At 36.6% G+C, this 54,038-nt stretch overlaps 1 protein-coding gene across 1 annotated transcript; it reads right to left on the reverse strand.

Annotated features, from left to right (window-relative positions):
• Nucleotides 1-15,850: 15,850 nt before the first annotated feature.
• LOC148298905 (uncharacterized) lies at nucleotides 15,851-34,719 on the reverse strand. The gene is made up of 2 exons (XM_088276545.1): nucleotides 34,597-34,719; nucleotides 15,851-16,312 (listed from the first exon to the last, which is right to left on the reverse strand). Exons 1-2 carry the CDS (start codon nucleotides 34,717-34,719, stop codon nucleotides 15,851-15,853), a joined length of 585 nt encoding a protein of 194 aa, XP_088132671.1.
• Nucleotides 34,720-54,038: the final 19,319 nt, after the last annotated feature.

Genomic DNA, 54,038 nt, shown 5'->3' on the forward strand with positions numbered 1-54,038 from the left:
TTTTATCTTCATTTATTGGTTTATATCTGTATTTATTGTTGGTTTTTGGTAGTTAAATAAGGGAGAGAGGAATATGTGAGTACGTATTCAGTATGAGTATACTCTGAGTCTATGAATATATAATCTCAATATCTTCAATCACAAAGCAAATTAAACAGCCTGACTATTAAACAGCTTGGTTATACATTTATAAATCCATTCAAAAATGACAAACCTAATTCTATTCCTATCTCTATTCTCCTCATTGACAATACTCAGCTTATCTCTAACTTACTAACTAGGTACTCCTTCATCCATCATAGGCCCTTAATTTTCAGTCTCAGATTACGACATCCTGCATTGGAACTAATCCGAAAAAGACTTACCACCTTACAACAAACTCGAACCCATACACTAACTCCTAATCCACTAAATTACGCTTAGTGAAAAAGGATTGGACTTTCTCTTGGGCTCATACTTAAACTTAACACAATTGAAAATTCTAAAGTTGGCCAACGTGTTCTTGAACTAAAAGATGATGAATAAGATCATAGAGCAGCCATTCTTTACAGAATTAGAGTAGCTTTAAATTAAGCAATGTTTGATGCCGTCCAACATTTTGAGGAATATTTATCGGCCTGGTAGGAATGCAACTCGATGGAAGAGATTGAGTTTCTATAGTAGCTATATTGTGATATGACGCAGTGAATGCCATTGGGTTAGATGCCTACAGATAAATAGCAAAGCTAAAGTTTAATCTGGAAGCGCTTGAGCTCACTGGGAACTCTTTAATTTAGGATTAGGAAGTCGATACAGTAATCTAATTCGGCCTCAAGAACATCACCCATTTGAAGATAGGCCACACAGGGATATCTGGACCTAACGTATTAAGAATATTGAACGAAATGAACACCTCCAACATCGTCAACCTCACAATAGGTAACTAAATTAATCAATTAATTATAGACATAAACAAATACGAAGAGTCATTTTACTAACAATTCTCCAAACTTAATTTCGATAATCTGAAATACCTGTCATTGCAGGAGCTTATCATCGATACCACAATTGTAAAACATTTGAGGAAGATGAAATTGCCCAAACTAGAAATGTTGTATTTTAACCTGAATTACTTTACCACAGAAGATGGGAAGAAATTCTTCACAAAAGCTATTATGCCCAATTTGAACTTAATCTATTTAGGTAAGGATATTTTTATGTATTGTAGAGGCCAATTTTATGAATGCTGAGATTTTTGAACATTTTCTTAATGAGGGATTTAAGTTTAAACAAATCTCATGCGCGATTCCACACATAAAATCAAAGCCTTTGGTTTATATCGCGAAGATGGATCTGTCTGCTTTGTAGGAATTTTAATTAAATGACACAGTTGTCAACCCTGAAGATATGAAGTTTTTTATCGAAACAGCAAACTTAACCTCGTTGAAAAGACTACGATTACATCGTTTGATAAACCAAGGTAATCTTTTACAATGGCTCTTTCTTAAGAACTTAAGTAGCCTTGAATAATTAGTGCTTTCTATACCCGGCAAAATATCTCTCGAGGATTTCGATCGATAGAACATTTTCCCCAATTTAATCTATTTCCGAGTTTATTTAGGAAAATGCGAAACCGACCTTGTTCTAAAATTTATCAACTCAATTAATAAGTTTGCCCCTAAATTGAAATAATTGACTTTAAGTCTGAATGTGAATCAGGAACTTTAAATTATCCATCGTCTCATGGAGAGTAAGCTAACTGTTTCTCTGCAATAACTTAATATAGCCTCCATATCGATAAGGCTAATCTATAACTAAACTCCTCATCTTTTGGATTTTGACTTTGTGCAATGGAAAAGCTATGAAATTTAACAATTAATTATCAGAAATTAAAGTTATAAGCAAATTATAGGAATAAGTGCGGAAACTGAGAAGAAATTGTTGAGGAACTTTGATTTTAAGTTTATTAAAAAATTAACGATTGATGGTGATTGTGAATTTTTGAGGCTATTCCAAGAATTTGATGGAAGGAAATGCGTATTGCCAAGGCTAAAATTTCTAGCAATTGGTGGCTTCAAATTGGAAGGAGTGAAGCATTTGGATAAATGCGAATTCCCGAATTTATCACATCTCACAATCGTACTCTCGACAGAGCTAATCTAAGATCTAACCAAAGACAGCTCAATCCGAATATTTTCAGCCCATAAATTCCCCAATTTGAGATAGCTATAAATAATTGGAGAATAGGCTCTATTTAACTCCACCGCAATAATCAGACTATTCGAAAAGTAGTATTTTAAGCGGTTGACATTCTTAAAACTTCAGAATGTTGGACTCAGAGCATAGGACATAGAGACTATCCTACAAAATGTCGATACCGATATGATTCGGAACTTAAACTTCGATAAAAACTTCATCAATGATTTCAGTATTTTAGGCAAATCCAATCTAACTTTGAATTAACTGACATTATCGTCAAACAAAATTGGAAACAGTTTGCAGAGTTTGTGTAATTTGGACACAAGCTTCTTAGTTCAGCTTGATCTCTCATAGATGGATATATCGAATGCCGATTTTGTAGATTATATCGATTGCTTACTCGAACAGTCCACCCGCCCATTCGCAGCAATAAGATCGATATCTTTGAGTAATAACTACATAGAGGAATCAGGGGTCTAAAAGCTAATCAGTAATTTGCCGATTGCTGTAGAGATTTAGCTTGCAGGTAATATGGACCAATCCATTTTTAATACGATCTTCATGAATGAGAACTCGAAGAGGCTGCTTATTTTTAATTCATGTACAATCTAACTTATTAATGTTTAGACCGCAATTACATAGATAGTGTGAGCAATAAGATCCCACCTTAAAATACCCGCCGAATACAAAGCATATACTTTGAAACTGACAGTTTGAGAGATGACGATTTTTTAAGCCTACAAAGATTAGAGTTCTTCACTTTGGAATATGCCATATTCTCACTAACTCGAGCTGGCGAGTGTGAGACACTCTAAAGCATCAGGGACATTACAAAGTAAGCTCAAGCTGTTGGTCTTGAATTTCGATAGCCTTTGAATACTTTGAATTCTCTCTGTCTAAAGAATTAAACTTTTGTGAAGCATATCACGCCTGTCTCGTTAATGATTGTTGGGCCTGGCTTTTACCACAATCTTCAGTCGTTCTTTGATTCATACCTGAACTCACAGTACGTTGCGATCTTGATGTCCTAATATGCATATTACTCTGAACAAAAGCTGATTGAAATGGCATAACATGCGTACATCGATTAGATAAATATGCTGAAACTGATTTCCACATAGCTGACAGACAAAGCCGCACAGAAACTGTTGAATCGATAATACAACAGTTTGATCACACTGGATCTATCCGAGAACCCAGATCTAACAAGCTAGGCATTAAAGAATATGCAGAATTATACATTTAAGGATTTGCAACGACTAAGTATATCAGATACGAGCATCGGAGACAAAGGAATGTAATATTTAATAACAAACTAATTCCCACAGCTCACAGAATTGTACCTAAAGAACATCGATCTAACAAAAAAGGGACTCCAACTCCTCAACAAAATTAATGCCCCAAAGTTATTCATTCTTGATCTATCATGCAATTCTCTAACAATCGATGACCTCCAACAATTAAACCTATCTTTGGAGAGATTTCCCAAATTAAAATCACTATATTTGTATCCAATTCTGCCAGGATATGGATTCAAGACTTTGAGTGACTTTATCAATATGGATCGATTTGATAATTCCATTGAGATACTTTGTGATGTTTAATATATGCTTAGAGATGAAGAGTTCAATAGTATGAATCAAAATGCTGCTGATGACAAATGATGGAGATTTCTGTTGGATTCTTGGATAAGCATTCGGGTGATTGTTTGAAATTTGTGTTAAATGTAAAGATTAGCATCATACATTATGTATTATTAGCAATAAATATAAATAAAAACATACATAAAAATACATATAAATATCCATATCCATATAAGTATAAGAATAGGGCCAAATCTGTAACAATCGCGAAATAAACAAAATAAACCCTATTCATAAACCATTTTCCGATTTGATTCTGGAGATTTCGATATTTCTCTACTTAATCCGTTTTTCCAGAGTTTATATTTTCCGATGGGCCAGCTTAATCTGCATGTCTTTTGCATTCTCAGCTTTCAGCCTCTCCAGCTATTATTTCATCCTGTCGAGTTCTGCTTGATCGTTTTAATTTCTTTTCTATCGATTGAGGAGCATCTATTTCCGTTATGAAACCAATTCGGCTTTATATGCTGAGTTTTTGACACCTGCGCCGTTGCGAGGAGATCTGGTTTGCTATTTTTGGGGAACTTCGAGTTAGATTTAGGATTATTTTGTATTGTCTTTGCAGCAGTTGGCTCCCATTTTTAAATATATGCTTATATTTTTTAATGATGTGTTGGATTATAGATAGGCATAAATAATAAATAGGCCTCGGTTTTGTATTGTAAATTAGATAACGATATGTAATTTATCATTCGCTGTTCTCATTCTCCGCATTTGTGTTTGCATTCCTTTCCATTTATACTCCCACTTCCACTTCCATGGCAGCGGATGAGTAGTGATTGCTTAGACTCCCTGCCTCAATATTGCTCGAGATCCCATTCCCCACACATTCAATTGCAATCGAAGTATTGTCACTTTTCGGATACTTCGTATAACCACATGGCCAGTTATTATTGATCTTAAAGTATTCCAATTCCTATTGAGTTAGCAAGTTGTCTCTATACTCCTGTTAGTTTTCAAAGCAAGTATTGATAAGCTATTAGAAATAGGCATTTTCCTCCTGTTCATTTTCAATTCTGACTTGGAGACACTGTTCATTATACAATGCTTCAGTATCAATTTAATCGCTTGAGCTATCTCTCTCCAATTACTCCCTCATTTCCCGCCTTAGCTCTTATCTTTGTTCTTGTCTGATTGCTTCTTTGTAGGAGTGGATCTTTCTTGAGCTAATGCTGGTTTCAACTGTTGGGGTTTGTTCTTGCATGGCTTCTGTTTCTGATATTTAATAAATACTATGTATGAGGAAAGGAGGGAAATAATACAAATTATTATAAGTATTTAGAGAGAGATAAATAGATAAAGTAATTGTAATTATATAATGGGGTAATTAATATGTTCATTCTTTTATGTTCTTATGTTTTTCATATGTTACTTTTGGAATTGATGAAGCCTTTCAATGGTCAAATTCATACAAATAATTATTATTATTTATTAACATATTTTTATATTATATAGAATTCTCTAAGCATAGTGCTTACTTTAATGGACTAATTCTATGTTTGGGTCATAGAATCCCACAGCCATCGACATTCACAGTCAATTTTGTTTTAATTTTCGGCATATTTTATAACTAAATGCTCACAATTAATGCCCTGAGCTGACATATGCTCTAATATAGTCAATATTTTTTAGTTTTTATCAGATTTTTCAAGCATTTACAGCATCCGTCAGACTGTTTGGATATATGCAAATTAATCTAAATGCATTTTCTATATGTTTAGTTTATTTAAATATAAGGCACTGCAGTGTAGTGAGTGTGGGGTGGTGTGGCAATACGTTAGAGGTGTTAGTTATATGAATACTAGCACGGGAATAAACAAGGAGAAGGCAAGGCTTTGAGGATTAATTAAAAATATAATATAATTTGTGTTTCACTATATACAAAGTCAAGAGGCCAGCAGGGTCATTCGGCGACGACATCATAGGTGATGAGCTTTTAGAGATAATTGCGGAACTACTCTGGCTTCACGAAGAAGTTGTAATCAAGGGCTGTCGCAAAATGAAATTAAAGTGCATTCATTTATTCGAGACTAACCCCACCAACTTTAGCGTAGTACGCATTTTTGTAATACTCGTCATCATTATATTTTGCAGCTAAGACAACCGATGTAATGAGGACTCTGAGAATAATGATGGGCGATACTTGTGGATGCAAAACTTATTGATCACGAAATCTTAGAGCACTTCTTGGAGCCTGTCGATATAAATCAGAGCTATGACGTATGCAGACCCTGAGCAGTGGCAGTATCGGCTCAAACCTGAATGATGGAAAACTCTGTACGTTGCAAGTAATCATAAACGAGCGAACTGGGGATGGTTTTTGCATGAAATTTGCTACTTCCTTTGGGCATCTCAGCAGTGGCTTTTAAAATATCTTCCAATAATCTGTAAATCAGCTCGATTAGTTTCCCACGTTCCTTTAACAATTACCCAGAATCTTTCTCCTTGTCCATTTATATCCCTAAATTATAACAATTATCAATCATCTCAAAAACTCAAATACCCAAATTTATCTTTAGAACATGCATTACCATGCTACATTAGCATTCGAGATCTTCCTTATGAACACAATGTAAGCATATTAACAGTTTTGATGCGAGTTCCAAAAAGCCCAAATTAAAAAGATATATTTTCACACTATTCCAATATATCAAAAAATATTTTCACATATTATATACCAATGCTGTTTTGCGCTTAATCATTCTTACATATGAAATCACCCAAATTCACCAATCATCCTCATCTGCCACTTACACAGGCTCTTATTTCTTTTCAGTGAGCATCCAGATGCCAATGACATCTCTGAATTTCTGTGTATTAAGCTTATAATCGGAGAAATGCCGCGAAAAAACAAAGTGAAATTATTATTACCACTAATTTATGTATATTACATGCTTTGCATCTGCTGTTATCACATTCCCTTGCAATAAGTTTAAGGTAAGGAGTTACCCGTTGTGGTGGCTCTTAATATGCTAGTTTCGGGAAGCTTTGCACTACTCGCAGAATCTTCGATTGCACAATAAACATAATTATGTTTTTATGAGGCCACACACAATGTTGTTTTTTAATTATTAACATTTTTATTCGTCGAGCCAGTTAATTGGTTTTTCCATGTTCGTAGGCAGATTACAATTAAAAATTACACTGTTAAAGACTTGGCAGTTAGAGAAGTTGGGAAGTTTTTCGAAGGCTAATGAAGAATTTGGGAGGAGTTTTATAATACTATTGATGAACTTTTGGGATTAGTAGCCGCTGTATTTGTCCCATAGTTTGTGTATAGGATTCATAAATTAGCATTCTGTTTATTTTGAGATTTCGCCGTAACTTCGGAAATAGCTTCCTAAAAATGCAATTAAGATTAAATGCATTTCTTTTAACGCCTAATTTTGGCAATATTTGACCATTTATTTGTGCTTACTTTCAGCGCTTTCCAAAGCCATATAGAATTCATTTTTATCTTGAAACAACTGCCCGATAAGCACTAAGAAATATGATGTACTCAACGATTATTCATAATGCTTAGCCTTCAATAAAAAGCTGAAGCCATTGCAAAATACGATCGAGGAGTAGAATATATAAAATATATCTGCTGCAGTATTAATCGATGGATTTTCAAAGAACTTAGCAAATGTAGGAGTCTTATAGAATGATTCCTGAAATTCCTTCTCTTTGAGAATCGGAAGGAGAATATTCGCAGGAGAAGTGCATAAAGGACATTTCTATTTCTATTTTTTATTGTCAACGTACCCAAAGAAACATTGAAAGTGTATTAAATGTCGACAAGAGTCAATTCCGAGTTGGGGAAACTCTCTTGTATAGAATTTATTATGAATTTGTCTGTTTTGAATACTGCTGAGGTAGTACAATAAACTATTTTAACCAGACTATCGACATACTATACAATATTTTTGTTATTCTTCGAAGATTTATGCGGATAGTTAGGCTTTTTCGAGTTTGAAGAATGTTTTACGAGCTTTATCTGCCTTATTTTGGAATCTATTTTTGATTTTTTGCATTTTGAGGGATTTCTCGTTGGTTATTTCTGATGCAGGGTCAATTATTGTTTAGGATGTTAGATTTGCTGACATAGTTTATTAGGTAGGCGATCTCATGAGTTTCTGTTGCAAAGTTCGTGAGATCTTCAATAGCAGATCGACATTGTGAAGATTTTATAAAGAATCAACCGCAGCACTTTTGAGAGTTTATTTGAATTTTAATATTTCTTCGTTTTTGCCTAAAAATATACTATCTAAAATTATTGCAAATTTGGTGTAGTCATAGAAAAGGTTATTATTCCCTGACTTTAGTAGCTCTTTCACATCGATAGTTCTGAATAAGCCAGATAGCATCATCGATAAGTATTAATGCCTGAAGTACTTAAACCCGAGACCTTTGGGTTGCCCTCTGTTCTTCTTCAATTCTATTGAACTAAGCTTTGTTTATATCTGACTGAGCAAAAGTTCATTAAAATATTGACTAGCTGACGGCTCTTCATCAGGATAGATATACTCATAGGAATTGTTATCTTTATTGTATTGCGTGTGCGTGTTCAATATCGTGAGTGCTTTTTAGAAGCTTAAGCATCTTCTGTTCTTCAGTTGGAGTATAAACTTTTTACTGATTTGTTTATTGGAGCGGAGCAATTCTTTAAACCAAAATTCTTGTGCTTTCAAGAATTTCTATCTGAATTATGGTTGATAGATTTGACGGCCGATTCTGATGTTGTAGTTTGGTGAACACTCTTTTATGAGTAAGTGATGAATGAAGTCTCTGATTTTATTATCTGAGTCAGGCCCTGATTTATTTATTGTTGTCCACACATTTTCGATGACTGCCAAATTATCATATTGCTTTAATAATATCACCATTGCGCGCAAGACCAAAGCACTCATCTTTTCGTAAATTCCAAATTAGAATAGTTTCAGGAGATATTTCTATGTGATTTTGCTTATTTCTCCAACAGTAAACTTTAAAGTGGAAAAGAATTATGGGATTTAACTTTATTTGCCACCAAGAATCCGAACCATCGCCTTGAACAAATAATTAATCTAATTCACAAACTCTACTTTGTTTGATTTCTACAATTCCAGCATAATCTTCATACGAAATAGCTTGCCGAAAAACCACAATTAATCTTCCGAATAGCATACTACAATCTAACAAATGATCTTCGTAAGCTGGTCTGAGCTTATATAGAAATCGTGATGTTGCCTCTTGGATATGTCCGTGTGAGATCTTTCGAATTATTCCCATATTTTGTTGATATAGGGCTACACTTATTTTTGGCAAAAAAATATCAGGTAGGTATATTACTCTAAAAGGAATGTCATCTATTTTTTAGCAAGTTTCAGGCTGTTTTGCTCTATCAATTCACTGATAGCTTTAAGCGCTGTTGTTTTATTTTTGTTTTTACGGAATAAAGAATGGAGGAGTTCCCTATGATATTTGTCTTTGAGCTCCATTTTAATTAATAGCTTCACAATTGCGGAAAGAAAGGCTTAGTTTTGGGCTAAAGAAAGTATTAATTCTTGAAATTACTTTATTTGTAAATTTCCAAATTTATGGCAAAGAATCTATAAAATAGTCGCTTAATCGCCATATCTGATTGAACTCAACATTGTCTCGCTGATTATATTCGCATACTATGTGTTTCTTTTGGCATTTTCACAAAGATATTAACTTAGTCGGCATAAGTATACTTCAGAGTAATGATAAAAATTCATTGATTTCAATAGTGTATACAGTTGAAAGTATTGTACAAATAGTTCTGATTGTTTTGATTTGATTTTGTTGGTTTATGGGTTGGGAGATGGCGGTTTGGTTTATGAATTAGGGAGTTGTGGCTTATTTGATGAATTGGGGAGTTGAGGCTTATTTTATGAATTGGGGATTTATGGCTTATTCTATGAATTGAGGAGTGATGTTGAGAACTATGATGTAGATTATTACTTCTTTATAACTGGAATCGAGGCCATTGTGCAAGAATATCTCTCATTAAGCATTTTGCAAGAATATCTTTCATTAAAAGATCTGATCACAAACGAATGACCAACATGATTCTTCAAATCAAAGCATTTAGTACAGTAATATGCACACAGACTGCATGTTCGGCATTAATACACTCATTTACATATATAATTACTATAATTTTTGGGGTGTTCAGCATTATTATCCTGATTCTCTGAAATGGGTGTAAACTATATGATGAAGTCATGGCCGTCAGAATTGAATTTGAGTGTTGGAGATATCTGAATGGTGTTTTGAGCGTCCAGTGACAACAGAGCCCATTGATCTGATTATTGAATTCTTTTGAAAGAACTAAGACAATCGAACTGCATGGTTTCTTACTCATCAGTGTTGAAGAGCGACTCAATTTATTACATACAGTGGTTTGGGTAGGTAGGTGAGCTGAAATAAATCTTGTATAATTAATTAAGATAATCAAGGATTATTTGCAATTTAATTTATAAGATTAAACTATCATCATTCTCCAGGCACACAAGTAAATACATACTTATACATATATATATAACATACATGCATACATATATATACATAAATGCATATATATGATAAGATTTAAGATTAAATTCAGCACATTGTTTTATATAGCAAATATCAAGTTTTCAGTTTGTTAGGCCATTAGTGACATTTATTCAACATAATAGATAATGGCGAAGGTGGACTCGATCTTGGTTTATATAGTCACTATGTGTGGATATATTACGATCCACGCAATGAGGATGACACTGCCGTATCATGGCATCCATATTTCGTAGTATTTCGGGCTTGATAGCAGGGATTTAGGGCTTAGCAATGCCATTGTTTATATCATTCTTGGAATTGGATACTTGTTCTTCTCATTGAAGCCACCAAGGAGGAAAAAGCTATCCTATTTGCTCTTTGTATCGATTTGCGCAATCGGGTTTGCTCTAATTCCAGTTTACACATTAGTCGGATGGAAGGTCAAAGCCCTTTTTTTCGTGAGCAGTGCGATATTTGGGTTCTTTCAGAGCACAACCTGGTCAACAGTTTTATTCCTTATTCAAAAGTACTTCAAGCCGTCATAAAACGGGTGCTTGCTTGGGGCATGGTCGACTAGTCCTGATATTGGCAATATGGTTGGCTTTTTCCTTATTCTATTAATCATGCATGTATTCAAATGGGCTTGGCAAGTAACAATGTTCTTCGATGCATTTTTAGCCATACTCTTCGCTATTGCGGTCTATTGCTTGCCTGTCAAATAAAACCAACACTAAAATGAACATTAAAACGAACATTAAAACGAACACTAAAATGAACATTAAAACGAACATTAAAACGAAACAACCAAATAGGGCCATAAATCTGCAGAACTAAGACATTTAATCGCGAACATTAAATCGCCATTTCCCATATATTTACTGACTCACATGCTGTTTATAAAAGTGTTGATTTACACAGTTTTACTGTGGGCTCCACTTTATTTCCAGAAGAAAGGGTTTGGATCATTTTCAGAATATATTCTGATTATGTATAGTATCTGCTCTCTCCTCGGCTCAGCATCGATCGGTATCTTTTACCAACTAATAAAATCCAAGTTTAGGAGACACATGCTTTTACTCGCCATTAATTGCGCTGCCGTGATCATCATCTGGATAATTAAAATCACAGATATAAGCATATAGCACAAATGGCTGCTTCTCTGTTTGTTGGGGATGCTCGGGTTCTGCATTTCCGGCAAGTTTAACACTCTCTCAGCCAATTAAACTCTTATCTTCTGTGCAGAAAAGAATATCGATCATTTCGTTTGGGCCAGCATCTTCGAATCAATTGGTTTCATAGCAATCGGGATATGTCAAATTGTTATTGGATTTTTGACCTATCACAGTAAAAGTTTCACTTAATACAGATTAACAAATGCTGTTCTCAATTTTGTTGTCGATCAGCATTGTTTGCATTGTGGTGGAGCTCGTTTATATGGTATACTTGTACACTGTACGCAATAAGCAGAACGAAGGCATTTCGGAAGGGATTCCGCATTAAGACTTTGTAGAGGAGGAGTGAGCTTGTTGATATTTATTTATGTAGCTATGTTATGGGGTTATGAGATTTGATAGGTATTGAAGACTACAAATGCATCAGATACTTGACTCTTTTCTCTCCCTCAGAGATGTATTCCCTTCCTCCCTCAAATGTTTTATTCTCTTTCAATAAACATTTTCTTGTAGATTAGAGGTGCACGCTCGTCCTGAAATAAAACGGTCTTTCTCTCGTAAAACACATTGACACTAATTTTCTATTTGGTACCTCCCCCGATCTGCCCGTAATCTTCTTCGTTGCCCCTTTCGCCCTCGAGTGCATCTGAGCCACTGAAATTGGGTGCAAACTTATACTTCAAGAATTTCAAGCCGCCTTGATTCAAAGAATTGAGCTTCCTATCAATTTGATTCTGGTCCATATTGAGATCGTTGGCCGAGCTCCCATTTCTCCTACCTGAGCCTCTACGACTGACAATGGGTATATCAGATGGAGAGTATTGGATGAGTTTGCCTTATGGAATTGATGTGTTTGTAGAGTATCTCTTCTGCGAGAGAAGGACAGGTGGTAACTATTATGTCGGCATTGTTAGATTTGTTCTGTTTTGTCAGAGATTTAGATATATGTTTTGGCGTTACTTTTATTGTTTATTATAATGATGCATCTTTCTCTATGCATAGCTTAAATTGGCAATCGCATTCTCATTACATACTGAATTCATTATATATCGGAATATCACAAGCAACATATATATAATCACAAACTGATAACAAACAATGAACAATAAATAGAATAAATCCCAATATATTCATGTTCGGATAAGATTGAAAACAGTTATTATGCCCAAAATTATGAATACTCTTGCCGACTCGATAATGACCATTGGCACATACACCACAGTGAAGAGTATCTTCCCATTGTTATATTGCAAGTTTAGGCAAGCTGCGATCATCCATATCATTGGCAATAATGCGAATTTGCTCAGGAAGGTCATTGTATTTCTGTGTTCTTGCTATTGATGGGGGTCGAGTCTTTTGTTGGTCTCGCCATATGTTATTATTGGTCCGGATTGTTGGTCATACTATTATTATTGGCTGATGGGTTCTTGATAGTGAAGGATGTTATGGGTGTCATGATACTTATAGCAATGGTAGAGTATCAAACCTAAAGCATGCGGAGTCATCGAATTCAGTATAAGTCCTAATGGATTAAGGATGTAATGATAGCTATCTGTAAACACATAAGATTGCTTAATGTCGAAACTGGAGTATTAGTAGCAATTGCCGAACATCCACCATGTATACTGCGATAGCACATACATCACATATCCATCATTGTTATTGGTTCCCTTACTATCCTTCGCCAGTCTTTTTATAATCACATAATACAAGGCCAGCATATACAAAAACAAATAACCATTGCACATCCCGAAAATAATAGTCAATACTATTGCTGTGTTAAACTATTTGTAATTGTTGTTATTGTCTGTTGATTAGCTTCGAATGCGATCGAAGAAGATACGTGCAACTCGATAGATATAATATGAAGCTAAGTATGCAATTATTGAGATATTAACATATCTGAGCAAAGATGCAGTGTTATTCAAATAGGAATTATTGTTTTCTGAATTAACTGTGTTATGTTGGTTTAGAGCTTCAGAGTTCATTATTGTTTTAGTGAGCTGCGAGAGGTATGTGAGGACAATTGGCATGTAGAGGATCTTGGGAATTAGTATAGAGTGCTGTGAGTAATTCATCAGGATTATTACAGCAATTGCAATCATTGCTATTACCTGCACCTCAGTTTTATAAATGTACCGAACAATACTTTCGTTAAGGAGCAAGTTCATCTTAAATTCTCCTGGCTTGTAAACTTGGAGCTGGCTGAATGCATAGACACTAAGAGCACTTATTATAATATTCTGCATGAAATTAGTGCGATGGCTCCAAAATGCAAATACCAGCACAACAATGAGGGACAGCATATAGTAAGAGGCTGAGTTTTTTATGAGCAGCCAACTAAATGAATGCACCGATCCAATAAGTATCAGTATTACTGTCTTGATAAATTCAGAGAAATACGAAGAGAGTGATGTGAGAGATTCAGGTGAAGCAGAGATATTATGCCAAATTAGTAATAAGCAGATGACACTCATCATGACCAGAGAAAAAGTCGATATGAAGAAGTTGGGTTAAGTTCGGGAGAGCTTTGATAGACATTCATACTGAATTTATTAGAGATAGGAGCGGTAATCGGAAATTGAGGCTGTTTCGCCAAAAGTAGCAGAATTTGTCAGCAGAAATTAACAATCTATCTTAGCGGATTAGATTAGCTTTTTAAAGTGTTGTTCAGTGTTATGCAGGATTTATCTATGTGCATTTTGGAGTGAAGTTGGTTATGTTATTGCGGTTTAATGCTAATTTATGTTATTTTGGTTGTTGGTTTAATCGTTGGTTTTTTCGATGTGAGGAGAATTGGCTTTCGGAGCAACTGTGAAAATAGGGATTCCTATCGAATTTGTTGGAACTGGGATATCTAATAGGACGGAGAGTGTAGCAGTAATATCGGGTTGCCTGACAGTTTAGAAGTTGTTCCCAATTTTATGAATTTCGTATGATTTGGAATATGCGTAGATAAATGTGTCAGTCTCATCCTCAGTTGACCCACCATGGTTGCCGTCTTCCCTCATGCCATGATCGCCTGTGATAATTAGAATGTCCTCATCTTTGAGCTATTCAATTATTTGTTAGAAATACAGTGAGAGCTTGTTTCTCATAGTTGCCATATTGAGGTCGGTTAGGGAACTTGTAGAGTGTCCGATGTGATCTAAAACTAGGAAATGTGCAATTATTAGCTGGCTACTATTGTTGTTATTGTTACTACTTTGAGGCTGTTATTTGGCCAACTCTTCCTCTAGATGCTCATAAACTATCTGATCACACGAAAACCAATCCCAAATGTCGAAGGTATTAGCGCAGGAGTACTGCCTTGTTAGTGGAAACATTTTGCTCCAAGTATCATCCCCCATTGCGACAACCGAACTGCGTTTTGTAACGAGCTGCTGAATGATGTTGTCGAACTCAACCAAATTTGTGAAGAAGGCGTCAGCTATTGAGGACGAAGAGTACGTTTATGAGCCAGTCATTAATGTCTAGATCTTCTGTGTGGTCATAGTTGGCTGACTTGCCCTACATTTTAGGGTCAGTGTGTTCGTATGTGTTTGTGCATGTGTTTGTCCAGAATCGGAATCAGCAGAATGCACAGAAAATGGAAGTAACCTATAATACAATCAACTCGAATATTACTCCGAAATATATGAATATTTTGAGGCATCCACCAACAGGAATATGACTCGCTTGGGGCCAATTTTGCTTAAGGGGAGAAGATAGTGCTTTGAAACAGCAGAGGACTGGTACGCAGTTTAAAATTAGAACTGCAAGAATACAATCAGCATTATGAAATATATTGTGAGCAATATTGACAGTCTGTTATGAAAGCTGATGGTCATCTATCTCCTGAATGGGATTTAAGACAATTTTATTATTGTAAAGGGTTTAAGGTATTAAGGTATTAATGTATTAATGTATTAATGTATTAATGTATTAATGTATTAATGTATTAATGTATTAATGTATTAATGTATTAATGTATTAATTGTGCATATTCGCTGTATATTTATATTTGTATGATGTTCGTATCATTATATACCATACATACTAATTGAATACAAATTGAATATGATATGAATATTGATTTAAATTTTATTGTGATTAAAATGAACAAATCTTGCAGCATTTAGTAAGTATGAGTAATATCAAAAATGCACAAAATTGGAAGGCACAGGTTTATTTGGGAGAGACGCCTGCCATAATGGAATGATTGATATTATGGATATGCATGGATTAATATAATTGCAGATATTGTTTGCGGCAATGGCTCTGAATGAGTTGAATACAAATTGGATATTCAGTAGTCATTGTACGTGATTCACTATAAAGGAGATTCAATGATCAGATCTTGGGATATTGTCTGGTTACGGTGGCAACAAACTCTTCGAAGTTGATTCCTCCATCACGATCTCTATCGGCGTAATCAATCATCTGGTCGACTTCAGCTGGGCTGAATCTCTCGCCCACGCTTTCAGCAGCTTTCTCGAAGTCTTCAGGGCCGAAGCAGTTGGTTCCGTTGGGGTCGAAGGCCTCATAGAGTTGTTGAAGGGAGGATTCGGAGGCATTTTCTTGGTGTCCGAAAATATCCAAGAAGGCCTTGAAATCAAGTTCCTCAGCAGCAGTGGAGTTCTGGACAATGACGAGAATATTCTTGGCCTCGGCTTCCATATGGAGGGACTTGACTGTGTTGACAAGTTCATCAATCGAGATCTGACCACTGTGGTCGTAGTCGAAGATATCAAATACCTCCTTCATCTTGATGACAGTTTCAATTGGCATGGTCTTGGTTACAAACTTCTCTGGCTGGAATCCCTAAATAACAAACTTTTTTACCTTGGACATTGGAAATATCTAAACAGGCAAATAAAATATAAAACTATGATGCTATATATCGCTTTAAATTACCAACCAGCGGAAATAAACTTTATTCATTTATGCTTACCATCTAATTTCGATTTATCGTTTTATCGTTATGCTGATTAAATCGATCTGTCATTGCTGTACTCGAGACAAGGTATGGAGAGGCTGAGGGTTTGTTCATGCAACTCAGGTTCAATTGGACACTCTGATTGTTAATTGGAGAGTATCATGGTTGAGATTTGTCTTGAAAAGATGGATCATCATGAAAGTACCTGAATCAATTAACGAGGAAGAAGCTGGTCCAAAATTTAAAGATGAATTTAAAATTCATTAGTTTTTGTATCTATTTTTAATGTATTAACCTTTCCGACTTTACGATATGAAAAGAAAAGTTAATTTGAAATACCATTGGCAATAAATACTCAAAAAATTAACAAAAAAGCACATAGTTCAATATAACTCATATTGTTTACTCACAATCAAACATATGCTCAAATTTTTTTATCAGAAAATAAAACATAACAGACCAAAATGAAATATAAGCTTTTAAGATGAATTCACTTTCCGATGCGCTTGCTCCAACCTGAAAAAACCTATTAACCCATCAGTATCTGTTTGAGTTTATCAGTTTGATCGCCTATATAAATTTCGAATTTCTTTTTTAATATGATCATTTATAAGTAATCAAGTTAGAGCAAATGTTGAATATTCCTTCTACTGTCCAAGATCCAAGTTATCGCTACGTCATGCCTAAAATGCAATTAAAAATATAAAGTAAAGGAAATGGGATCAAGACTAATGTTGTGAATCTGGCAGATGTTGCCAAATATTTAAGGACATATCCTGATTACATTCTTAAATTCTTTGGTTTTGAAAGGGCTTCACAAACTACTGAAAAGTCATCTGAGAGTCAATCTAAGAAGCAGCAGCAGCAACAAAAATCAAATACTAGCTATATTATCCAAGGAAGTTTCACAGATGAATAGCTTTTAAAAACTCTTGACAAGTTCATCGAAAAGTACATTCTGTGCCCAAGTATTTATATATTTTATCGAATTTAGAATGCAAGCTACCCGAAATGCACTTATATGTGATCAACGAAAGTAAAATTATGGGGAAGTGCGACTCCTGTCCGTTTAATGGCGATGTTGACAATAAACATCGTTTGGCTTCATATATTGTCAAGAAGCCTCCAACTTATAAGCCTCAAGGCATGAAGGCAGCTGAAAAAGTCGAGAAGCTCAAAGAAAATGGGAAAAGCCAGGAAGATGAGAAAAGTCGGAAGATATAAAGGCCCAAAGTCTAAATGAAAGAATAGGAAGTCGAAAAGGAAGCAATTTCGCTTTTTTCGGCCGATAACTTGGATTTCGAGAGTGTTGAACTTCAAAAATTAGTTGAGTATGCTCGCACTTACATACAAAATAGAAAGTCCGAAGATTTCGACATTGCCTCAGCAGAAATTGTCGCTAACTTAAAGCCCCTCAACCTCAAAAAACCCTTCTATGCATACGTCTTATTTAACTCTTTCTTCACAATAAACTTATCGAAGCAAATTGCCGATAATGCCAAGCTATATCTCCAACTAATGAAGAAGTAACATTAAAATTTAACATAGACTCGTCGGATCAAACACTGAGCTTGAAACTATGCTTAATTTACAGTATTTGTTCCTAGAGCAAAATAAAGACAAAGATTTCACGAACTTTATGTCAACCATTTTAATGAATGCCTATAAGCATGAACTTTTCTCTGAGTAGTTTGTTAAAAAGTGGTCTACTGAAAGTCTCCCAGAAATAACGACAATGTTTATTTATGATAAGGCCCGAAATTAAAAATGCTTGTCGATGGCCAAGGATTTTATTTAGTTTGCTGTTCAGGAAGATTCTGAAGAATCAGACTAATCATAGAAAGAAGAAGAATAAGTCAAGCATTAAGTGAAGTAAGAATAAGTCAAATAAGAAGTGAAATAAGAAAAGTCGAGCCATATGCTGAATGGTGTAGAAGGGTCAATTATAGACGCATGTTGAACCTGGAGAATCTGTTGATATAAATATGAGATGAATCGATCAAAGGAAATATTTTAATTATATATTCTGCTTTTATCAGAAATAGAAAAAATAAATTTATGATGTTACCTTTTAATAAAATATAAAGAAGAAAAATAAAGTTACAATTCAGTATATATCCTTGCATATTTAAACAATGCAAAAGCCAGTTGTCAAAAAAATCAACCCAACAGGAGAGAAAAAAGTAACACCTCAAGCAGATGTTAAAGATACAGGCAAACCAAAAGTAGTTTCAAAACCAATTGCTTAAAAAAAAATAGGGGTAACCAAAGTTACTACGACAAATCAAGCGAAAGCTAAAGTAGAATAAAAGACAGATCCCAAAAATGTTATATCGCAGCCAAAAATGGCAGCAAAAATAGAGAAAAAAGAGATAAAAGAGCAACCGAAAATCGAAGAGAAAAAGGTTTCACAAAAAATAGTAGCTCTCGGCCATCTAGCAAATCTTTTTAGTGAAGAAGAACGAACTAGTGTATTCCTAGTAGACGAAGAAGGAAATTCTTTTACCTTTTTTAAGTATAAAGCGAAACTAATGGACTTTTTTGCTTTAATGATTGCTGTTAACATCGGACAAAAAACAAAAGAAGATGCAATCGAAGAAGTCAGAAAATTTTTCACATATGGCATAAAAGGTGGAGAATGCACAGTTTTTCATTTCGGAGAAAATCATGAAATTGTTGATTAGTTTCTGAAAGGCGAAAAATTCTGGAATCCTGTATAACTTTTTAAACCTCCTAACAAAATGAGCAGCGATTGGTATCGGTCCAATTTAACGAAGGAGACAGACAAAGATGTATTCGGAAATGTGGGAACATTATACCCGAACGATACCTACAGAATATTCATATCCGCATCCAAAGACATATAGTTTACAGACATAAAATGGCTCCAAGGAACTTAATAATACTTTTGTAGCTACAAAATTCAATGATTCTCACAATTTATCATTAGAATTCAATAGAATTCAATTTGAAATTATATCCTTTTATTCCATGAAAACAAGAAATTTATATTCAAAATTGTCGATCATAGATTTTCCAGTAATCTAAACATTAATTATATCATTCATTAGTTCCCCAAAATTCCCAACCTTCGATACATTTTTCTCAGATAATTTCGCAATTTCTTAACATCATCTCCATCGGCTAACTCATACTCATAGTCAGATGGAATAATTTCACATAGAATATCCTCGTATTCTTATTTAATCTTTGAAGTTAAGCCAACTACTTCTCTGTCCATTATTTACATTTCTCTTTCTAGCTTTTATTTTCTGTTCGCTAACTTTGACTTTTCAAGTTCGCATTTGGAAATTAGATTTCCTATTTTTTTATAGCCTTCTATATCGCCATCAGAGAGTATTGCTTCGAGTTCTTCTTCGCATTCTGATAACTTTTGTTGGTTTTTGGTTTCCTCGACACTCAAATCACGCATCTCTTATTTTTTATGAGAGTAATCACTCTTTTTGTGAATGTAAGTCTCTAAGATCATCAACAACTCGTGCCTTCTTTCTTTTTCGTTCTATATTGATTTTTGAAGGGTGATGAATGTATCGAGTGTCTAATTGGTTTTAACTAGACCTTGTTTTATTAGGGAATCTTCCTCTAGGAATCTCTTAAGGAAATTTTTATACTACCCGAATTTCTTTGACAGATCGATCTGATTCCATGAGAATATGCGATTGCGAGTGGCTTAGTTGCCGAACAATGACAAAATTGAAGTACATTTCAACTTTTCTGACATGATCATTGCATAGTTGTGATAAGCTTTGGCCTAGTCTGACTGTTTCTTGAGCAACTAATTATACAGATGATCTTGTTCGAGTTCGATGTGCTCAATTTCATCCATTATGTCTTTCTCTGACAATTCTAAGATGCTCTAGTTCTACTTTATCTTCAACAACCCTTCAAAGCCTTTGGTGAAATCTCCTGCTTCCTTAAAATTGCATCGATCGATATCCCATACGTTCGACAGTCCAAAGAATTGTGCAATTTCATTCAATCTATTTTATCTTGTCATTTTGAGATGATTCAAGGCATCTCGAATTCTTTTGATATATTAAATTTTGGAATCTTTGTATTTTTATCTTTAAATAACTTTGAAGTTTAAGGCGTCATAGTTTTTCTTTTTGCTATTGAAAAGGGGTTCGACTTTGCTCACTGTATCTTCTCCCTTGATTCCTGCGATAGATTTGAGTGTATCTTCTATATGATCGAGAGACTTGCATATTTCAAAGACTTATTTATTTTATTTTTAGAGAGTCTTGTCGATTCCTTTCAGTTTTTAGAGCATCGAGTCCATTTAGTTCTCAAGCTGTTTGTTGCGGGCCCAAAATGATTCAGATTTATCTTCTTCATCAACTTTGGGGCCCTTTATGCTTGTCAGAATGGTGACAATTTTAGTTAATATTTTTATTGCCACCCCTGTATTCTGGCAGAAATCTACAATTTTTACAAATTGTTCATCATTCGAATATTCGAAGTTAGATTCCGCATACTCTTCCGAATTGATCTGACATTTGGCCCTTTATATTTTATCCTAGAAATCTTCTCTCATTTTCTTCTTCTTTAAAGAAGTCAGTGTCTTTCTCTTTCCGAATAAGTATATCAGTTAATTCACTAGATTATGCCAATAATACTGTTGTTGTCGAGTTCGAGATTAAGTTCAGCTAATGTACATGCAGCCAAAGCATCATCATCTTTTCTGCCATTGCTGACATAATTCCCAATATGTCTGACATTGTTATTTCGATGGGAGTATGTGCTCGATTCGGTGAACTCCTTCAAATAAGGAGCATTGCTATTTTGTAGATTCGATTATCCTAATGTATCCCCTATGTCTATCGCTCAATACATATGTACATTTCGAGTTGTTTTCAGGTGTGAGATGTCTCTCATTGAGTGGAGATACAGACTTTGTCATAGGTCTGCGTGGATTTCGATTACTCATTTGTCAGCTGTATGTTTGATAAATTTGTATATTTAAATTTTAACTGTATAATTGGATGTTATAATTCCTATATGACGATACTTGAGATGTATATTATATTGTGCTGTGCTGTCGTGCGATCCTTGAGTGAAACTGTTTCAATGCTTGACAACAAAAAAATACTTCCAATAATGCAAAATTGTTAATTATGGCCTGCCAATGAACAATCATTTATCCGAATGTGCAATTTCCTCCAAAATTGACATCGGGTAAATTCTCCCTCCGTCCTCGATATATTTTGGCCAAACATAAATACTTTATTCTCTCCATTATTGCTTTATCTGAAGGATCTATTCAAGTGTTAAGTATTTCCCTTGCAGAGATTATTTGTCAGCAATTGATTTTGGCAATTGATCTGGGTTTAGAGGCTCGGCATAAAAAACGCTTTTGAGTCTTATGAAATTGTAACCGAAATTGTGTTACATTCGGAGGACTCCTTTCATCTTGACGTCGATTCCCGCCTCTTCCCTGCATTATCTGATGCCTGCTTCTTCAAATGTTTCAGGAGCATCGACTCTTCCCCCAGGAATCCACCAAGTCGAATCTGTTTCCTGAATGACCAAATATTTGTTGGTTTTGGGGTTCCTGCAAACAATCATGGAAATCCCGAGTGCATTTGTCAACTCTTTCTCCTCTAAATCTTTCTTCAATTTTTCTTGCTTTCGAAATATATGGCAGATTCCCATATCGCTTTTAATATAATATGTAATGAGATATCTTTCCAATTCTGATCCTCCCTACTAACTGCCGTCGAACTATTAAAGATTATTTCGAGAAGGTTTATCTGATTTATATGTGTTTTATACTCTTCAAAACAAACTGTCTACGCTTTTCATATGCATTAAATTGTATGTGCTGCAATCATTCATTCATGCATAGCAAACATTCGATATTTGGAACCCATTCAGTTTATCCCAGTGACTATCCCACATCATAAATCCGTTCAATGGATAAGACTGAGCTTTGAGCCAGTTTTTAAACTGTTCAACTGTTTGAGGTTGGGCATAATAGGAGGATATTCCTGCTGATGAGGAAGCTAAAAGTCCTATTCTGAGTTTGGATGCGCTTATTCCCTTGAAACCTTATATCGGTTTTCCCCATGGCGACAACCCCTGTAAATTCCTCCAATTCAAATAGACATCCTTTAGATAATCGAGACTACCCCCGGGAAGCCCATCGTACCAATTGTTATAGGCCTGGGGTTGGTAATAGTCGATGTATTCATCTGCAAGCTGAACAATCGGCACAAAGAAGTTAAAAGGCTGGCCCGGCACATCAGGCCCTGGAACACCTGTTCCTTGGTATATTGTCACATCTTCTGGGCTCACAATCAACAGCTTTTTCCCATTTTTATTCAATCTCTGTTTCAACTTGATTATCATGTTTGCCACAGTCCTCGGAGTCATCTGATAGCCTTATAAATCTAAATCAACTCCATTCAGTCTGAACTTTTCAACGGCAGTCGCAAGCGATTAAACGAAATTATTGGTGGCACTCTCAGAACTAAATACAACTTACCAATGCCCATTTTGTCCGCCTACCGACAGAATGATCTTCTTCCCATTGCTCTTCCACTGAGTTACCAAGGCAGATGGAAAATTGGATTCATCAACAAGAACATGTCCATCATTCGCAGTATTAGCAAATGCTAGGATGATTGTATCGATATTCTGGTTCACGTCATCAGTAATCGACTGCCCACAATAATCTCCTGAGAAACCACAAAAGAACATAGAGTTTTGATAAGCGCAAAGAGTGCTCGAAAAAAGACATAAAATGAGAACAACTCTCATCTGCAATAAGCTACTCTTCATTTATAATGTATTATCATCAAAGTTTAACTAAGTGCATATATATATAACATGTAGATACTCTTGTTAATTAACAATGATGAGTATCAATAAAATAGAATAAAATAAAAATAAAGTAATAAAATAAATAAGGGATTAGCTTTGTATTTTCTCCTCAATCTTCGGTGAACTATTTGTCCTAATTTTTATATTCTTATTCTTCTTTATCGATCTCCCATGCTTAAATTGGCTACATTCGCTTTCTCATAAAGTTTCCTGAAAAAAGCTTTTGAGTCTGATGAAATTGAAACAGAAATTGTGTTACATTATGAGGACTCCTTTCATATGCTCGAGTAGCCACTCCTACAGCCTCGCCTCCTCCCAACCTCTAAAAGAAGCCAGTTCGATTTGGCATATCTCAGACAAAAAAATTACTTCGTCTTCTATGAGCCCAAAAATTTAATCGAATCGGCTGCAAACCATCCTATTAACAACAATGAAATAACAATATTTCTTGATTTATTCATGCTCGTTCAGATGAAGGACACCTAACTCAAATTCTATTATTGCATCGGGTTCGATTGCACAATAAGCTTTTAAAAGAGGAGCGATTTAAAGACAACTAAAGGGAATGGGAGTACCTGGTGGGAATCATTTCTGGGATGAACTAGCCAAGGAAAATGTGAGTCACGTCCATAATGTGCGTAACATGCAAATGTGAGTAATTTGCGTAATGTACTTAATGCACTTAATGTGCGTAATGTGCGTAATGTGCGTAATGTGCGTAATGTGCGTAATGTGCGTAATGTGCGTAATGTGCGTAATGTGCATAATGTGCGTAATGTGCGTAATGTGGATATTGTGGATATTGTATAAATACAGGGATAGAAGATATTGTTTCATTAAGATATAATTAATTACAGATAAAGAATTAAAATATCTTTATTAAATCGAGATTTCTTCTGAGTTTGAAGGAGGAAAACCAACTGCTTTGGAAAGAGCAAGGGCAAAAAGCCTCCTTTTTATCGAGGAAAACCTCTGGTTGTCTGGTTTTGTTTCTCTGGAGTGTCAGCTTCCTTCATCCGGCCTGGATCGAACTACAATGAGGCAGGCGGGATGCGCCCCCAAGTAGTAGCTTTTTTTGTTGACGGAGATTTACCCCTCTCTGGTTTGTTCCCCCATTGTTTTAAGGCTCTTTTGGGCTGGCTTTGGCTTTGTGGTTTCGAGAGGTTGCATCTCTCTATCCGCGGCACTTACATGCCATAAGCTCGAACCAAATGCGTCTAGTCATTCCTTTTATATACCAGAGAGTTCCTTTCGAGAACATGCCTGGCTATGGTAGCTTTGGTGGCTAGAAAACTGGGATGTGTCAAATCACATGAATTTAAATTCATGTTGAGTGCTGCCAGACACTCAACTTCAAGGGTTTTTGAGTCCTCTGACAATTTAAATATTTAAGAATAAAAATAAATACATATATATCTCTTCATCGCAGATAATAAAATAAATAATATTAAGAATCATGATGAAGTCTGAGGATAATGCATATTCATAGAAATAGATTGATTATATATATTCTGAACAATCTATTTTCGTAAGGTTTATATGATTTATATGTGTTTTTTCCTTTTCGGAACTGCCTACGCTTTTCATATGCATTAAATTGTATGTGCTGCAATCATTCATTCATGCATAGCAAGCATTCGATATTTTAAAGCCATTCAGTTTATCCCAGTGACTATCCCACATCATAAATCCGTTCAATGGATAAGACTGAGCTTTGAGCCAATTTTTAAACTGCTCGACTGTTTGAGGCTGGGCATAATCTGAAGATGTCCCTGCTGAAGAGGAAGCGAGAAGTCCTATTCTGAGTTTGGATGCGCTTATTCCCTTGAAACCTGATATCGGTTTTCCCTTTGGTGACAACCCCTGTAAATTCCTCCAATTCAAATAGACATCCTTTAGATAATCGAGACTACCCCCGGGAAGCCCATCGTACCAATTGTTATAGGCCTGGGGTTGATAATAGTCGATGTATTCATCTGCAAGCTAAGCAATCGGCACAAAGAAGTTGAAATCTTTGCCCGACACATCAGGCCCTGGAACAACTGTCCCTTGGTATATTGTTATATCTTCAGGGCTCACTATTAACAGCTTTTTACCATTTTTATTCAATCTCTGTTTCAACTTGATTATCATGTTTGCCACAGTCCTCGGAGTCACATGATAACTTTCAAGATCTAAATCGACCCCATTCAGTTTGAACTTTTCAACAGCAGTCGCAAGGGATTCAATAAAATTAGTGGTGGCACTTGCAGAGCTAAATACGAATTACCAATGTCCGCTTTCTCCGCCTACCGACAGAATGATCTTTTTCCCATTGCTCTTCCAATGATTTACCAAGACAGACGGGAAATTTGATTCATCGACAAGAATATGCCCATCTTTAGCAGTATTAGCAAATGCTAGGATGATTGTATCGATATTTGGGTTGACATCATCAGTAATCGACTGCCCACAATAATTTCCTGAGAACCCACAATAGAACACCGAATTTTGATAAGCGCAAAGAGTGTTCGAAAAAAGACATAAAATGAGAACAACTCTCATCTGCAATAAGCTACTATTCATTTATAATGTATTATCGAACTAAGTGCATATCTATATTCCTTAACAATGATTAATATCAATAAAATAGAATAAAATAAATAAGAGATTGGCTTTGTATTTTCTCCTCAATCTTCCGTAAACTATTTACCCTAATCTTCATATTCTTCTTCTTCTTCATCGATCTCTCCCATGTTCAAATCGGCTACATCTGCTTTCTCGTAAAGTTTTCTAAGCCTTTCCCCTTCAAAATTCTAATCGAACACAATTGTGAACTTATTTTCTTCGAGAGCATTATCCCCTAGTTGCATTTTCCTTTGGTTAGGCCATTAGTAAGGAGGCGGGAAGTATGGATCCACACAAATTCTATCACGATATAACAGATTGTTACTTAAATGTATTCTCAATGAGCCCTTATATTATTTTACTCAGTAGTGGGCAAGATGTCTCTAAGCAGGGGTTAGTGTTGGCTTCGATGAGATATGCGTTCATATCTTCATCCAGCATAAAGTCAAGGCCGAACAACTCGAAGTTGTGTTCGTATCGTTTTGGGGACAATAACATGAAAGTTGCTCGAATTGCATCCGTCGCCAATTATTTCATTTTGGGCAAAGTTGAATTTATAAAATCGTATTTATTTATGTTTGCTGTTTATTAGGAAAAACTGTTTTTATAGTTGGTTTTGAGATACTTTTGAAATTAGGCATATGAAATTTTGTTGCCTTTTTCGAATTTGCCATACTCCGGCGAATATTTCTGAATCGCATCATTGGTTAAATGTGTGTATAAATCTTTACAATTTCGTATGTTGTACTCAGTGGAAGTTGTCCGTAAGTACCCTTCGCTATACCAATACCCCTTAAATTTGCCATTAACGCAAGTCATCAGCATATAATGCCGGATGTCGAATTTTCTCTTGCAATAGAGCAATGGCTTTTCAATATACTTTTGGACGATGTATGTGTGCTGTTGATTTCGCTTTGATTTTTATTTCGATTTCAGTCTGATTTTGATCTAATCGAGAACCGAACAGACTGTGATACCTCTTCCTCGATTGCTATGCTCTCCTGGTTTAACAATCCATATATTTTGCGAGAGTTTTTGACGTTTCAGTTCAGCATACCGATCGTATTACTCCATGAATTTAGTGAATTCGGGGTCATTGAGACCATGCGCAATATGAAATGTCAACGGGATAAAATTAAATGGGTTTTTTCCTAATAACGTGTAATATTTTCTCATTGAATAAAATAGCGCCTTTTTATTTCCTAAATAGTAGTTGCATTCGAGATGATTTTGTATCTTTAGATTTTTGGATTATGACACATACTTTAGATTCTTTTTACGGATCATGGTTTTAATACGTTTTTGTAGCATGTTCTCCATACTTTACTATGATTTTCGATTTATGAGATAGTTTTTTTGCCAAATTTCATAATCTCCTTCCTTAAATATTTTCATATTGGGGTCCAATAGGCTTAAATTGAGCAATTTCGATGTTGATTAATTGTGTGGGTAGAGCTCCGCTTTATTTTATTATTTTTATTCTTATTATTGTTCATGTTCATGCTCATGTTTGAGTTATTGCTATACTTTATCTTCCATAAAGCCAATTTAATGGCTAACATCAACATGATCATAGATACTCTTTTATTTTTGTGCCAGCATCTTTCCCTGTTCATTCGCATTCATTGAAGAGTACACCTTCCGAGTTCGTAGCACGACCTGATTTTTTTAACTTTATTCAGCACTACACCGCTTAAACGGTTTCTGTAAAATAAAAAATTAGTTCATCTTCAGCTGAGTCCATACGAAATGAGTGTCGTTTGTTGCTTTGTCTACATTTTGCCACCAGAATCTTCTTCGCATGATTCCTTTTAGCAATTGTGAATTGTTGCCTGGCCCAATGTAAACTTTGTATGTATGCTCGATTTCATCTTTCAAGTGCACATATAAGCCATTGCTGTATGAAATCTTCCATATAAAATCTTTATAAATTTATATCTTTGCCTTTGCATTGGGTTCGGCGTTTTTGTTTGTATCACTCATACCGAATACGAAGTATTACTTTTTGTTTGAGCTGCTGGCTCTTTTGGTTGTGATATCTTCCTCGATTTTCATTAAGTCAGTTTTTTTGGGGAGAATCTTTGATCTTTTTTCGGGAACTAGCTTATTGTTCAAAGATAAGGATGGCTAACTCTTTTCAGAATTGTTCAAATAAGTTTCATGCTCGCTGATTGCTCGATGGTTGTCCTCCATTCTTTTGAGGAGTGTGAGTTGGTAATCTGAGACCTTTTGGCTGATTTCCTCCAATTTTTACTTCGAGATGCACATCCCCTGCCTTGAGGATTCAGCTGCTTTCTTTATGTTCAGACTATTCTTCTTGAGGAAGTACTGCCATTCCTCCACTTTGGAAAGTGGCTTCTTCATGTTTATGCTTATTTACTCGCTTCTTTCGTTTTGCTAGCTCCAGCCTATTGCTTAAGTGTTACTGCACTTTCTTTTCTATTTCATGCGCAAGCCTTCATGAAGTTTGGAGTTTGTATAGTATAGATATTTTTTAGAAATGCTCTTTCTGTTTTCCCATACTACATTCGAGATAACATTCTCATAACGGCTCGAGTTGCTGCGGCTAAACTATTTCACATTTGACTTGGGTTCAAATTAGACCTTAACAATGGACGCAGTGACTTATTTGTTTTGAGCCCCACTGTCCGCGCCAAGATCGTTGGCATGGGCGCATTTCATGAGATTTTATCGATATTGTTAGGTCATTTTTCGAATGAATTACCCTTTAGTGAAGTTATTGGCGTATATCATATAGTTAGAGACGGTCTTCCTGCGACATTACTCCGATTAGACTTTGTTGTTGGGCAATATTTTCGGTTAGTTTTTATTATTTTTATCGATACTTCGGGAAACTGGCTTCATGCTTTTCGATGCTATTATTAGATGGGAAGCTACTTAGCATAATGGGCTTGAATGCCGGTTTTTTACGGAAACGGATATCACTGGATTACCCTCTAAGCATTACTCGTTCTTGGAATCAGATAAACTGCGAATGATATTATTGACTAAATCATATTCAAGTATTTGAATAAGGGGTTTATTCTTAATTCATGCATGTTGTTGCATATTCTGTTATAATCATGACGCTGTTTTAATTATGTTTTGTCTGCATTGTATGATGTTCTGTTATAATATGTGTGTTGTGTATATTGTGATATATGTATGTGGAGTTGTACTGTTATAATATGTGTTAAGACATAGAACTTTATAATGAAGTATGTCTGTTTTGGATAAGTCTATATTTATGTCACTTTTTAATAAAACTTCTCAAATTTGTCATAAGTAACAGCATGCAGGGGAATCAGGAAAAGCCGGATCGAGCAAACTGCCAGTAATGCAACAAATCCTATAATCTGTAAAGCTATAAATAGCATATTAATCACTGTGAAAAGCGGATGAATCTTCCCAAAAGGAAGATTCATATAACTCCTAAACCATTAACTCAAACTGATCTCGAAGTATTTGTTGCTTATTCATACAGTTCCTCATTATGGATATTGAGTCCACTCTGGATTAAGCAGAGAAGATTTACGCTAAATAGTATCTCTTGGGGTCGAGTCATGCTTTTGGTTCCAAGATCAGTAGCTCAAATGATCTCATATCTGGCAAAGGTGCCAAGGATCAAGTCTCATGTGGAAGCTGCTCTAAAATTTATTATACATCGATAGATATTAACAGTTTGTTGTATGTAAAAGAATGCTGGCATGCATTCTGTAGCATTTGTGTTGTCAAACACTTTCATCGCGAGTATGTAAATTCTGGGGGTGTATTGAAATGCATTGAGGCTAATTGCAACAATTACTTCGACCAGACCCAACTCAAAGTATGCTATTTGCTGAAGTTAGATGCTGATAGGGAAATCGAAGTTCGAAGAAGCCTAAACAAAATCAATCAGAAAGGTCATGAATATCATTTAATGTTTCAAGTGTAAGAGTTAGTTTGAATTCGAAAATGGGAAGCCCGAAGATGCTCCAGCCAAAAATTAAAGCGGTAAGATCTTATCCAAACTATAAATGAAGCATTATGCTGAAAACAGGTTTCTTTGCCCTAATTAGAGCTGCAAGACTGATCAATGCAAGTAATGCAAGCTTAGTCCCTATCATACTGGGTTCAGCTGCAATTAGTTTTTGAAGCATGCGCAAACTAAGTAGGCACTTCCCATTATTTAGAAAATGCAGATATTGTGTTGAGCCGCTGACCCCTAATAACCAGAGAAATTCTCAACTTGAAGCATTGAGTGATATTTGCACTGCGCCATAATGCAATAAATTATCATCAAGGGCTTGCACCAAAGTCTTGGCATGCAAACATCCATGTGCAGGGGTCAAAGGCTAATAGCAATGTTTACCATGTTTACAAGAACCTTGCTGCAATCAAAATGCCAATCTAAACGGACAGACTGGTGAAGATTATTGCAATATTTGCTTTGTATAAGCATTGACGGCCTCGCCATGCATTCGAAGTGTGTGTGGACATATCTTTCATGAGAAATGCGTAGAAAAGAGGTATGAAATTAAATGGCTTACTCCTCGAATTATGTTTAGTTTCTGTTTGTGCCCTCTGTGCAAGAGATGGGCCATTGTGCCTAAAGAACATCGGCTTTATCCAATTATTCAGGCAAATTAAACTCTGTATGAGATGCTGGGGAAGATGTCTGAGGACAGGCTGAAATTTGAAGAACGTTTGAAAGATGAGAAGCTTGTCAATCAGGAATCGCCATACTACCAAAAACCAAGAGATTATGCAATGGCCATTTACGCTTACTTTATGTGTTTCAAGTGCAAAAAGCCGTACTTCGGAGGTCTCAGAGATTGCATGGCTCCTGATCCCCAATAGACTTTCAAAAACGAGGAGCTGATCTGCCCTGGATGCTGTGAAATTCCCATTTAGAACTGCCCTAAACATGGCAATTAATTCATTGAATTCAAATGTAAATTCTGTTGCTCAATCGCTCAATGGTTTTGTTGGGGGAGCACTCATTTCTGTGAACCCTGTCATAAAAAACAATGCACTGGAGACCTCCTCAGCAAGTATCCCAAAGATAAGCTGCCAAAATGCAAGGGCCCATCAAATTGCCCAATCGGAGGCAACCATAAAGGAAACGGAGAAGAACAATCTTTAGGATGCGCAGTCTGTCGGAACCACAAACAAAATAAAAAATAATTTTGAAGTATGTTCAGTGCATATCGCCATGATTTACACATAATTTTATTAAATAACTCACACGCAATTCACACTTTGCTACAACGCATAAATATTAAATCAGACAGTAATAACAAATAAAATGGCCCTAAAATCCAAAACTACCGAAAAGCCAATAAACATTGCCTCCTATCATAACAAATCGAATATGGTGCTTCGCACAGATAGCACAGCCAACACAACAAATTACACTCCTTACAAGCTTTACAAAATCCAAAATAATCGCCACTATTCAAAGAAGACATAGTTCACAGCAACAAGCACTCGAATAATTTAATCGAACAACAAAAACATCATCCGCAAGTATAAAAACTTCAAATCCAAAAACTAGCATAGCGACTTGAAACTGGAAGGAGGCCAAATGCCAATGACCATTTATAAAGACATTAAAAGCAATTGTATGAGGAATCATATGAATTATAAGGAACTGAAGAAAATTAAAAATAATTCAGAGATTACCTATCATTTGAAGGATAATTTGCATTGGAAAGATAATTCAGAGGATTGTCAGCGAGCATAAATGCAAATAAATAGTGATGCAAAAATGGGGCAGTTTTTCGAGAATGTTAGTGGCACAAACCAGAATAATGCCAAATAAGAAGTTTATAGCGAAATCAACAATAATGCTGAAATTTGGAAGAAGCAATAAATTGAAAAGATTAATGAAATCATCAATAGCAGAAGAATAAAAAATCTCATCCAAATTGGCAGTAAGAATGTAAATGCAGAACTTGAGGAAGCAAAGCTACAGGATGAACCACGCGTGAAGATATTATAGGGGGAGTAACGAAAACATGTAAGCAATAACTATGAGCCCATAAACTATCGAAGCAAGAGAGACAATGCTTATAAGATTATAAGCAACAGTCGCAAATGTTTCGATGCCTCCAATGCAAAAAAGAACGGTTTACAGATCCTAAACAATAAAACTCCCTTTCTATCGACGAAGCCACTCTTCCACATTCAGTCCAAATAGTTTGAGAACAAAATAAAAGCCGAATCCTTTGTCGTTGTGGAGTATCCATCGAAACAAATCATCATAAGCAACTCATCCAAAAAGTGTTATGAAATCGCCAGCTTAACCAAGATAATGACTTTCTATACAGCCTACCATATTGCAGTAGAGCACCACATCGATATTTCGAAAGAGAAGATTATTGTAGATGAGGAGTCGATGGAGATGACTGGCACTTCTGCGGAGATTGTCGTTGGAGATGTCTACACTCTGATTCAGATGTTATATGGGTTAATGCTGCCCAGCGGTAACGACGCAGCAACAGCAATAGCCAAGTGGGGAGGCCAAGTCTTATTGCGAAGGAACAACGATGCAAAGAATATGAAAGCTGTCGATAATAAAAGCATAGCCTCGATGAAGAATCCCAACCTGAAATAGTAAGCCACATCATCCTCTGAAATAACTAAGACAGCCAATAAACAATCAATAAAGTAATTCATCAAACAGATGAACATTTATAGTCGCAGTCTCAACATGAACTCGTCGAAGTTCACCAACCCTCACGGACTACCTGACTATAATAATACGTCATCAGCAGAAGATATGGCTGTGCTGGTTATGGAATGTTATCGAGCTATCAGTGTATTTCGGGAGATTGTTGCAACACAGAAATATTGTGGGGTTGCTGAACGTATTTGTCATTATGACTAATCCAAGTATTCGGAGTATGTGTACTATTTTAATACGCGGCAATCTCTACCTCCGCATCAGAATACTGAGGATGGCAGTTACAATGAGGGAGACAATGTTTATTAGACAGTGAAGAATGCGATTGTTTGGGAGAACACGAACAAATTACTGAGGCGGGAGAACTTTATAGGCGTGAAAACTGGGGTGACTGTGACAGCTGGCCCATGCTTGGCCACATGCTACAAGATACCTGATACCACATCGACCCAACAGTAGAGATTGCTCATTGTGATATTGCTCAGAACAAACAAACTTTCCAGAAGATTCAAATAAACTCGAATGCTCCTCAGTTTAGCACTGACAAAGATGAGCATGAAGTAGAACACTAAGGCGAGTGGTCATAGCAATACACATCAAGGCAATGCAAATCCAGGCTATGGCTATAAGTAGCTACTAAAGTAGCTAAATAGAGATGACATTTAGCTGGATAGTGACAACAGTGAAGACTAATAGGAATTCATTTATGGGAAATTGGATTTCCAGGAAATAACAAAAAGAAACAAGATACTGACATTCGAAATGTGATAACAAACATGTATATATATTTCGAGATTGTGTTCATCGAAGTCTACTGAATATAATCCTTAATTTTGATGATACTCAAAACATTCAAATTTCTATGCTTTATTTCATACGCGTGTATAATAATCACTTGCTGAGCTTAAGGATGATGCTTTGATGACTCGAAGTTGTTCTTATGGATTTTTTGATATTGTTTTGGATGACTTACTTTTATTTATCATTATTCTATGAGCCGATATGTAGCTTATGACTGACATTGGTATTGTTATAAGTATGGGTGCCATTTTGTTGCAATGGCTATTGGAGGAATAAGATCGTGAAAGGAACATTCGATCCTATTTCTATCCATTAGTGTTGGCTAATTGTCATGGAACCCGAATCATCAACCAGAATATGCTGAGCTGAAGGACATCTATGCACTATATCGATCACATCGCTTAGTTTGATAAGCAGCTGCCGATAAGGATGAGTGAATCCAAGGCACTAGATTCGGATAGGGTTTTTCTATGTTTTAAGCTCCGCTGATATACTACCACTAACAGCATCCATCATGATATTTCTAAAACTGTAACCCATATTCGAACACTGACTATAGCAGTGGTTATTGCAACAACCATTGTATTTAATTCGAATGATATGGTTTGTAAATGGTTGTTGGATGTGGAGTAGCTTATATAGGTCGATGGATTGTTTGTTTCTGATTGCGACTGCTTTGCCTTATTTGTACTAAATACGCTAATTGTGCCAATATTATAGGGGGTGTACTCGTAGTCGATAAGGATAACGACTATTTTTGTTGTTGTTAAAAGAACTGCCATAAATATTGTTATCATTTTGTTTTTTAGTTTTAGTTTTAGTCTTTTTTGTAGTGGATTACAAGTTTTCATTTTTATTGTTTTGGCCAATTTGCTCTATCTTATTGTCCATATCGCAATCATCCTTTGCTTTTATGTCCGTTTCAGCAATTGTGACAGAAACTTTACTATTAGTTGTTTTAAGAGTTTATTTAGAGGCTTTGTGTTATTTTTTGAATTTCTTTTGAGGCATTGTCTGAATCAGCTGACGTTCGATGTCTTATTCGTTACTATGTTTGGCTTGGCTTGACGATTGAAATGGTTATTAGGGTGTGGATTGAGGCTCACTTTAGTTTTAATTCTGATTGTGATGATCATGGGGGTGTTCATGGGGGTGATCATGGGGGTGTTCTTTTTGATCAGACTGATGACTCAGTTGAAGTTGCTACTATATTTATTAGTTCTACTTCTGTTCGAGACATACCTCCTCTTTTTTGACAGTTTTTTGTTGATCCTTGGGTGTCTGATGATAGCTCATGTTGGAGTGCAGGCTGATCAGAGTTATATCGAATTCGCCTGAAATGTCAATTTGGGCATCATTGTCCATACTGCTATCGGGAACACTGCAGATTTCGTTGATTATTTTTGCGCAATTGCCGAGCCAGGACTATTACTCTTATTTCTCATTTTGTTACTGTGAGGCAATTTTTATGTTGCTGGTTGCTGTTGAGATTGTTGCATGGCTATTTATGTGGCGAATCTAAGTGTTAGCGTCGGCTTTGGGGTTAATGGGAATGTTGGGGTTGTTGTTAATGGAGGTGTTGAGGTTGGGGTTAATGGAGGTGTTGAGGTTGGGGTTAATAGAGGTGTTGAGGTTGGGGTTAATGGGGATGTCCAGGTTGGGGTTAATAGAGGTGTTGAGGTTGGGGTTAATAGAGGTGTTGAGGTTGGGGTTAATGGGGATGTCCAGGTTGAGGTTAGGATTAATGGAGGTATCGGGGTTAGGATTAATAGGGATGTTGAGGTTGGGATTAACGGGGTTGTTCGAGCGAAGAGGCAAATAAGTGGTGATGGCATTGCTCTTAGGACCGGCTAGCAATTTAATCAATGTATTGAGTGTTGCATTGAAATAATTGCCTTTGTTATTAGTTTGTAGCTTATTTTAATTAATGGCAGCTTTGGTGTATCGTATTGTATCAATTTATTGTTCAGATTGATCCGCATCTTACTTTTTGGATTCCTTGTTCGATTACTTTATATATTCTTTTTTAGATTACTTTATTATTTGCCTTTCATATTACTTGTCATTTTCTTCTCTTTATTCCCTTTGTTACTATCTTTGTTACTGCCTTTCCTATTATTGCCTTTCCTATTATTGCCTTTGTTCCGATTGGGTTTCAGATTACCTTTCCTATTGCCTTTTCTATTGCCTTTCCTATTGTCTTTTCTATTGCCTTTCCTATTGCCTTTTCTATTGCCTTTCCTATTGCCTTTTCTATTGCCTTTCCTATTTTCTTTCTGATTGGGTTTCATATTGCCTTTCCTATTGCCTTTCCTATTTTCTTTCTGATTGGGTTTCATATTGCCTTTCTGAATCTCTTTGTTACTGCCTTTCCAAATGACCTTGCTACTGCGTTTCCGATTTCGTTTCCTATTGACTGGTAGTTTGAAGATTTGTGGTCTTATAATTTTAATTAGTAAAGGAAGATGCAGAAAGTGGGACAGTCTCCATATATTTAATACTTTTTGATTTGATGATTTTACTTTTGTTGAAGGTACTTCGTGTCAATCTCTGAGTGGTTTCAAGGCCCTCCTGGCTGCTCATTGCTGTCAATTATACAATTAACAGAATGTCAGAATATTCTAAATATTGACAGTTTCTAATTATTCGAACACACACACACATACCCACACATACATACACACATACACATACACACATACATCCGCAATCTATTTATTCATCTAACCCCAAGTAAACAGATCAACATAATTATTATCCTCACATTTTCACATGATCACATTTTCACAGCAATAATCGATCGCTACAATGAAATACTCGCTAGTAATATTCAAATTTGAATACCCACATACATACACAGATAACATATACAGATATAATATGAGTGAGAGTAACTACCCTGTCGACATCAATGCAGTCAAATCAAGCAAGCTATTCAAGAAGTTTGTGCAAAGCAAGAACAAAACCCCAGTCACCCATGATACTCTATATTCACCTATCAGTAACACTGGCCCCAAAGTATGTGACACCAGCATCACTGCCTATTCCAATCATAATCATAACCATGAGCATGAGCATGAACATGAACAAAACATGTATCATCAGAATAAAGGGAAAGTCTAGAATATGAATATAGCCGATTAGTCAATCAATGTCAATTTTAGTTACCCGACGAACAAGTAACAATAAAGAAGAACATAAAGAATGTATGAGAATAATATGAGGCATGCTGCTCAATCGAGATACCCCAATAACCACAATAACAGATCAACGGAACATCATCCTCAGGAGGGCAATCGATAATTGCAGTAAAGGTAAATGTCTGTGCCATCACATCAGTATCAAATAGAAGGTAATATCCAACACAGAGGGGTGCATGGCAGTAAATAAATAGAAGAAAGTTAGTTGCCGATGGGGTTTACGACATTTGTAACAACACCCAATCTAACAGCCGGATTCCCAACAGCAACAACAACAATAACTACTGCTACAAGTGTCTTCCCTGCTACAACAGCTACAAATCCGACCAATCCTCCCCAGATAACAAGCAATGAGTCGATGAAATAGCACAGAAAACTTCAGCTTTAATGCGAGTAGCTAAAACAAAGCCTGTCAGCATAGCGCAAGAGCAATAAACTCGAACAGCTCAAACTGAGGGATCAAATCGACACTCTCAACAACAAGGTAACATGGGTTATTATAGAGATAGGTCTACGAGCTGGCCAACCACGAGGATGATTTGATTCTGGAGAATAAAAGGCTCAAGGAACGCACAAACCTATAAAGCAGGAGTAAAAGCAGCCAGGAGGAAACCATCAGGGAGCTCAACTACCAGATTTAATAGCTCAGGGATATGCTCGATGGCAATGCCGAGGCGCTCAGGAAAAAGGAGGAGGAAATTGCGCATCTCAGGCTCACCAATGAGGAACTCAAGCAACAGACGAAGTATCTGCTCGCTGAAAACTAGAAACTGAAGGATATTGCCAACATGCATGAAAGAGAGAGGGCGGTGGGCGATCGGTCCAAGGGCAGCATGGACTCACATTTGCAGGAGCTGAGGGACAAAATCAATATGCTCATTAATTAGAATAGCGTGTTGAAAGATTAGGTGTTCGGATGCACCGCCAAACTGTATCAGTTCGACCAGTAGAATAGGGCACTCAGGGCCGACCTGAAGAGATGCGCCCAAGAGGCATTCCCTATCGAATACCTGCAACAACAACACTCCCAATACACAAGCAATAGCCTGAATGGCTACTAGCAGCGCCCGAGTGTCTACTAGCAGCCCAGGCATGATCCCCCATAAGGCAAGAGCAACCAAAAAGAGCTATAGAAGTAGAAAAACCCCAGGAGAAGAAGGTAGTTTGCCAACGAGCACCGTCAAGCACATCGCCCGGCCATAGAAGATAACAAACTCGAGAGAAACACACATTAAAATCCGATGAAAACCAGCGGAAGAACCAATATGAACCCAGCCAAGGATCAGTACGCGCAGGCCATCGACAAACTCAGGACTCTCAATGAGTAACTGCAGAAGCTCAAAGATTCCAAAGCAATGAATGGAGCGATGCGTCGGCAGAAGATTACCCTGTAACGATAAATCCAGGATATCGAGGATCATCTCAAAAACAATCAAATCTGATCAATTTATTAGCATTCCATCTATGGAAGTGACTTTTGGGAGAACAGTGATTGCAATATATTGTATTATAATGAGTTAGTACATCAATAATCATGATAGTGAGTACATCAATAATCATGATAGTTGATTCTCGTGCTCAAATGTACAGCCGATACTTTGATTTGAGCTTTGCTACTTCCTCTTTGACTCTGAATGGTAAGATGCTGTTCCTCCCTAAATATATATTTTTCAACGAGGGGATTTCCCACTTCAGCAGCTCAGAGCAGACTTGTTCGCTCAGACAGTTATTTGTGAGCACTAAAGTTTATACTTTATTGCCTCTTTCTTGGATAATCTTCATTATTTGTCGGAATTGGCTATCGATTAGTCCCACCTTCACGAATTTCACAACCTCTACGCCCTACCACTACAGATTTGCAAGGTAGCATCGCATGTCGAATTACTACTCGATGGGTAGTTTATAGCTCACGAGTTATATACATTTGTTTAAGTTTGTGGTGTTTTGAACAACTTCGAAGATGTTCTATTTTATTATGTTCTGCAACAAAGATGTCGCAGTCTTCCTCTCGTACTTATCCTCGAGATAATTGCCAATGCTGCTCTTCATTACCTGCATCTTGTCCTTGAACTCTCGGTTGTCACCTAATACTTGCTCGAAGTCACTGATGTTATTAGTGTTATTGGAGCTTAGCCTCGAGCGAGATGTCATTCTTGATGATTTATGCAAGCAGAAAGGTGATACTTCTTTGTTGTTCTGACCATTACTATTGTCAATATTGTTGTTGCTGTTATTAGCATTACCATTCAAATATATTATGGATTTTGTCGATGATGTGATTATCGATTTTGCGGATTTGTTTGAGGATTTCTTTGACGATTTATTATTCTGGTTGTTGTTGTGGATGTTGTTATTGTTGATGTTGTTGTCATTTGGCTTACTATTCGAGATATCAATGCCTTTAATTGGCAGATTATTTGATTAAACTTGACATTAGCGAAGAGGAGTCCTTAAGCGTCTATTAATTGTTATGCTGTTAATGGTTCGGCTGTTATTCTTTTGTTGGTTTTATGTTTTATTCGAAGCAATCGACTCTATTTCTGTATGATTTCCCAACCCCAACCCCAACCCCAACCCCAACCCCAACCCCAACCCCAACCCCAACCCCAACCCCAACCCCAACCCCTTGCCAATGCCATAGCTACTATTAGTATTAGTATTAGTATTATTATTAGTATTATTATTATTATTACCATTATTAGTATTAGCATTTTGGTTGACAATCTGATGAATCCGTTGCAAAGCCTTCTGACAATTCTCCTAAAATACCTTATTATCCTCGTCAAGCAAATGAGCCATAATATCCCATCGACACAAATGTTGATGAACATCCTGATACTTATTAGCACATAGCGTAATATCTTCCCATTTCTTTAATAGTCTTTTAATTTGTTTGTGCATAAGCTCATCAATCTTCTCATTTATGATTTCATGAGAGTTTGTGTTACTTTAACTTGTATTCTCTTTGTTGAGAGAGTGAAGATTGGGGTCAGTTGTGGCTGAAATTGTGATGTTGTGTCTCTTTGCTAGGTAAACCTGGTAGAGATCGCCATCTGTTGATGGCAGTTTGAAACAGTTGGTGTTCAATGCCTTGTAGATGCACTGTTCGCAGAGATTCAGACCGAATTTAATTTCGCTGAAGATTGCGAACCAATTGCAGCAGAAGTTGCATTTTGCTTATTACTTTTGGATGAATCTTTTTTGCATTTATTCCGATGTTTGCAGAGTTAATTTTGTTAATTTAATGCTAAAATATATTATCAAGTTGTTTTTATTACTATTATGGCAATAAGGCAGCAATATAATATATGGAAGGGGTTATTAGGGATTGAGGAATTTCAGGGAATATCCAATATGTAATAGGCTATATGAATGATAACAAGTATATGGCGGTGTGGTAGGTAATATGGGTCTAGTGCAATCATCGGCTATGCTGGTAAATGCTGTAGTATCAGGAACTGGGATGAAGAAGCTACTCAGTGTGGTCATACATCAGATCGACCAAATGACAGATATCGGCCTGCATCATCATCTTATACTTCCGCTTACTCTCAGCCATCAGCTGGTCAATCCCATTATCTTAATTAGCCCTACTTTTAAATACAACTTCCACTTCCTTCTATGATGACTGGTTCTCACCTTTATGCTTTTCATTCGGGCTGCCACTATCGTTCGACAAACAGTTCTTATAAACTGGCGATTTTTCATAATTCCTATAAATGTATGCCATTTGTGCTTCGCTATTGAGAGGGTCTTGCTCGATTATTTTCTTAAAGGCTTTCCATTTGTTTGTGAGGTCGATGTCTTATTAATACTCGCTTTGTCCATGGTACTCTTGGATGAAATCATCGAATGCTTTGAATAAGGTTTAGAGCTTAGGGTCGATTCGTTTGTTTGTTCGGGCTGATATCATTTTTGTCAGAATTTATATGTTTATGTGTTTGTATATATTTGTATTTATGCTTAATATATGCTTATTATATGTATCTATGAGAGATCATATTGGAATCTGTATCCATGCGATAAATTGATACAAAAATACAATAACTGTCAATCGATGTGTTATATAATTTGGATGTTAATGTTCATTCAATCATTTTTTTTTCTTGCTTACCCCCTTCTATAGACCCAGGGTCATTGGGTTATTAACGGTTAGCATTAATTTTAATATTAAAACAGTCAGAATTGATCAGACGGCCAACATGACACATGATCTACGGATCAGCCTTGAATGATTTCTCATGATTACAATTTTTAGAATATTCTAGAATTTATTTAACATATAATTTTATTTGCTAATCCATGCATAGAAATATGAGGATTGTTGATCATACATACATATATAATTTTATAAAAACATCTTTTTATAAAATAATTAAAAAGAAAATGCATAGCCTTAATAAATACACTCCATCTGCTTTTGATACTTTGATAACAGACATTTCAGGAGACACCCTTAAGACTGATATTTCTGATTAGCTGAAACGGAAGTACCTTGCTCCACTTCAAGAATAAGACAAATAAATTGAAGAGATCAGATCAGGGATTATCTATGGGGCATCATATCGGACAATTTTCTCCATACCAACAAGATATAAGAGTAACAAGCCGATTTGGATTCATTATCTTGTTGATACAGGAGCTTCAAAAACATATTTAACCAATTAAGCAATGAGAGCTTTAGTAGGTCCTAACATTGAAATATTCGGGAACACTTGTATTTTCATTAATGGCAAAGAAACTCTCGTAGGTATATCATCTCATCATTTTGACTGTGTGAACATTCTCGGCATGGATTTTCTAATGGCAAGAAAAGAATTTAAATATTGTCTCCCTGGGATGAATCAACAGTCAGTTACCATCAATTTTTGATTTGTATGATTAAATTATCAACATTTTTTTTACTCAATAATATATTCTTAAACATCAGATCTTGAATTAGGCAAGAAGAGATTGGATAACTGGAACAAATTAATCCTTTGATTATTCTATTATAATAATAATTTATAAACAAATTATATAAAGTGAAGGGTCCCGTAAGGCCCCGGAGCTTCATTACCTTTTTGCTTACTGCTGAATCCCGCGAGTTCTTCATAGAGCGCCTCGATATCTCTCCAAGCCTGAGAGACCACAGATCTTTCTCGTGGACTAGATTTTAAATGTCTTGCTCGAGCATGTTGGAGGATGCGTGGCCACCTCAGCCAAGTCGCCTTCACTCGATTACTCCGAGTACGAAGGCTTCTCAGCTGAGTTATCATCCTCGGTGAGTGAAATCTCATTTTAGCAGATTGTGTTGGTGCATACTTCGTTAGGGTTGGGTTTCTGGCTCGGACTGTTGCCTTGGATTGCGTGAACTTGCTCGTTGGTTTAGGACTGTGGGAGAGTTCGGCCAGGCGAGGCAGCTCGAATTGGATGTTTTGGGCCTAATCGAAGGCTGTCTCGTTATTGAAGTTCTTGATCATTGGGGATGGAGTCGATCAGCACAAACACGATGCTCTTCAGGTTCTATCAACTGTCGATGCAGAACACCAGTCCATGATATGATGGTGCAATGCCTGCTTTTAATCGAATCGGCTCCCTGTGTTCAGGGATTGGATGTTGGGATTTGCTGAGTTCTTCAAGAGTTGCTTGACAATCCGTAGGGACTTTATTTATAGGTCTCCGATGATGAGCGTGTTGACAGTTTCTGAGGAGATGCTTTCGATCTCTCACTTATGAGTTATTGCTGCCTAGTTCAGGAACTGCGATGACCTGTTCATTATCTTGTAGCTCTTCTCCTCGTCCTGGTTGCGTGACGCGTAGAAGAATAAAGCATTCCCCTTCTAGAATCTACTAGGTTGGCCTGCGCTGCCTCGACACTCAGGAAGTACGCAATATTCTCATGGTTGTATACGGCATAGTAGCGTCAAGAGAGTAACCGCCCTCTCACGCCCATCACAGCTTCTGCTATTGCGCATTCGTTGCGATAATTGGCATTGATCTGGTGGCTAAATATAAGTGGAGCACAGATCAGAGCAGCCACAGAAAGATGATGGCGAATTAGTGTGGGCTTTGCACATCCGTGGCAACTTAGATGAGAAACTTGTTGCGATAGTGCGGTATTGAGTAAGGGCGAGTTTCTGAGGCGCATGGTGAATTATTTGACACTCTTTGGTCAGCGAGTATGGCTTTCAGTCGAAGGAAGTGGTCCATTATCCTTTTGTCGAGCTGATTCATAGATTATTAATTCATCTCATTTGATTCAGGGCCATTATGAATATAGCTGTCGACATCGCGCATCCGATTTATATTTAATGCGTCTCCGAGGTTTGTTTATCTGATGCGGGTATTTCTCGGATCGTGCACGAGGCTGCTTCGGCATTGTTCCGATATTGGTTGGTTATTTCAGATCAGATACATCGATGTATGCCTTTATGTTTCTGAGGTATGCGCCATTGCTCAGAATAGTAAGCTGGTTTATGTGTTCAATTGTCTGATAACAGAAATGCGATGAAATATATTCGCTTTCGAGGTGTTGCCAATTACAACTGTCTGATGATCAATGCCCGGACTGCAATCTTCTCATTTGAATTGATGATCATCAACCAAGTGACCATTCCAACATCTGTGCTCAATTGACTGAGATCGCAACTCAACGGACAGAGTCTATGATCTGCCGATTCAGATTATCAAATTATCGATGAGTTTTTAAACTGAGCAATTAATTGATTTATTCGGAAACGCGTTCACATATTTCATCAGCATACATACATTGCATATCGGATATTTTGTCAATGAACTATCATACGTTTTGATCATCGATATAGGCTTTAACTTTGGGAAATGATAACTTAAGGATTTATTTCGCACGTTTGGGGTCTTTGATTTGATTGTTCCCTAAATATATGTGATAATTACCTAAGTAAAGTACGGTCAGATTCTTCCAATCTGCTTTGCTCAGATACTGACATCCTTCATTGCTGATTTGATTGTCCCCTAAATATATGTGATAATTACCTAAGTAAAGATCGGTCAGATTCTTCCAATCTGCTTTGCTCAGATACTGACATCCTTCATTGCTGATTTGATTGTTGTCTAAATATATGTGATAATTACGTAAGTAAAGATCGGTCAGATTCTTCCAATCTGCTTTGCTCAGATACTGACATCCTTCATTGCTGATTTGATTGTTGTCTAAATATATGTGATAATTACGTAAGCGAAGATCGGTCAGATTCGGCAGAGTGCAGTGATTCGTAAGGAGTTTGATTTTGTTTGTATCAACCTTACAATCATCGAAATCAATGTCGGTTGTCTTCATTGGTATCTTCGGCAGTTGCAGTCTTTCGATTTCTCCGAGGATTGCGCAGAGAGGCTAAAATTCCTTTTCTTCAGTTGGAGTGGAAACTCTCCAATGGCGGCCCTAATTTATTCTTCCTTTTTCCGCTTCGATTACTCCCACGGTTTTCTTTCCTCCGCCCATTCTTTTTTGAGTTGCTGAATGAGAACCGTTAATTAATCCTTTTCTTTTTTTGTTTTCTTATTTTACTGTTGTAATTCTTATATTATTTTTTATTTTTGGAGTGCCGATTACTCCCCTTTTGCAATTTATTTTTGCTGTTGGATTATCTTTTATTATATATTTTTCCGCACTTCTTTTTATTCGTACAGCCTTTGGCTTTGTTTCGAGGTCGCTTCTAAGAATTATCGCTGTTTTTATTACAGCTTCGTTTCTAAATAGGCCAACTTTTCGCGGAGACGATTGAGTTCTCCGATATCTGCGCTTTTAGTAGGCTTCGCATTATTATTGCTTGCCATATTTCTGAGCCTCATCAGCTCCGATATTATTGGAGCAATATCGATGGGCTCCTCCACAAACCCCCGCAGAACCACAGCTTTGTCATCATCTGAAATTTTTTTCCAGAAAATGATAACTGCTTTATCAGAATCGACCACAAAGTGTTTGCCTTGGCGAAGGTAGTCGAAAAATTCCTGAGCGCCTCCGAACACTTTAAAAAAAGGGTCTTTGTGAGGGAGACTGCAGGCGTACCTTTTGATTTCGAATCGCTTTTCGATCGCGATCGATAGAATTAGTTTGTAGGCATTTAAGCCGATGTCGCGCTGGAGGATGAGTTGGAAGTCATCTTCTGAGTGGAGGACTATTTTCATTTCCATTTTATTGCTGTAGCCTTAGTGCATTGGTTGTTAGATGTTTGAAGAAAGAATATACGAAACAGGAAAATGCCGATGATTTAAATAAATGCCAATGAATTAACCTTAGTTCAGTGCACTATGACACTTTCGTAGTGATTGTGTGAAATTGTGTATGGCTTTTATGCTTCTTTGTAACGAACTCGAAGTCGTTAGAAAAAGGTTCAAAATGCTCAAATTATTCAAAAATGCATCGATGCCTCGCTCGGAATAAGTCTGAAGCAAGCAAAACGATATTAGAATCATGAAAAAATGTGTTGATGCCAAAATGTGCTTCTGCAATCATACTTATTTCAGCAGAATAACAAAGACTTATAATACTTTGAGAACAATGATAAATTCATTATCTAATTATTGAATTATTGATTTTACTAATTTTCTTATTATTCTATTATTTTATTATCGTATTATTTTATTATCTTATTTGTTTATTTAATTTAATTGTATTTAATATTAATGAATTTTGTTTTATTTAATATTATTTACTTATATTTATATTTCAGATCAGTAATACTCTTAACGTCAAATAGACTGCTTATCTGCTTTTACTTTGGTTACAAGGAAGAAATGGACGAATCTGAAGAAATATTGCGAGCCCAAACCGCAAAGCCGAGGGGGAGGGGAAATACTCTACGAATCAGAGGCTCGTCTCGAAGAAAAAAACAGTCTGTGGGAGCCCTGCTCTGCGATAGCATGCTCGTCGTTGATAAAATGTACATCGAGTACTGATTCGACCTCAAATTGACTGTCAAGAATTCAGAAATATTCTTCGAAAGGGGGAAAGGACCTACGCGGTCGCATTAACTAGAAACGATTGAAGAAGTGGGATATGCCTTGAAAACTATCTGAAAAAGCGAAGATTTCATGAGAATTTCAAAGCATTGAAGAAGATAGGGAAGACAGTTTCGCTCTCATGCGGAGGATATTTGTTTGTCAGATACGGCACTTCTGGATTTGCGGCTCCCTAGGTCATCAACATCAAAGATAGGAAAGCGAAGCATAGTTGTGTCTGCGACGTGTTCATCCTGGGGCTAATCTTCCATATCTTTCTATTTAGAGTGAGCCCCCTCAACAAGAAGACCTACGACGAAGTGTTGGCTGAAAATAAGGCATACAAATCCACTTTCTAGAACGAAATGTACGATAAGCTGCCCAGGGAGAGACGGGATTTGGTGAAAAAGAGGCTCATTGCCAACCCCGAAGAGAGAATAACAGCAGAACAAGCTCGAGAGCATCCCTACTTCAAAATGGAACTCGTAAATGAAGTTCAGCAAACGACCAACCTCAAAAGACTCGCTGTCTGTATGAAAAGCAAACACACAAAAATAGAAATAACAATGAGGCTGCCGGATCTCAGGCGAGTAAATGTTGTGAAGCAGAATGATTAGGTTGACTATCTTATCAATCAATATCTTATCGTATGTCGAGGCTTCGATTAATCAAATATCCAAAGCCAGCAAGATCGAGCCGAACCAAGGCGACAGACCCACCTCATCGATCTCATCAATAGCAGGATCATAAAGTAAAGATTCACGACCTCGCCCACAAAAACTCCCAGTTCCGGATTTACAACCTCAGCATCAAAGTGAACACCCCGGCTCTTTGTCTCCGATCATGAAACGCAGATTGAAGATTCGTAGTGCTCGCTCCATTGCTTAGTGCGGTCCAATAAATGATAGTATTATGACATCATAAATATATAATTGTGTATATTATTATTCCTGATGGGCCATCAATTCGGATATAAATCAGTCTCAGCCCCTTTCTGCCTCCTTAGAGCCTTTCCTCAATGATCAACAGCTCACAGCACCTAATCTCTGTCATGCGACTCACACTTATCTTCTCATCTTTGAGCCATGTCAACAAAAATGGATCTTCGATCTCAGCATATTCATTCATGGCTGCTGCATCTGTGATATCATTTCCGAAGCTATACAGTAAGTTCGTGCCATTATTATGATATTAATTGACTTATATCATTCCTCCAAGCTAAAAACTCCTCGATAATGTTGATATTGGAGTCTCGATGCAAATTGACTAACTACTTAAATTTCTATTGGTCTTCCTTCTGCCATTGCCAAATGGGAGTAACACTAACTATCTTGGCAAGCGCGTCTCTTCTCTTTATATTCGAAAGTGTGGCCTTCGAATTGTTGTTTATGTACACCGCAATAAGTTTGTTAATATCGTCAATTATCTCTGTTCGTTCGATGAGCAGTTCTTGTAAATATATCACATTGCTATCGAAGTATCGGAGCTTTTGTAACTATTGTTTGATTTCTTTGTATTCGACTTAGTGGTCTATTTATGAAGAATGCTCATTTGCGCTGTGGGATGTGCTGTTTGTTGTTGGAATACTGCTCGAAGTTATTATCTGTTTTAGTAGCTTATAATGGCAGTAGGAGAATTTCACTGATTCGTAAGTATTTTAGAGGTCGATAAGTAGCATGTTTTTTGTTGGCAGATTGCGAATTTAGTTTGTTTAATATTCCAACAATGAAAATATCCTTGAATTCTCTTCTTTCTTCTGGTTTTGGGACTTCCTTAGCTATTACATCAGTTTCGCCTTCGGGTCATCAATATCATTGAAGACTGTTTCTGTTTTGGAGCCCTGAATTTGTGGCAATTTCGTTTGGCTTTTGCTTAACTCTTTCGATGCGCTGGTGATTCCATTGCTGTTCACTAGGTTTATATTTATCCTGTTGCCATTCACGAGTCTCTTCATACTACTGTTACTTTTATTGCTGCTGTCCTTGTGACTGATGTCCGCGATGCTGTTTATTTGTTGGTTTCCCAGTAGGTTCAATGTGATTTATATCTTTTTGTTCTTGCTCTTGCTTTTGGGGTGACTGCTGTCTCTGAGACCTCCGTTCAGGTATTTCTTGTCGAGTAGTGATTTTTCATTGATGAAATTTTTCTCTCAGTTCAACTCCTTGATCCTGTTCTATCGATACCCGTCCATCCAATAGCCAATGTTCGCTTTTCTTTTTCTCCTGTGCTTTTTCCGTCTCTTTTGCTCCGATTCAACCACAATCAACAGTTTCTGCTGAGGTTGCTCGGCCTACTACTGTTGCTTTGAGGATTGAGGTGTCAGTATCCTCACATCCTCCTCACCAGCAGCCTGATCCGCTCTAACTGGACTCTGCAACTAATTCATTCGTCACACTTGGTACACAATAATTATATTGCTTGTTTTAACCATTCAGCGAATTAACATTGGGTTACACTTTTGCGATAAAACACAGAAAACAAGGCATAAAGCCTGCATTTTAAGTTAACAAAGCCATTATCATATCATATAGATCAGATTATTATTCATGCAAATCAAATAGTCATTTGTGGCTCCCTGCTTTTTTCTATTGAGCTATAATATGATTGAACATTGGAGAGTTGAGTTTCTGCGCAAACTGCTATTCATCTTATACTTATTTGATCAAAAATGACAAGAATTCTGAGGGTATCAGGAATAAATTCAGTTAGTCACTCTTCTTCACGAGTTTGGAGAGTTATTGGTTGGAATTGTCGATCGATAGCTGATCGTGACATTACTCCTGAAAGAAATGTCTGCAGCTGGAAATATATATCGATTGTTATGATTACTGGGATGGTGGAGCTTCCACATATTAGCCCACTTACATCAGTGTTTTGTATATGCTTCTCTTAAATAATGCGAATTTGTCTATGTTTTCATTAGGAGGAACTTAGTTTTTATCGATCAGGTTGCTGATGCATGGGTGTAAGAGGATGAGCTGATACTCAACGCCAATTGCGATGTTCTCAGGGCATATCTGATACGAAAATTTTTAAAATGAGGGGTCATGTGTCTTGACAAGATACATCAGAGAGCGATACAATTCAATGCAGAATTGCATAAAAAAACACATGAATTGCCATGGCAGTTTTTTAGAGCTTGCGGATTTTGCATGCACAATTATGTCAACCAGAGTGTACCTGTAAAGTTAGGCTTAAATTGAAAGTTTTTTCTCATCCTTCTTACTTTAAGAAACTGAGTAGTATTGCTGGATGAATGGGCTTGAAACGAAAGTATGAGGACTTGCAGCATTGAACAGTTTCAATCGGATTTAAGGCGTTCTGCAGTGGACTCGGATTCTAAGATGAAAGACTCCGCTAATGTTTTGACCATTTGATTAAGCTTAAGTTGAATTATAGAACTTGCATACTCTCGATTAGTGTATAAATAAGGTGGTGGATGTGGCTCTGTGAGGGAGAATATTTTTGGGGATAGGCTCTGAAGATTGCGAATATTTCAGCTTCATTCAGTTATTATCAGAAAATCTCTGATGATAAACTGCGATGATACTCATATTTGGCAGAAAAATTAATTATTCATAGATAGTAAAACGATTTTGCAGTTTATCTGCATTAAGGTCAGGTCCGATTGGTCTGTATTGAGATCAATGCTTATTTGGCAGAAGATATTTTGGAACATCTGCGAAGAAATGTTTCAAATCATACTGTCCTGGGCCAGGAACGTGATTCGGATCATATTTAAGTTTGGAATCCTTTCCGAATGTAATTTTTCCATTTTGCCCATTGGTCTTCAATTAGTAAGATCCTGGCCCCGGGATATTTCGGTTATCAAAGCCCTCTCTACTGCTCTTCCCGACAGAATAGCGACCCTTCCCAGCAAGCCAAGACTTATAATCGAGTTTATCGTTATCATAGCTCTAGGTGTGTTATTATAAAACTTACCCCAGGTCCTGGCACATTTAAGTTTGATAAATCTTTCACTTTTTCTCCAATTTTAACCCTCTACGGGATCGCAACAAGTTCGCTTCATACTCGCCAGGTCCTGGTACTTTTCCTAAGTCATATCTTAATCTTGACTATTTGCTGAGGCTGTATCCACTTGAGTTTTTGACTAACTTGTTATACTTTTCATCCAGTTCGTAGGCACCCCGGACAGACCACAGTGGATTGGCTCATTTAGAGCCTCGAGGATTTGGAGAGGGACCATCGAGGATCGGAATACTTAATTCTGTCATTCAAGCTATCGTATACCCTGGGCCCGGATTCTTTGAGAGAGTATAATGATTCCTCATTTCTCTCGACATAATTCCGGTAATTTTAGAAAAACTCTCTTTTTTCTCGTATTGGCCGGGCCCTGGCACATTCAGCCCCTTCAAATCCTGCAATCTTGATCCAAAGCCGTAGCTGGGATCCATCTTGCTCCCATACTTAAACACAGCATTCTCATAATCGTCAAAGGTATCGGGATTCAAACCGTATGCGCTTTGGTTGCGAAGGTCATTAGCGTGCGTGACATCTCTAGAAGTTTGCGCTGATGCTTATTATATGTATCTATGAGAGATCATATTGGAATCTGTATCCATGCGATAAATTGATACAAAAATACAATGACTGTCAATCGATGTGCTATAATTTGGATGTTAATGTTCATTCAATCATTTTTTTTCTTAGCACTTTCCGCAAAGCCACTGTATAAGTATACCAACGAGAATATGAAAGTGCCGACAACTGTAGCGAAGAGACCGAAGAAATAGGGCGAAGCAACAAATAAGAATCTTTAATATTCGTCGTGTTTGTATGGCCTCAATGTCACACGTTCAGTTTCTGTAAGGAATGTATACCCAGGTTTTTTATATATAACCTTAAATTGGTAGATTCCTTATTTCGAGGGTGCCTATGATCACCAAATATTTACGTAAAATTCAGCTTTATAGATGAATGTTTCGTTGACTTGTTTTAAAGGCACGCGAATCCAAGGGTCCAGCATAACAAATTAGACTTGCAAATCATCTGTCTGATAAGGAATCCATTAGCTGCCTCTTTGCATTTGGATTTCTGCTTGGAAGTATATTTTTTCGCCCACATTGAACACCATCTATTTTTAGGTTGTGCCTTCGCCATGATAGTGCATGTTAGTCACTCGGATTATTCCCTTTTATTTAAAAGTCCAGGCTAAGAGATCCTTGGTTGCGTCTTCATTGGAGAAATCTTTCTCTTTGAATGCACTGTCGCTGAAAAAACCAAGACTTCCGAGGACGAGACCTCGCGCGTTGTTGAGCCCTTGGATGCCTGCTGCAAGAGTTATCCGCCCGATTTTTGTAGTTTTCTCAGAGATATAATTGCGGGCAAATGCTGTGGGTTCGGATGTGATCAATTAATAGAGCTGATAGTTCTCATAGTTAACCAAACTGAGTCCCAATCCTTGGTAAAGTAGTGGCTTCTTCACATTGAGAAAGGGAGCTTGAACATAGTTGCTGGTCTTCAGCACATCAGGCCGATTAAAATTATTAAAATGATCTTTGAGTTTCGATCCCTACATATTCACAAATAAGATACAAATTAGCTGATTTAAACTCCGAAAGCCCTAAACAATTTCCTATAGCTCTTCGATGTATCGATATCCCCCACAAGAACAACATTGCCCCCTTCATCAAAATAGCTGACAACATCGTTGACCTTCAATTTACTCTAGATTTCTGAGCAATAAGAACAAAGATACCTCGAGCAGATAATCCGAGAACAACCACATTATCATAGATAAACCTATCATATTTCTTCAGCGATATCTTCTCGGAGTTTGAGTTGACAATATCTATCGACCCAGAAGATGAGAAGTTTTATAGTAATTTGAGGAATTGGGTATGGGTTTCCAAAATGAGAGGAGAGTCCACAACAACCAGAATGCGGGAGCAGTAGCTGACGGTCATCAGACAGATCACGCCGATCAGCAAACTTAATGCAGTTCGAGAGTTCATGACACTAATTAAGATATTAAGAATATATAAAAGTTTGTGGAGCATCATCTAAATGCCAATTAAATAATCATTAATTAATTATAATTGGCATTACAAGTAACTTTTGCAATACATCGATAGACCGATTACTGCATTATTTTGTGGCCGACCAAATTCGTCCGAGCCGAATGATTTACACTATACTAATTAACTACCATAAAACAAATGCCATTATTTATTTATACAATATTTATCTATGAACCCTGACATATTTCTGAAACTCGAAGAATAGTCTCCTATTTCAGAGACTTCCAATGTTATGGATCTTTGTATGGCTCGCTTCTACAATGACGATTCCGAATTGAATTAAGTTTATCCTGTAGCTCCTAAGATCGAAGAGGAGTCGCCAATCGATGAGCAATGTGTACCTATTTATTCTATACAGCTCTTGGACAATGTTTAAGCTCTGTTGGATATTCGGACTACTCCTCTTGAAGAGATAATGAGTACTTTTAGAAGGGTATTCCAAGAGGAAAGAGTGGCTATTTTAGAAAAGTTCAGAAGGCTGATTACAAGGAGGAAAAACACATTGAAGAGGGCGTATGCTAAGCAAAGGAATTGCTCTTTTGTGCATAAGTAGTACTTCGCTATTTCGGACCTCGAATTTCAAAATGCAAAAAGCGAGGAAATACATGTCGAAATCAAGAAGAAAAGAAATCGGATGTCCGCACAAATATCGAGAGATCGGAAGAAAATTAAAATCAAAGAACTCGAAGCCAGCAATGAACAGCTCATAAGATAGGCAGAATCAATCAAACTATAAAACGAAAAACTGAAGTAGCAATTGCAAAGATTTAATATGTCAGAGGAAAAGAGGAAATAAGAGGCAATCACAAAGCCGCAGCGTAGCAAGTTTGCGTCATTGTTGATAATGTTCGGCATTTTCTTTTTGTTTTCCATCTTCAAATCGAACCAGCAAAGCTTTAAAGCGATCGAGATGCGATAAATGGGAGAAAAGCCTGTTTTCGCAGGTAAATCTCAATTGGAACTTATCGAATACAGCCAAAAAGCCCTTATCTAAATGCAACAAGATCCAGACCAACATGAGATAGCCCTCGAATCGAAGACCTTCGACGAAATGATCGGAAAACTTGAACAACTAAAACTTGATAACACAGATGTCATCCTACCCAAAAGCCTCAAGCAACAACTGTAAGCCCTCCATCCGCATATTCTGTGATGATAAACCTAAATAACAACATCCATCGATATCAATATATATATGATAATTAATTAGGAGCACATCATTCAAACTGATTTGTCCTTTTCGCTTACAATGGGGTGGTTGCTCTCGAAGAGTTTTATGAATGCAATTTTTTATGCGCTGGGATATTAATTGATTGTTACATCATGTTGATAGTATGGGCAATTGGCTCATTCTTTCCCAGGGCGGAGAGTATTACCGACTCTAAAAGCAAAGCTCCCTATTGATCATATATTTATGTACTTTGAATGATTCGTGGTAGAGGAAGACCAAAAGACTGAGGAAGAGGATGTTGAAAGGCAGTCTATTCGAATATAAGCCAATAAGTACTCGTTGAGGAATGGGGCAATATAAAGCAAAGCATTCACGAATGTGTAAACTGCCCAGTAAATGGCCCATACTTTCGTGTTGGTGTTCGACTTTACCGAATCAAATGATAGCTTCAGAGGAATGGCCACAGTTAGAGTGAAGAAGAGAATGCAAGACACGCAAGACATTTATATTTGGATTGTAGATATTATAGAATGACGAACTGAATTGTATATGCTGATAATTTAATGATGCGCATGATAAATATTAGGGGATTCAATATAGCACATATATTACAATAATATGTAAGTTTATCTTTAAATTAAATCAAGATTACAATTGGAGGTTTCGGGGAGAAATTAATTATATGTTGCACACTTTCTGCAGAAATTGCCACTAGAGCCTAGATATTTTCAATTACTCTTTATTTCTTACTTCTAGAACACTGCGATCATGGATTAGTCAGAGTGCTATTCGAATATTTGCTAGATATAAATAGCAACATCATTATTTCTTGAAAGTACTGCTTGATAAGAAATTAAACACCAAACTAGATTTGATTTATTCAATATAGTACGTAGTCAATTTATTTATTTATCGTCCAATACATCTAAAAATTGAAGATGTAGGATTAAAACAACAACAACAACAAAATTATCAAATAAAGCATTATCTAGCGTATCAAATTGAATCACAAGCTAACACATAAATTCATGCCTAAGTTCAATATAGAAAATAGAAATGTTAAAGATTGAAATTATCAGCCTTACAATTACATTTTCGCCATTTATATTTCGGAATTGCATCTTTATTTTAATATTGGTTCAAATCACTAATTACCATTGTATATTTTTATAATCCAATTACTATTATATTATTGTTTAAATTATTATTTTAGTTATCGCTGAGCTATCGTCATAGCTACGCCATATCGGGGTTGGGGTTGGGGTTGGGGTTGGGGTTGGGGTTGGGGTTGGGGTTGGGGTTGGGGTTGGG

This window comes from Brachycentrus maculatus, unplaced genomic scaffold, assembly GCF_059751285.1.
Source record: "Brachycentrus maculatus isolate JH-2025_06_01 unplaced genomic scaffold, ASM5975128v1 h1tg001509l, whole genome shotgun sequence".
NCBI classification, from domain to species: Eukaryota; Metazoa; Arthropoda; class Insecta; order Trichoptera; family Brachycentridae; genus Brachycentrus; species Brachycentrus maculatus.

What these genes read in the sequence shown, in the direction of transcription:
- LOC148298905 (XM_088276545.1), bottom strand. Translation starts at nt 34,719, where the DNA reads ATGGACAATGATGCCCAAATTGACATTTCAGGCGAATTCGATATAACT. An exon ending in AAACTGTCAAAAAAGAGGAG is followed by an intron (nt 16,313 to 34,596) that starts GTATGTCTCGAA and finishes TAGGGATTCCAG; the next exon opens with CCAGAGAAGTTTGTAACCAA.